General features: G+C 45.2%; 1 long non-coding RNA gene across 1 annotated transcript; it reads right to left on the minus strand.

Moving 5' to 3' along the window:
- Nucleotides 1-26284: 26284 nt before the first annotated feature.
- LOC137568544 (uncharacterized) lies at nt 26285-49417 on the minus strand. The gene is made up of 2 exons (XR_011030982.1): nt 48793-49417; nt 26285-26444 (listed from the first exon to the last, which is right to left on the minus strand). It is a non-coding gene; the product is annotated as an uncharacterized lncRNA (long non-coding RNA).
- Nucleotides 49418-72089: the final 22672 nt, after the last annotated feature.

Raw genomic sequence — 72089 nt, forward strand, 5'->3', positions numbered from 1 at the left:
ACTGCTCCTAGTACATATAGCAGAGTCTGTGCTCAGGTCGGGATTACCGCCAGGGGGTTTAAGGGCTGGTTCACACTGCAAGAACTTTTTCTAATTGCTTGTGATTTGGAAAGCTCTTGCTAATGTAATGCTATGTGTGTTCTCACTTCAGCGAGGGGATTTTACATCAATCATCACTCATAGCATTAGCAAGAGCTTTTCAAAACACTGGTGCTTAAGAAGCTCTTGCAGTGTGGACCAGGCATTACTGTACGATGAGTAGAGCATAATGCAGTGCATGAAATGTATTGCATTCTGCTCTACTCATCGTGCGGCGTGCCTAAGTCCACGCACTTTATTCTGCTTACCGCAGCTTAGTGCGTAAACCTATATAACATGGTAAGCAATGTTTGCGGAGCGCTTACTCATGGGATGCCAGGCTCAGGACTTAATGCTACAGTTAATTCTGTTTTATACTAAGTATAGTATACCAAAGCTTTAACAACAATGCAATGCATGTTATTTTTAGAAACAACATTCATAGCAAAATACTCCAGAACAATCTGAATGGAAAACTTCAAATGCCCAGAGCCGCCTGCTGCTATTTTTATAGTGAGCAGGGCATCCTACACTGCGTTCTGCAGCTTTACTTTTCCCCTGGGAAACCAAATAACAGCTGACCTTACTTATCTCCAACTCTGAAAAGGGCAATTAGAGGGAACATTGTACAGTTCAAACTCCTGACATTTATGGCATCTTTAATTAACTTCAAACTGGTGTATAAATGCAGCACGAGATAACCCCAATCAGTCACTTACATGGCTGTGATAAATAAAAAATAATCAAGACCATTATTTTTTGTTCAATGTCACCAGGGAATGCTTCTGAATTCAAAAAGACCTTTCAGTTTAAACAAATGCGGTTTTCTTGTGACTCCTGTTTTGTTGACAGTAAGGAATGGTTTATCTGTTTCTAGTAATCATATAACACCAACAAATCATACAGTGCTTTACAGAATACATACGACCAACCTCATTATTCATAGTCTACAGAGAAGATTGCCATAGACATCAAAGGACATCCAGAACGTAGGCACTATCAGCTTCCTGTCAGTGAAGCTTCACACCTGAGTGACACAAAACACAAGCACTCACCTCCGCTCAGAACTTGTTTTTTATCTCTGCAAATTGATGGGATTATTCAGCAAAATAGTGCTACTTACTTCAACAAAAGAATAATAGAAAATTGATTAGCACTCTGGCCTGAGTATGTATTGCAGCAGTGCCGCTTAAGTTGGGCACCAGGATAAGCCGATATGAGAAAAATATTGGCTTACCCGGCACCTATCCTAACCTAAACCCTCCAGTTAAGTTGCCTAACCTTAACCCTCCTGGAGGTAACTAACTATAATTCCCCACCTAGTGCCTAACCTAACCCCCCCCCCCCCCCCACACACACACACACACCTTTAAGGTGCCTACCCCTAATTAATTTAAGGTGCCAAAAGTACCAATAGAAGTAGCCGATTGTTGAGCGATAATTAGCATTGGCATCTATGAGACGCCTGCTGGTAGTGGCACACAAAAGACTTGTTCCACTCTGGCATTGAATCTTTTACAATCATGGCTCTGTTTCCTCTCAGAAAACTTCTTCATGCTGTTTGCATGCCTCTTTCAGGTCTGTGGGCATATGCTTCCAGTGGCGTAGATTTTGCCAGTATCAAAAACAAAACTGGTAGGATATCTCTCTGAAAATTATCAGGAAACTACTTCTGGAGCAGGCAGTGAAGGAATCAGCTTGTCCTCCCTAGAGTCCTGTGTGGTACCTGAGGTGGTCTACCCTCCACCCAAAAAAAGTGGATAACACCCACAAAACTCATAATGGTGGCAATTGGGAGGGAGCCCCAACCTTGTACATCGAAAAAGGTAAGTTGGGTGCCGAAAATAGCTGCTAGTAGAATATTGGTAAAGTAATTATATTCTACTTTTGGGCTGTAGCTAATTCTGATTGTAAAATATCAGTAATATTTTACTATCACCTTACTTGACCTTATTCTCACTTGAACCCTCCTTCTAATGATGCCTAACCCTAACCAACTCCTCACCCCACACACACACAATCTCTCTAAAAACTCCCAGCACCACCTATTTACGATAATGATTTACCCCCTGGGCACCAGCATAGCTGCAATTAACATTGCAGTCTATGTCTTGCCCATCTTACTAGGTGTTGGTTGGTGTCCAAATTACCTGCTTCGGTAACAACCTGTTTTTTTTTTAATTTTATTACAAGAAGGGAAATAAAACAATTCTGACTTCATCATTATCAGTTAACACCTGACTCATGCAGGTCTTAGGTTGCAGCAGATGATAAAGTTATTAATGCATTTGTTCATAGTTATATGCAAAATTACAGTAAAATCCTAAAAATAAGACATAAAACAGGCACTGAATTTAAGGACCTACCACTTCATTTAAAGGACCACTATTTCGAAAATCATAACATTTTAAATACATGCTAACACATGCAAATGTGAAGTACATTTCTTTCAGAGTAAAATGAGATGGAAATTACTTTTCTCTTACGTTGATGTCATGTACAGTAGGTAATAGAAATCTGACAGAAATGATAGGTTTTGGCCTAGCCCATCTCCTCAAGGCGGATTCTCAGGGTTTTCTTTATTTTCAAAACCTCTTAGTGAATGGCAGTTGCTTTGTCCAACTGCCAAAAAAAGTTTGCAGCAAGCAGGGATGCTGGTTAGCATCATTATATAAATCCTTTTTAGTAAGTGTCTTTATAAAGAATAAAAGCCCTGCTGAGAATCCCCCAAGAAGAGATGGACCAGCCCAAAACCTGTCGGTAATGTCATATTTCTACTACCTACTGTAAGTGACAGCAACGTAGGAGAAATGTAATTTATGGCTCATTTTACTCTGGAAGAAACATACTTCTTATTTGTATGTGTTAACATGTATTTTAAATTTTAATTTTTTTCGTGATAGTGGTCCTTTAATTGGTAATGCTGTTGGCCAAGTACATTCTGGAAGAGACTTTGCCCGACGTGCTGCCTCTTCCCTGATAAAAAGAGTTCACCAGTATCTGCATGCAACCCCCTCTCCCCCATGCAGTATTAGAACTATGCATTTATACAGAACTTCCACATTTGCTCTTTACAGTGCATTTAACAATTCATATTGCCAACTTTCCATAAGCGGAGTTCAAATTCTAATATCCCTGCCATAGTCCAGGGTGAATTTTTACAGAAGTCAATGAATTTACCAGTATAGAAATCAACATGCTTGAAAAAGCTGAAAGCTGATTAAAGGCTATCCGTGTTGTAAATAGGATGCTACGTTTACTGTACACACTGTGAAGCTTACATTCAGGGAGATGCTCTTGGAATTCCTGTATTTCTAAGAGGATGCTGTTGCTTGCTATAGAGGCACGGAAGTGAACATTTAGAAAACCATACTTGCTTTAAAGAGAATCTGTACTCTGAAATTCTTACAATAAAAAGCATACCATTCTATTCATTATGTGCTCCTGGTCCCCTCTGTGCTGTTTCTGCCATTCTCTGCTGCAAACCTGGCTTGTAATTGCCAGTTTTAGGCAGTGTTTACAAACAAACTAACCAGCTTCTAATAGGCTCAGCTAAGCAGAGTGTGTTAGTCACACAGAGCCTGCAGGGGGTGTGTACAGCTTCTAGCTAATCACAAGCAGCCCTGCACATTCCAGTCTGACTGCCTCAGCCTGACTGTGCCGACTATAGAGAGAAGATTAGATCATATAACAGAGATAACACAGCTACTGTGCAATTAGGAAAAGCTGCAGTAAGCCAGACCACATTAGAAAAGGCATAGGAACTTATAGCATAGAAGAAATAAAGATAAACAATTTGTTACAGAGTCTCTTTAAGGTGTGATTAAAAATATTAAAGCAAAACTGAAGTGAAAAAAGTCACATACTCACCTAAGAAGAGGGAAGGCTCTGGATCGTACAGTGCCTTCCAATTCCTCTTATGGTGTCCTCCGTTGAGCGCTGTCATCCCCGTTGCATGTATTATATCAACTGGTTGAATACACCTTTGAGGATCCTCAGAAGGCTTCAGAAGCACTTGTGTTCCCGAGTGTTTCCAAAGATGGGGGACTCAGCACTACGCAAGCACGTCTCTCGCACGCACTCGCAAATGCGTAGTACGGAGCCACCTGTCTTTGGAAGAATTCAGAGACGTGAGTGCTTTCGAAGCCTTCCGAGGGCTCTTGGAGGTGGTACATTTGAACCGGGGACAGCGCTGGAATGTGGTGGCCAGGAGAGGACAGGGAAGGCTCTATAAGGTCCAGAGCCTTCCCTCTACATAAGTAAGTATTTGACTTGAAAAACAAAACAACAACAAAAAAACACTACAGATTTGCAACAACATATGGTAGGATGTAATACATTGTTCAGGATACTCAATTTTACATTCATTATCCTGGTTTCAGCATCGGAAACACATCCCATATGTATATATTACTACATATTGGTATGTAACCTCACCCTCCCATTGATGTTTAGCCTAGGCTATTTAGTTATTCAGCCTTCTGCCTGAGTGCACTCAGAGAGACCAGGTGTTGCTTCTAATCTCTTTGAAACACAGAACAAAAACATTCAGCAATGATGTACCTTTCCAGAAGTAAAGATGCCGTCACCTGGGATCAATTTAAGGATGTACATGAAAGAGAGGAAAGATTTTACTGTAGGCAAACATTGACTTAAAGAGAAACTCCAACCAAGAATTGAACTGTATCCCAATCAGTAGCTGATACCCCCTTTTACATAAGAAATCTCAAAAATACAGAGAAGATGTGATGTGGCGAGTGCACTCAACAAAAAAAGCCGTGAACCATATACAAAACTGATGGTGCAACATCCAGAATCAATAGAGAGTCCATTCAGTGATATCAAGAGAAGTAAAGCATTCCAGGAGCAACCCATCCAATGTAAAACTTGAACTTTTAATTTGCTTCTTTATAAAAAACAGTCAAAGGTAACACACAGCTAAAATACAAAAATGTGAGATACTTAACAGGCCACTGCAGAAAGGTAGAGGTGCGGAGGTAAAGTAAAGTTTTATAAAGACGCAAATTAAAAGTTCTAATTTTACATTGGATGGGTTGCTCCTGGAATGCTTTACTTCTCTTGATATCACTACATAAGACATCTATTCCTTTTCACAAACAGACCATCAGGGGGTGCTGTATGACTGCTATTGTGGTGAAACACCTCCCACAAGAAACTCTGAGGGCCGTGGTACTCCTGGCAGTTTCCTGTCTGTGAACCTTGTTGCATTGTGGGAAATTGCTGTTTGCAGCTGTTTCCAACTGCCAAAAAAGCATGCAGCAGTTACATCACCTGCCAACAGTAAAAATGTCACCATGTAATAAAAGTCAGAATGTAAATCAGGGATTTAAAATATTTTATAATGGGCAAACACTGACTAAATAATTTATACATAATTATTGTAAAAATGAAGCACTTTTTTATTACATTATTTTCACTGGAGTTCCTCTTTAATAATGTATAAGTGAATATTGTAACATATAAGCAATTTAATATTTAAGTTACATTCAGTAAAGTTATCCTTTAAACTACAAAATGACTTGCATAGCAATGTTGTGCATACTACATGTCATATCATTTATGTACAGTGTGTATTTATTAGCAGGGGTGTAACTACAGGGGAGCAGCCCCTGCGACCACAGGGGGTCCAGAGCTGTAAGGGGGCCCAACTACTACTTCACTCCCTCTGATGAAAGGGTCCATCCCTCAGATCAGGTGTTTTGTGGCTACACTTGTTATGGGTGTGAAGATCATGGTGGGCACACTTGTTTTATAAACCTTGTGAGATGAGCCTCAAGGCCTTGATGGGCACCAAGGGGAGGCAAGGGAGGGGTGTGAACACTGGGGGGACCTCGACAAAGTATTGCTGGGGAGCACCATGAGGTGTAGTTACGCCACTGTGTATTGTGTTTTTGTTTCTATGCAAAGTAGGAATTTTAATAAATGTTTTAGTAGGACTGAACCTAAGATGATACTGAGACAATGACTACTGGACAAAAGCTTTAGGGATGGGTGTTGGAGAAATGGTTTCCTTGTATTATGTCCATGAAGCTTCCCGCCCGCTTCATCATTGATAGTTACGGTGGGAGGGAGTCTGAAGCAACAAAGATAACTTTTATCCAACATAATGCTGGATTGTTTCCTGCCAGGATGAGTTGGGCTCCACACATTACATAATTTGGTACATTTTTTTTTTAATGTGAATTAAGGAGCACTGTCATTGCATTGTATTGCAGGCAGGGCCGGATTTACCATTAGGCACTATAGGCACGTGCCTATAGGCGGGCCGTTTGTGAGGGGCGGGTCACTAGCCGCCTAAAGTGTCCCCTTGTCTTCCTCGCTCTGCAGGGTGTAAGAGAGCAGAGCGCCATTAGTACACCGAGAAGCAAAGGCTGGAGAGGCGCAGCGCTGTGGGGTGTGTTCCTGTCCGCTCTGCGCACCCATCCGGCTGCGTGCCTCTCCTCTGCCCGCCCACTCGGCTTCCTAAAATGATGGTCCCAGCCGCCGGCATGCCTCTCCGCTCTGCCTGCACACCCGCCGGGCTTCCTAAAATGATGGTCCCAGCCACCGGCATGCCGCTGCACTCTGCCCCTATTGTCACCTGATAGCAGCGCCGGCTCCCTCCATGTCGCACGTTGTATGCCGCGCTGCTCATCAAAGAAATTACGGACGTGGGCCATCTGTGGTTTTAGCGTTGCTAGGCAACGCTGCAGGAAGCCGGCGCCCCATTGGAGAGAGAACCCGACTTCCTGTTGGAAGGAGGAAGAACTCTGAGGATGATATTGAGTGGACACAGCGTGAGAGGATGGGACGGCTCTCTGGATGTGCAGGCAGCAAGTTAGCAAGTTCCTGCAAAAATAATGTTTTGTAGAGAAATTGGTGGTGGGGGGGGGGGGGGGGGGGGTAAAAAATGAAGCTGCAGCATCTGTGTGTGTGTGTGTGTGCATGCCTAGTGTATGTGTGTGTTTGCCTAGTGTGAGTCTACCTCTCATAGTGTGTGTGTCCTCACCACATGTGTGTACATGTGTGAGTCTCTCCCCCCTTGCAATCACGTGTGTGTGCGTACTTGCTTGCTTAGTGTGAGTCCCCACCCCATCACGTGTGTGTGTGTGTGTGTGTGTGTGCTTGTGCTCATGGTTAGTGTGAGCCTCCCCCCTCACCACATGTGTGTGCATGCATGATTAGTGTGAGTCTCTCCCCCCTTCCAATCACGTGTGTACTTACTTGCTTCCTTAGTGTGAGTCCCTCCCCCATCACGTGTGCGTGTGTGTGCTTGCTTAGTGTTAGTCATCCCCCCCCCCCATTACGTGTGTGTGTTTGCTTGCTTATTGTGAGTTCCCCCATCACGTGTGTGTGTGTGTGCGCTTGCTTAGTGTTAGTCACCCCCCCCCCATTACGTGTGTGTGTTTGCTTGCTTATTGTGAGTTCCCCCATCACGTGTGTGTGTTGTTCGCATGGTTAGTGTGAGTCTCCCCCCTTCCATCACGTGTGTGTGCTTGCTTACGGTGAGCCCCCTCCCATCGTGTGTGTTTGTGCGCATGCTTAGTGTGAGTGTGCCCCCCATCAAGTGCGTGTGCATGCATAGTGTGAGCCCCCCCCCCCTTATCACATGTGTGTGCATGCTTAGTGTTAGTCCCTCCCATCACACAAGTGTGTGTGAATGCTAGTGTGAGTCTCCCCCCAATCACATGTGTATTTGTGTGCATATACTTGGCAATCCAGGAGATTAACTGTCTCATCAGTATTGTAGAGCCTGTCTGTGTAAACTGGGGGAGATGGAGTTGATTAGATGACGGTACAGTGGACACCTAGTCACTTTGATGTGATGGGAGTTGGCACACTGAGCGTGAGCCTGATGCCTGACATACACTGGCACACTTTCTCTCAACATCCCCAAAAGATCGTTCCCTCTCTGATCGAAATCTGATCAGAGAGGGATCTATCATTGCCAGTTTGCCACACATTGCACATCAATTTTTAATAGATTTCACCATGAAATCTAATAAAGATGAATTACTGCCTCTCCCCCAGGTGTCCCTCTGCTATACTGCTCTCCTTGAGGCTCTGCAGAGTATTAGCATAGTGAAGCGCTCTGCCCAGCTCTCCAACCTGTGTGCTCCTTCCTCTATGTTGCTGTCACCTCCCGCAGCCCTTAATGATCCGGCTGCATGCATGCACTTATTCACCACCAGTTTTTGGGGTCACTTTTCAGACACCAGGAGATGACGGCAGCACAGAGGAAGGAGCACACCAGCTGGAGAGGTGACTCAGACCAAGCCGCTACGGTAATACTGTGCATGGAGTCCCGGGAAGACCAGCATTTGGAGGGAAGATGTTACTGGCAATATTCCCCAACCCCCTGCACAGATACAGCTGCACCCCTGGCCAGTCCCTGATCTACCAGCAAAGAACCGTTCTGCACAATCAGTAATGTCAGTTGATTTCTACTAGATATCAAAATTACGATCGTGCAGCATGTTGTTTAAAGTGTACCCAAGGCAGTATTTAATAAAAATGAAATACTTACCTAAGAAGAGGGAAGCCTTTTGATCCAATGGAGGCTTCCCAAGTCAACCTGGCCCTCATTGTTGCTACACACGGATCTCTGGAACATACCTGACAAGAGCATGTCTGATATGTTACACGGCCACACTTCTCTTCATGCTTGCACAAGTAAACACACGCCTGAGCAGTGAACCAGAACCGCTTGTCCAAGGGGTGTGGCCTATGTTAAGGGGTGGAGCTTAGGGCGCCAGACCTTATTTGCCTATAGGCTCCTGAGCTGTAAATCCGGCCCTGATTGCAGGGCTTCTGTGTCCTAGGCTGTTATCCGGCAGAAATGCAGGAGAGAATTGCTATCCTCAAATGGAGCACTGCTTCAGTTTTAGGCATCAATACTGTAAGGACTTGCACAAACATGAGTAGACATATTCAGGTCTAAGTAGAGAGAAGTGTAGAGCAAAGCAGAAGGATTAAGTGGTGATCACTACGCACAGATTTGATCTCTGCGGCGGCTGTTGAGGCCAAGTGCTGAACAGACATGTCACTAGCCTGTAGGCTAGCAAAGCTTTCTGTTGCTATAGAAGGGAGAGAACTGGGCCAGGCCAGATCTCTAGTTAATGAATCAGGGCCGCTGTACACATGTCACATTCTCCCAGAGTAAAATATGCTATAAATTACATCCCCGGGGGCGTGGCCGGAAGCTCATGGCGTGAAGACGTGTGTCTGAAGAGCTCCCGTCCTGACATCCTTTTATCATCCGACACACCACTGAAAATCTCAAACAAATCAGCGTTAACTCACTGGGATCTATACCTGTTTCAGTACATGCTCTCCAAGATGATGCGCAGAGGCTCGAAAGCAGTAGCCAAGCTCCAAAAGTTCAGAGTCGATTGCCAAGAGCAAGATGGTGGAGACCCACCCGAAGAAGAAGTTCCTCTTCCCTCACTAACTCAGATAATGGAGGCTATAACTACTTGCCAGGGCAGCCTCACAGCAATCGCCTCCAAGCTGGAGGAGGTTAAAACGGATTTTTCTCTCCGCCAAGATATGCAAAACCCGAAGAAGAAGTTCCTCCTCCCTCACTAACTCAGATAATGGAGGCTATAACTACTTGCCAGGGCAGCCTCACAGCAATCACCACCAAGCTGGAGGGGGTTAAAACGGATGTTTCTCTCCGCCAAGATATGCAAAACCTCCGTTCACGAGTCTCCGATGCCGAGACACGGATCAGTACACTAGAAGATGACGTACGTCCCTTGCAGCCCACCATTACTGCTAACAAAACAGAAATCCGTGTCATGCGGTCACGCCAGGACGATCTAGAAAATAGGAATCGCCGATCAAACATACGAATCGTTGGCCTCCCAGAGCGAGCCGAAGGGTCCCACCCAAAAGAATTTATCGAGAAACTACTGATAGACTTGTTCGGCCGAGAAACCTTTTCCTCCATATTCATTGTGGAGTGGGCCCATGGAATCACACCAAAGATACCTCCGCCAGGCGCCCCGCCGCGCACCTTTATTATGAAGCTGCTCAATTACAGAGACCGGGACGCTGTTTTACGAGCCGCCCGAGAAAAAGGTGTTGTTTCATACCTCAATGGACACTTATCTTTTTATCCAGACTACTCTGCAGAGGTCCAGAAACAACGTGCGCACTTTGCTGGAGCGAAGCCCCGGCTACGGGATTCCGCCATTACCCACGCTATGCTTTACCCAGCTAAGCTGTGAATAATCTCAGATGGGCAAACCTTGTTCTTCAACACCCCGGAGGACGGTTCTAAATGGCTAGACTCTTGGAAAACAAGTTCTTTTCAACGCAATTCTCCCACCAGAAGTGATGAGTGAGGCCTGTTCGCTAGTTATGCTCCTCCATCTTGTCTTTACATTCTTTCCCCTTGGTAAACGCTACTTTTTTTGTCCGCACGGCATTCTAAGGCTGAATCTCCACACGCTCTCTACATTTGACTTTTCTGCTCGTAAATCACCCTTCATCAAACTATTTTACCTCTCTCTTCCTGCCAGAACATTCACTCCCGCGGACATGGTTTTTCTATACCTCATAAAAGGGAAAGGTGGGGAGGTTTTACCTCTTTTCTCATGAACAAATATGATGGAACTTTCATAGCACGTTTTACCACCATAACAAGATACCTATGACTTATACGAGATTCCTCGTAGGTCTTACCTCTCTTGTATCCGGAATTGTGCCCCACACATTGGAACTATGTTTTGGTGCATTAACCCTGCCTTTCCATATAGCTACACTCAAGAACTCAAGATGTTTCCCACATCTTTGCATTACTTGGGACATTGCTACCTCAAAAGCTTACTACAGAATTATGAAGATGTCAATATGCCTTCGTATAACTTTAAGTGATGGGGGGTTTGTGCTAAGTTCATTGATATTTTCACCTGAAGTTCATCTTGTAATATTCAATTACTACTGTATAATCAAAAGTGCATGTTGCTAACTTTTTTTATAACAGGTTATATTTTCCATGTTGGAATGTTTTAGAAATGCTGATTTCTCTTTCTTTACCTCTGTTATAGAGCAATGCTTTTATATTCAGCTATAACCACTGTTATATGTCATGGACGGACTGCTTCCCAGTGGTCCCACCCATCCCCCCTCAGTTACTGCATTGATTCCCAGATTGAGAAGCCAATTTTGCTGTGATTCTGTTATCTATGCAGAGCTGAGCTCTGAACGGACACAGGGTCTTAAACCGTGTTCTTCTTCAGAAGTTTGGGTTTCCTTACCTTTTTTTGTTGGGTATTAAGGTCCTCTCTAGCTGTTATGTTAGGACAGGGCAGGTTATGGGTTTGGTTTATAAGGCGTTAATTTGTATTCTATGTTGTCTTATCCTTAGGATATACCCCTGCAGCTAACACACTACACTTCCCATTCTCCTTAGATCATACACACTTCTTGGTAAATGGCACCTAGATCTAAAGACATATCTATCATATGCTGGAATGTTAACAGGACTAACAGACCCCTTTAAGAGGTCCATCACTTTTAATTACATTAACAAATATAAACCTGATGTGCTTGTCTTGGTAGAGACTCATCTCATTGGTAATAAGGTCTAGAGAGAAGGTGGGTAGGGAAAGCTTATCATTCTTCTCACTCACAATATTCTAGGGGTGTCTCTGTACTTCTGAAAAAATACCTCCCTTTTCAACCCATTTCTTCCAAAATAGATACACACGGGAAATACATATTCGTTCACGGGCTCCTGGAAGGCAGACACATTAGTCTATTAGCCTTCTATATACCACCTCCTTACTCCTCCACTCCTATGAAAGATGGCATACTTTTTATGAACGATTTCTCCCCCTGCCCCACTATATGGATGGGAGACTTTAATAACGTCTGTAACCCTGCTCTAGGTCGATTCCCTACTGCACCACATAAGTTAACCTCCTTTGCAGCCCTTATTTCTGAACTGCATCTCAGTGACACTTGGCGCCACTTCCACCCCTTAGATTTACAATACACTTGTCATTCATCTACCCACCAGACCCTCTTGAGGCTTGATTATTTTCTAACGTCTCTTGACCTGCTTCCTCTTGTTAGATCAGTTGAGTTTCTGCCAAGACGTATATCAGACCACTCTCCTATTCAATTGTCTCTAGATTGGTCTGACTTACCCTCGACATATGTCTGGAAATTCAACCCATTCTGGTTGTCACTGTTAACCTCGGAGACCTGGTTTGTCGGTCACCTTGAAACCTTCTTCCACTCCCACAGAGACTCTGAGGATTATTTTATAGTTTGGGACACCTTTAAACCCTTTTTAAGGGGCCTCCTAACCAGTGCTGTTTCACATCTTAAAAAAGAAAACACTCAAATCGAACAATTAATGTGCAGTATTCCACTTTTGGAACAAAACTAAACTAAACAACCCTCAGAGGCTTTATTTATGGAAGAAGGCCCATCTACAGCTTCAAAACCTTATCAGTGAAAAAACACAGGCTAAGTCCTTTTTTTATAAGCAAGCCTTTTATGAAGCTGGCGAGAAAACTGGTACTATATTAGCTAGACTAGCACAAGACAGATCTTCAACTATAGTAATAACAAGTGTAAGAGACCATACCTCTATACTGCTTACAGGGCCACGCTCTGTCAACCAGAGATTTGTTGAGTACTTTCAAGACCTATACCCCCCGAAATCACAATTTATGCAAACTGGTGCTGAGCTGTATTTGTCTGAAGTGAATCTGCCTAGGTTATCCCCTGAACAAAGAGAGATGTTAGAATCCCCTATTACATTGGAGAACATTGAGGTCGCTATACACTCCTTCCCTAACAAAAAAGGCCCCTGACCTGGATGGTCTGCCAATCAAACTATACAAACGTTTTTCAGAAATGATGTCACCATCCATATTAACGACGCTTCTAGACTCCTTCAAGAAAGGTATACTTCCCCCCTCTATGCGCACTGCCCTTATTGTATTAATTCCCAAACCTGGAAAAGATTTAACCTATTGTGAATCATATCGCCCCATTTCCCTTTTACCCACAGATGTCAAAATTCTTGCTAAAATATTGCCCCTTAGACTAAATAAAGTGATACTTTCCTTAGTGCACCCTGACCAAACCGGTTTCATGCCCGGGAAAAAAAACGGCTCTTAATATTCGTCGGTTATACACAAACTTACAAGCGCAACACACTAACAACGGAAGTCGGGTGGTTGTTACATTAGATGCTGCCAAAGCTTTTGATGCAGTAGAATGGCCCCACCTTCTAGCTGTTTTGGCCAGGTTCAGCTTTGGAGAGAACTTTATTAAATGGGTAAGCATTCTTTACAATAACCCCTTAGGTCAGATCTGTACTAACTCTATACTTTCAGAACCGTTTTCTATTGGAAGAGGTACACGCCAGGGTTGCCCTTTTTCTCCACTTCTATATGCATTTTCAGCAGAGCCCCTGGCGTGTAGAATCAGAGCTAGTCCATTAGTAAAGGGCCTAGTGATTGGTGACACATATGAAAAAAAGTCAGTATGCTGACGACACAATTTTATACTTAGAAGACCCACATGTCCCCTCCCTCAAGATTGCTGAATTTATCTTGTTGAGGGCCTCATGATTTGTTGGGGGCCTCAAGATTGCTGAATGTGTCTTGTTGGGAGCCTCATGATTTGTTGGGGGCCTCATGATTGCTGAATTTGTCTTGTTGGGGGGCCTTACGATGGCTAAATTTGTCATGTTGGGGGTCACATGATTGCAGTATAAGGTGTTACTCTGTGCCTTTACTGATTGTAAACCAGCTGTATTGTATGCTGATCCCTGCTACTTTCAGTATGTACAGTATTAGCTGTAAAGCCTGGTACACACATACAATTTTGATTAGCCAATTTTAGCTCTGTTCATCAAATTCATTGTCTGTTGGCCCACTTACTGCATGGGGGTGGTAAAATTGGTCAGTGATTGACCAATCACAATTGATCTATGCCTATACTGATTGTAAATTATCTAAATAAAGGACAGGGGCTCTATCTAATATTTTGATGGGCAGGCCCGTTATCTTTAGCTTACACCGCTGCTAAGTTCATGTACATTTGGCCCCACCCAAGGCCACACACACTCACTGCATGGCCATGCCCATTTTTTGCCGCAGAGCGCTGCAAGGACCCTAGGAACGCCCTTGGCTGAGACTGCAATGCATCATCCAATTAGCAGAAAGAATAATTGCCTGCCATGCAGGACCTTTACACCAGCAGGTGCTGGAAGAGAGCGACCAAGATTCCTTCTAAACCCCTCTCATCCTTCCCAATCCAACTTCCAACTTCTGCCTACAGGGGTAACAAAAAACTTCCAGGCACATGAACAGCTTCTGCTCTCAGGCAGTAGTCCTGCTTAATGAGGAATTGCGCTATTCCATCCAGCATAAAAAACAATTCTGGAACTGCTAGGACCACTTCTCATCCTGCTTTGCATTTTTTAACTTCCATACTGTCATTAACTTGTAATATCTATACAATACTGTCAGTCTTTGTATCATATTGTCTGTATCCATTAAGCAACTGGAAAGTCGCATTCCTTTCAAATGATTTTGAAATATCCCTTGTCATGATTTTGCTTTGCAATCTAATTTATCAAACATCACAGTGTAATATGTTGTAACTTAATTTATAAGAACAATAATAAGTATACTAAAAAATAAAAAAGCATCTCTCCATAAGAAATGAACACCTTTCTCATAACATTTCCAATAAGAGGAGAGCTAGTTATTGCCTTCTGTGAAATCCAGATAGTCATCTGATAATTTCTACAGGTGGTTTATAGGATTTATTGCTTATAAAAATGTCCCAGTTTATGGGCACCCAATCTCACAGCAGAATCAATAGTATCTCAGATAGAGATACTATCTCTATCTCTATATTGTATGTCCAGTAATAGTGGCATAAAAATGTCTCTAGCCTAAATGAGTTACATGGGAAAAGAAGAGAAATGAAAACATAGGATAAGCCTGGAAATACATATATTGCTTGTGATTTCACAGACTACTGAAACAGACCCCTGGGAGTAAATATATTTATGAGAGCGTACATTAACTTTTATGTATAAGGGAAATGTATGACAAGAATAAAACAATACAAAGACAAATTATTCTGTGTTTACATGGTGTACTTTCTTCACATAAAATATTTTTATATCTCATAGTTTCTCAAAATACATATACTATGAAGTCTAGTGGAAGTAGATAAATATGTACATGAATGCAGATGGCGTGCATCTTATCCTTCACAAATATATCACTGGCTGGTATCCACCATATTAAAATGATGTAAAATAGAACGGCAAACGGGAATGGAGCAAAATAGCATAAACATCATTTTACCATACAGGAGCTGGACGTGCTAAGAAACAGTTGCATAAAAGCAAATATTGACATGTATACAATACAATACAATAACATTTCTATAGCGCTTTTCTCCCATAGGACTCAAAGCGCTTAGGCTCTCTCAGATTCAGTAATTGGTAGTAGGATGAAGTATTCACACAACAAAAGTTATATTTCTGCAAATGTCAAACTGAACAGTTGGGTTTTCAGTCTGGATTTAAACACGTCCAGGGATGGAGCTGTCCTGATCTGTTGAGGTAAGGAGTTCCAAAATGTAGGGGCAGCATGACAGAAGGCTCTGGGACCAAAAGTTTTCAAGTGGACTCTGGGTATGACTAGATTATTAGAACCTGTGGATCTGAGAATGCGGGGATTGCTACGCAGCTGTAACATATCTTTCATGTATCCAGGGCCCAGATTATTCAGTGATTTAAATGTCAGTAGGCCGATCTTGAATAGGACCCTCCATTCTATAGGTAGCCAGTGAAGGGAGTGCAGGACTGGCCTTATGTGGCAGTGACGGGGTTGGTTGGTTGGTTAGCAGTCTGGCAGCAGTATTCTGTATCAGCTCTAGGCGGTACAAGTCCTTTTTTGGAAGGCCAGTGTAGAGCATTGCAGTAGTCCAGTCGGGAGGTAATGAAGGCATGAACTAAAGTTGCTAGATCTTCTGGGGGGATGAGGTGCTTGATTTTTGCAATGTTCTTCAGGTGAAAATAGGATGATTTCACAACAGCAGAGATGTGAGTTCTGAAATTGAAATCCCCATCAATTAGAACTCCCAGGCTACGCACATGATCGGAGCTGCATAGATCCGTGCCTCCTATTCCCAGTGGTGAAGACTGCAAGTTAAGTTGTTTTGTTGTCATGCGCTACCCTCCGATCAGAAGGACTTCAGTTTTGTCTGCATTTAGTTTCAGCCAGTTGTCATTCATCCATTGCTGTAGTTCACGTAAGCAGGCGTTTATAGTTAGAGTTGGGTCTGTCACACCAGGCTTGAAGGAAAGATATAGTTGGGTGTCGTCTGCATAGCAGTGGTATGTCAGGCCATGTTTTTGGATTAGTTTTCCAAGCGGTAACATGTAAATCGTGAAAAGCAGGGGAGATAGGACTGAGCCCTGGGGCACCCCATACTTAAGTAGTACAGGGGTGGACAGGAAGGGCCCCATAGACACTTTTTGGGTTCTGCCACTCAAGAAGGATTGGAACCACTGACGAACTATGCCATCAATGCCGCAGTATTCCTGTAGCCCTTAGGGGCTTTTAGAAATAAAAGAAAGACCTTGTTAGGTTTGTTTCTCTGTTTAAATATACAGGCTCGTACTGACCCACCGAACTGCCGATGTTTCCATCGGTGGGCCCCGCCTCCTGGGGGCCCCAGAGCAGGCACAGCGCTGGAAGGGGGGCAATTGGGCATAGAGCGGCGGGGAGGGGGGGAAGCTTCCCCCCCTCCCTCACATAGGGGCCCCCCCTTCTGCGCTCCCCCTTTCACACTCCCCCTTCCGCACTCCCCCTCCCTCCAAAATTGCAGCAGCGGCAGCGAGCGGGGAATAGCTTTACCGGCATCGGCATGACATGAGATGGTCTCCGTCTCCTGGCTGCATTGACCAATCACGCTCTCGCAGTACTTCCTGTGAGAGCGTGATTAGACACAGTGCATTGCAGGAGACAGAGACCAGCCAGCGGCACGCAGAGCTATGGATCTCATCATGTCATGCCGATGCCGGTAAAGCTATTCCCTGCTCGCTGCCCCTGGCTGCAATTTTGGAGCGAGGGGGAGCATGGAAGGGGGGGGGGGCCCTAGGTGAGGGAAGCTTCCCCCCTCCCCGCCACTCTGTGCCCACTGCCCCCCCCCTACCAAGCTGGGGGGAACTTAGACCTGCCTACCTAACTGGGGACACCTGTGACCTGCCTACCTAAACTGGGGGGGGGCTTCACCCCCTCCCCACTGCTCTGTGCCCACTGCACCCCCTTCCAGCATAGGGGCCCCCACTAACTGGGGACCTGCCTTTGTGGGGATATCTGCTGCCAAACTGATTGTATTTTGTGGGGATATCTGCTGCCAATCTAATTGCATTTTGTGGGGATATCTGCCGCCAATCTAATTGCATTTTGTGGGGATATCTGCCACCAATCTGATTGTATTTTGTTGGGAAATCTGCTGCCAATTTGATTGCATTTTGTGGGAATATCTGCCACCAATCTGATTGTATTTTGTTGGGAAATCTGCCGCCAATTTGATTGCATTTTGTGGGGATATCTGCCGCCAATCTATTTGCATTTTGTGGGGATATCTGCTGCCAATTTGATTGCATTTTGTGGGGATATCTGCCGCCAATCTAATTGCATTTTGTGGGGATATCTGCCACCAATCTGATTGTATTTTGTTGGGAAATCTGCTGCCAATTTGATTGCATTTTGTGGGGATAACTGCCGCCAATCTATTTTCATTTTGTGGGGATATCTGCTGCCAATTTGATTGCATTTTGTGGGGAATCTGCTGCCAATCTGATTGCATTTTGTTGGAAATTCTTCTGCCATTTGACTACTTGATGAATTATCATGAGGCATGTAACTACTTGATTATTTTATCAAAAATGTATCTGGTCAGACCTAATCTCTGTGAATAACACTGCTACTTATTTTGTGTTTTCTTTTTTTTTAAAGTCTGCCCATGACCCATCATGACCACGCCCATGTTCCTGTGCGTGGTGACACTCATTTATTTTTGCTGCGGCGCGCTGAGCGTGCCGCATGTGGACATATCCCTATTGGAGACTGTCCTCAGAAGTGCTTACAATCTGCGCATTTAACTGCATGATATTAGAAGAACATAAGGGTTCGTGCGCAGATTCACTTTTTCGCCCGAGCCCCCCTTTATGAGAAGAACCCTCACCTCCACTTTGGGACATTACTTGGGTATTCTATTGTGGAAAGGTTGTTAGGTGGGGGTGGGGTTGTTAGGTGGGGCGAAGACTGAAATCTAGACTTGGGTTGAGGTACAAGCGGATTCGTTGAGAAGTTTGGGGAGAACTCGGGCGAGGAAGGGTACTGCGTAGGGGCCAAGGGGGGGAAAATGTGGGTTGGGGGCAGAATGCCTAATTTATAATCTGTATGTAGAGTATATACATTACCTATTTGTAGACATTTGGTTTGGCTTTGTTATCTCCCTTACTGATGCTTTAACTACAAGAATTAACAATAATAAAAGGAAAGGAAATAAATAAGAAAAATCGAACGATGATGCGAACCATACCCAATGATGGGAGTGCTTCAATAAGGCTAATTTTTCTCTTGGGTACAGTACCGTGGGTACGCTGAGTTTGAAAAAAAAAAAAAAGGAGTGCTTACAATCTATTCCCTACCATAAAATCATGCAAAATTTCTAAAGTACATGTGTATGTGAGCCCAAAATGGGGGGGGGGGGGGGGGGGAGGGAGGGCCCAAGGCTGAAACTTCCTCTGTGGGCCCTTAGTGTCCCAGTCCGACCCTGTAAATATATATATATATTTATATCAGTCAGTGTCAACTGTTAATACTGCCTTCTACAGGTATGTACCGTAACAACATTCCCAAGAGTGAGGAACTTGAGTCCACTGAGGATGAATAAGAATCTAGTGCAACATGCTAGAAAAGTGATACCAAGTGAGCATAATATAATTATGTTCAAGAAGTGCTAACAATTCTCCTAGTAATCACATGCATAAATAATATTAGTAATATTCACAAAATGTTAAAATAAAACATATTAATGGATGCAGAGCAGACTCAGACTGAGGAATACGGTAGCTTCCAAAACCAGATGGCATGGTGGGGAGTTTTTTATTTTATTTTATGTAATTATATGCACAGCCAATTAGCAGCACTTTCTTTGTATTATATACAAACTCCATTATGCGGTATGAATAATTGTCCATACATTATGTTTGTGGCAATTCATTTATGAATACCTTTTGCATTTTTTTTTGGGCAAGTTCATTAATAATAAACTGTAAAATGCTGCATATCATAGTGAGAGTTTAAAGAGAGCCTAAGGGCCTGTTCAGACTGTCAGCGTTTGTAGAACGCGTATAAATTCAAAGAAACGCAAGTTGAAAAACGCATGCGTTTTTCTTGCGTTCGAATGCGTTTTCTATTGCGTTTTGCACACACACGTGACCCAGGAAAAAAAAACCGCAGAGGGAAACGTACGCTAAAAACGCAATAGTACGCGTTTTTGATACACGTCCATAGACTTTCATTGCGTCCGTTTCTATGCGTGACGCACAGAACTGCGTGCAGCAATGCGGATGAGAAACGTATGCGTCTCATACGCATGCATGTGAACGAGGCAATTAGAAAACATTAGTAGCCGTTTCTATGCGGAAAGTCTGCCTGTACGCGTTCTGGAAAAACGGCTAGGAACGCTCATAGTCTGAACAGGCCCTAAGGTGGGCACATAAAATGTTAAAAATATTATGCTACCTGATCCGCGGGGCTGGGCAGATCAGGTAGCTGCAATCTCCACCACTCTCCACTGCTCCTGAGGCCTGCACTACCCCACTTCACTTTTGTGACCTCTGGATCACAACGGTGGAAGGAGAGAGATCTCTCTCAGTGTGCAGGGAGGCGGGGAGCAGCAGGGGGCGCGGCCAAGGAAAGAGAGCTGCCCAATGGTAGCTCTGGAAACCCTGCAGGAATGCCTCTAACGGGCGTTTTCAACAGGGAATTCCTCTCCTCTGTTTACCCTTTGAGACGGCAACAAATATTGTTGCTAAAGTTGGGGGGGTTATAGCGCGGCGGTGGGGGGGCAAAGACCAGTGGTGTGGGAATGCAGAGGCATGTCATGAGGCAGAGAACATGCTTCTGTGTCCCATCTGCCTCCCAAGGAACCGCCCTGGGTTCTCTTTAAGTGATTTTTGGACTTTCTAACACCCAATTACTAACCATAAGCAGTTTCTTCCAGGCAGAGTCTTCCCATTTACTTGTTGAGAGTCAAACATTAACATATTCAGCAGTAATGCATCATGGGAGATCTTTTTGGCTCACATAAAGCTGAATAATTGCAAATGCCTTTTGTTTTAAAAAGGCAAATTCATAACTAACAAAGCATGAACATTGGTACTCTATTGTTGGCAGAGCTCACATACTAACATAGACCCATCTATTACTTTCTGTCTGGAGTAGGAATCTGCCCAGAGATATTTTGGGGAGAATTAACAGATTTGAACAGAATAGTTTTTGAAGGGCAGTGAATATAATTTTCCTGGCTACATTATGTTTTGGATGGCTGGGTTGAAGTCAGGATGCCAGGAGCTGGATAAACTATCTGTCAGACTCACCGTCAGGGTCCTTCTTGGAGCTCTCGGGGTCGTCCTCTAGCGCGCACGCGCGGGGGCTCTCTGGTCCTTGTAGTCCCTCTGCCTGCACGGCGTTTGGCGCTGCGCGCAGTGCGCATGCGCACAGGCGCCTGCGCGCGCACCGCCATGTGCACGCGCGCGCGTGCGCAGACAGGGACGCGCGCTCTGCGCATGCGCAGAGCGCTAATTTCGGCGCCAATTCAACAGTATAAAAGCAGCACTGCCCCTGACTGCAGTGCTGCTCGTTCTGATCAGTTGGCTAACCTGTTGGTGACCCGTTGTTCCAGTTTCTGCTGATATCCTGATCTGATCTCCTGTTGTGACCCCGGCTTGTGACCCCGACTACTCCTGATCTCTGCCTGCCCTGATCCTTGGCTTGTCTTCTGGATTACCGTTGTCTGCCGCCTGCCCTGACCCCTGGCTTGTGACCCCGACTACTCTTGATCTCCGCCTGCCCCGACCCCTTGGCTTGTGACCCCGGATTGTGCTGATCTCTGTGTGCCTGGATTTCCGGATCTCATCGGACCACTTCTGCTCCACTATTTGTGTCTCTGTTCTCCCAACCACTTGCTGAGACGATCCCAGTAGTGACCTGGTAGGGCACTAGGCAGCGAAGTTCCACATTCCCCTCCTGGGAGTGTGGTCCTGCATCCCCCTCAAGGGGGTGTGGGTGAAGACCCGTGGTCACCTAGACTCCACTACTGGGTAAAGTCTCTTCCATCGGTGGGAAGGTCAACAGGGACTGAAGAGAACTCTGACCTGTCCTTAACACTATCACTCACTCCTCTCTGTCGTCTACAACTATGTAAGCTTAGCACTTCCAGTTTAATAGTAGTTTCCTAGGGGCTGTAGCAGTGTGAAGGTAATTAGGAGGTCACTGACAGGAGAGATACCAGGGAACAGCTACTGGTGTTCAGGGGCGTAGCAATAGGGGGTGCAGAGGTAGCGACCGCATCGGGGCCCTTGGGCCAGAGGGGCCCCGAAGGGCTCTCCCTCATCTACATTATTACCTCTCTATTGGGCCTGTGCTCATTATAATCATTTCTATAGATGCTGTGAATAGTAATAATCACTAACAAACTGTTTCCCAGCCTCTTCTTGCACCTCTGACACTGTAGTTGCCATTGGCAGGTTTTGGCATGCCGTATCGATTGTTATGTATAGAGTGCTTGGGGGGCCCCATGTAAAACTTGCATCGGGGCCCACAGCTCCTTAGCTACGCCACTGCTGGTGTTTCTAAGGAGGACCTGTAACCAGTATGTACTCTCGTTATTATTACTTATTGAATTTATAAAGCGCCATCATATTGCACAGCCCTGCACAATACATGGAGATACATACAATGTTAACAAGGGGTGTCAGACAGAGAGGTAGCACATGGTTGTACAGCATAGCATAAGGTTGTACACACAAACACGGTATAAGATACGTGATCATGCAATTTTAAAAACACCCAGAAATTCAAGTCTGAATTAGTCCACGGCAGGGCCGTGCCGAGGCATAGGCTGGAGAGGCTCCAGCCTCAGGGCGCAGTGTAGGACGGGGCGCACAACTCACTCAGCTATCATTCCCCTATTGTGTTTGAAGCAGAAAGAAATAAGAAAATGGGCTGCATGGCAGTAACTGCAAGCCAGATAACTAGAGATTAAGGTGTTCGGGGATTGGGGGCCCTGGAGCGCCTCTTAATCTAATAGCATTCAGTGTGTGACGGCTGGGGTGGGATGGATGGAGGGGCGCACTTTGGTGTCTCAGCCTTGTGTGCTGGAGGACCTTTTCCCGGCTCTGGTCCATGGGAAGCGTGTCATTAGTGGGGTTGCAAGATCAAGAAGAACAAACTGGGTGGGGGAGGGAGACCCTGCCAAAGGCTTACAATCTAAAGGGTGGGGGGAAGAAACATTAGTAAGACTGTGGAATAGGTGTTCAGCTGAGAAGGTGCGGTAGAGGGGGGTCTGTCATCTTAAAGAGGTGTGTTTTGCAGGTTTGCTTACTTATGCGAGCTCCTAGTGTGAGAAAATAAAAAGAATAACGTATATATATATATATATATATATATATATATATATATATATATATATATATATATATATATATATATACAGTGGTGTGAAAAACTATTTGCCCCTTCCTGATTTCTTATTCTTTTGCATGTTTGTCACACTTAAATGTTTCGGCTCATCAAAAACCGTTAACTATTAGTCAAAGATAACATAATTGAACACAAAATGCAGTTTTAAATGATGGTTTTTATTATTTAGTGAGAAAAAAAACTCAAAACCTACATGGCCCTGTGTGAAAAAGAAATTGCCCCCTGAACCTAATAACTGGTTGGGCCACCCTTAGCAGCAATAACTGCAATCAAGCGTTTGCGATAACTTGCAACAAGTCTTTTACAGCGCTCTGGAGGAATTTTGGCCCACTCATCTTTGCAGAATTGTTGTAATTCAGCTTTATTTGAGGGTTTTCTAGCATGAACCGCCTTTTTAAGGTCATGCCACAACATCTCAATAGGATTCAGGTCAGGACTTTGACTAGGCCACTCCAAAGTCTTCATTTTGTTTTTCTTCAGCCATTCAGAGGTTGATTTGCTGGTGTGTTTTGGGTCATTGTCCTGCTGCAGCACCCAAGATCGCTTCAGCTTGAGTTGACGAACAGATGGCCGGACATTCTCCTCCAGGATTTTTTGGTAGACAGTAGAATTCATGGTTCCATCTATCACAGCAAGCCTTCCAGGTCCTGAAGCAGCAAAACAACCCCAGACAATCACACTACCACCACCATATTTTACAGTTGGTATGATGTTCTTTTGCTGAAATGCTGTGTTACTTCTACGCCAGATGTAACGGGACACGCACCTTCCAAAAAGTTAAACTTTTGTCTCGTCGGTCCACAAGGTATTTTCCCAAAAGTCTTGGCAATCATTGAGATGTTTTTAGCAGAATTGAGACGAGCTTTAATGTTCTTTTTGCTTAAAAGTGGTTTGCGCCTTAGATATCTGCCATGCAGGCCGTTTTTGCCCAGTCTCTTTCTTATGGTGGAGTCATGAACACTGACCTTAATTGAGGCAAGTGAGGCCTGCAGTTCTTTAGATGTTGTCCTGGGGTCTTTTGTGGCCTCTCGGATGAGTTTTATCTGTGCTCTTGGGGTAATTTTGGTCGGCCGGCCACTCCTGGGAAGGTTCATCACTGTTCCATGTTTTTGCCATTTGTGGATAATGGCTCTCACTGTGGTTCGCTGGAGTCCCAAAGCTTTAGAAATGGCTTTATAACCTTTACTAGACTGATAGATCTCAATTACCGTACTTTTGTTCTCATTTGTTCCTGAATTTCTTTGGATCTTGGCATGATGTCTAGCTTTTGAGGTGCTTTTGGTCTATTTCTCTGTGTCAGATAGCTCCTATTTAAGTGATTTCTTGATTGAAACAGGTGTGGCAGTAATCAGGCCTGGGGTGACTACAGAAATTGAACTCAGGTGTGATAAACCACAGTTTATTTTTTAACAAGGGGGGGCAATCACTTTTTCACACAGGGCCATGTAGATTTGTTTGTTTTTTTTCTCACTACATAATAAAAACCATCATTTAAAACTGCATTTTGTGTTCAATTATGTTATCTTTGACTAATAGTTAACGTTTTTTGATGATCAGAGACATTTAAGTGTGACAAACATGCAAAAGAATAAGAAATCAGGAAGGGGGCAAATAGTTTTTCACACCACTGTATATATATATCTACTGTATAGTGTATATATACTCAAAAAAATTAAATAACATACCGCCCCATGCACTTAAGCATGCATTCACCACATTCACAAACACACTATGACACTATGATGAGGTATAGAGGTTCACCACAATGAATGGGTTTGCAAATCTGCACATCCACAAGCACACACTAGTGGGACCCCCATTCCCCCACTAAACAGTGGCCCTCACCGAGTGGAGTTCATCCAATGCTGTGCTGCAATGCTGGGCCTCCCAATCACAGCCGGAACCCCTCAGTCCTGTTCACTTACCTCCCCCACAGGATTTGGGGTGAAGTGACTGCTCAGGACAGTGCAGAGAGCTGGATGCGCAGTGAAGGAGGACTCCCTGTTTGGCTGAGCAACATTCAGCCTCCCCATCCAGCTCTCTTTGCACTCTGTAGTGATGTCAGCCCTTTGTAAGGTGGGTAAGTGGGCAGTGGACAGGGCAGAAGGCTGCTTCTTGCCATTCGCTCATTACTTGATATGACATACCCATTCAATGAATGCTCCCAGCACTGTAGCAATATGATCAGGGGAGAGAAGGGGGTGCAGAGGACTTGTGATTTATATAGAGATCATTTTTTTGCAAAGGCGCAGAATGGCCTTGCCACGCATGCGCAAGAGCGACTGAGCCAATGTACTGAGCTGTCCAGCAGAGGACTGAAGTGGCCCAAGAAGACGGTGAGGGACCAAATGGCCTAGAGGGGGGTGGAGGAAGCCTTAGGTAAGTATAAATTCTGGGACATTATTCGTTTCAGTTTTCCTGAATACCCAAGGTGGATCACACAATAATTATAGGACACAGAGGCATGTTCTCTGCTAAGTGACATGCCTCTGTGTCCTTCTGGTGCCAGTCCCCCCTGGGCTCCGCTGTCCCCCCCCCCCCCAAAAAAAAAGCTGAGCAACAGGCTAGCGACAATTTAATTGTCGCTAGCCTCCGGAAGTACTTCAGGGTCACGGCCATCTTGGATTAGTCTGCCGGTGATCAGAGGCTACGGAGGATGAACAGGGCCATGGAGAGCAGTGTGGGGCGGTGCGGAATCATCCGGGAGGCAGGGTGGAGCAGGTAGTATGTTTTTGTTTTTTTATTTTTGTGATGCCGCCTCAGATTCTCTTTAAAAGAGTACTGTAAGGTAAAACAAAAGAGTTTAACATACCTGGGGCTTCTACTGGCCCCCTGCAGATATCCTGTGCCCGTGCAGGGAGAAAACAATACGCTGGTCCCCCGCCGCAGCTCGCTTTTTTATTTTGCGACACTGCACGGCCCTGGCTGCGCGGCCTTGCTCTCGCTCACATTGCCTGGAGTGTCATGCGCGGTATGTGTAGGACCGGAGGATCGTTTTATTCCGTTGCGGGCACAGGATGTCTGTGGGGGGGGGGGGTGGGGGAGGGCAGTAGATGCCTCAGGTAAGTTAAACTTTTTCTTTTACCTTACAGAACTCATTAAAGTCTACTAAAAGATACAGTACGCATTTTAAGTCTACTAAAAGATAGAGCAGCAACAGGGTAAAAGGTGCAATATGTAACTTGCATTGGAGAGTTCTTTCAAATTCATAATTGGCATCATGTCAGCTGGCACCAGCTGTGACTATGGAATAAGAACAACCAGGAATTGTTGAACACTGCTGTGTGCCGATATGCTTTGCCTACACATACAAGGAATACGTTCAGATAAAAATGTATTACTATAAGCACACTGACATAACTGAAATAAGACACAACCACTCAAAATAAATACGTTCATGCAGATGACATAAGTTCATGTAAACGTAATTTTGTAATTTTATATTATTTAATTCGGTGTTGGCATGAAAGTAAATTCACCCTTGGCTCCCCTTCAAGCCTTGATTACTGCATTCTTCAGCACAATGCATCGGATAAGGAGTAGATATCCGTCTCTTGGCCAGTCACTTCATGAGTGGTATTCTTCCAACTACGAAAACAAACGTTGCATGTCTAGAGTCAGCTGCAGTGTGCTATATACATTTATAAAGTTACAAGGCACCGATATGTGCAACTGGTAAACACCCAATAGGATTCTATGGCAGTGACTATGGTAGATGATTGGCAAATTCAGATACATTTTAAAGTGGGATTATACTCCCAAAACTAAAGTTCCAGTAACTAAATGAACATTTGAGAGAACTCCTGAGCATTCCCCATGTGTAAAAATGTTTATTTTTACTGCAAAGAGCAGTACAGGCTTGCTTATCTCTGGCATCATGCCACAAGCTTGGAAATTTTCAAAAATACCCTCAAGAACACCTTTTCAGACAAGTTTATAATTTGCTAGAATTTAAAGCTCACTACCTAATCTGCTAACCACTTTGTATACTCCCGCAGTGTCTCAACCCCACTACCCTATTGATTGTAAACTCGCAAATGGTAGGGACCTCACATTTTGTTTCCTGTTTTGTTAAATTTATCAAATCAACATCTATCAGTATTGGTGATGTTATTCAATTGTATGTATTGGTACTAGTGTCACTGCTTGTCCTGAGTGTCCAGTATGTTGAACTGCTCTATGTTCCCCATTGTTGTATGTTTTGCACATTGTACAGCGCTATGGAAAATGTTGGCGCTCTAAAAATAAAAATAATGATAATAAACAATCCTGTATTGCTGTCTGCAGTAAAAGTAAATGTTTTTACACACAGGGAATGCTTTCAAATGTTCTTTAATGTAACTAAGAGTATTTACTTAGATTTTAGGTTTGGGAGTATAATCTCAATTTAAAGTATACTTACAAGTCTTTATACTGTTTTGACTAAGGCTAATTTCACACACGGTGCAGTGTGGCAGGAGAGCCCAGCGCAGGACAATCGCACCACATAATTTCGTGTTTATATCATCCTGCGGCAGAGTACACTGAAAGTGTGATTTACATAGCTCTGCCCCCTGCGCAGTGAAGTGCTGCCTGATGAACAGGAAGTACGTCACAGAATTTTGAACGATCAAAGCACACACATCACACCACTACCACAGCAATCTGAATAGATAGTTGTGATGTCATTGACTCCAATGCAATTGTGTGCCGAGCAGTATTGCTCATACTGCTCAGCAATGCACTGCAGAGTCTCCGTCTCCTCTACATTTCCGGAAGCACTTTGCTCGTATTGCCTCGTGCACTGCGGGTGCTGTAGCCGGGCTCATAGAGACTAATAGCCACTGCAACCAGGCCCGGATTTACATTACAGGAGCCTATAAGCACAGATGTCCCGGCACCCTAGACTTCGCCCTCCATGAACCTACAATATCCTCGCCAAACAACACCGCAAGTGTGCTGACTGGCCCAGGTGTCACTTCTCCCTTAATTCCCCTGCCCAGAGTAGGTAGCTACAGGTGCCCTTTAGTGTTTGGTAGCCAGAGGTACCCTAAGTATTAAGTAGCTAGAGGTGACCCAAAGTACTTGGTAGCTAGAGGTGCCCCCAGTTAAAGGTAGATCTCATTAGTGAAATGCTGAGAGTCGATTGAGTAACCACTCATTTACACTCCCCTCGGGACTCTGTATAGAGATAGAGAGAGCAAGGTAGGCACTCAGGGAGGAGAGTAAGCCACTTTTCCATCATTAGGCGCCTGTAGGCAGGTGCCTATAGTGTCTTATGGTAAATCCGGCTCTGATTGCAGCGAGCTGTGGCGGGGAGCTGTGGGGGAGAGTACCGTGAAGCGACATGTTTGGTTAATGCTGCACTTGTGCCCATTTTTGCCACAAAGATAAAGATTTGTGCTGCTTTTATTTTGATGATAATAATTATTTTTTTCAGATGATTTTTCACCCAGCCTCCCTACAGCAGCTTACAAACATGTGTTGCCAAATTTGTGCTAAATTTTATATCTTTTGAGGTATTACAGTTTTTATAAAGTTCACTCAGCCCCCCTACAGTGTTCGGCTGGGTGAACTGGGTGATGAACCATAAAAGATAGAACAATATTTTTTTCAGCACAAATGGGCACAAATGCAGTACTACCCAATTGTATCAGTTTCATGCCTGTGCATTGGTGTAAGGTGGCTGTATGATGTCATCATCTGGAGAAAAAATAATTGACGCATTTGAAATCTACATCCTACATCTGACAGGATGTAGATTTCCAACATTGTCCACCCGGCTAGTCTTGGTAAGCTGTAATCGGCTCACCGCCTCTTATGCTGTAAGCAGAGTTTCTCACGGAAGCAACTGCCCTGCATTCTTGCCCCACCGGCTACTATTTCATGCCACCCGGCTGGAAAAAAATTCTAGGGAGGACACTGGGGATGCATTATAATGACAGCTAAGTATGATATGTGATACTGATGAAGTTTGGTAATGTGTTTTCCAGTAATGTGTTTCATTGATGTTTCTGTACTTTCTTGTAATGTTCTTTGTAAAATCCACTGTATGATTGCTGTTCTTTTTACTTTAAACTCTATGCACTGAAGAATTTTTCAAAGATGGGCTATGAGCTGACTATTTAGTCAGTGTTTGACGATCGTAAAAGCTTTTCTCACCTTGATTTACATTCTGAAATGTATCACTGGTGATGACCTGTTCAATTCTGCCAGGTGATCTGTATGGAATTAGTTTACGGGGAGGTCTATGCATGCAGAGGGGGAGATTCTGCTTTCTTGGTAGTTGGAATAAGCCATTATTTCCCACAATGCAACAAGGTTCACAGACAGCAAACTGTCAGGGCCATGGTCATGACATCACACAGCAGGAGGGGTTTCACCCAATATCAGCCACACAGACCCCCCCCCCCCTCCCGTTAATCTATTTGAGAAACGGTAAGGGCCCATTTCCACTTGTGCCGCACGCGTCAGTGAGACGCGCGGCAGCACTTACGGGTGTGCGGGATCGCAGGCGAATCCCAGAAGCCATGCCATGCACGGCTATGGGATTTGCAGCCTCGCGCGCAAAGTCTGCAGGCAGTGTCGGCCGAATCGCTAGGGTAAGCGATTCCGCCACCGGCGCCATAGTTTCCTATGGCAGAGTTTCCCCGCGTGATTTGCCTGCGGGGAAACTGCGGATTCGGAGCCGTTTCCGCTCCAGTGGAAACGGGCCCTTATTTCCCATAGGAAATGGGGTATTGGCTACTGATTAGGATGAAGTTCTATCTTGGGTTAAAGCTCCTCTTTAAATAAACATTGGCTCATTAGAATATAGGAGGAAAGCTGGAGAACAGTTCTCCAGGACAAACTCCAAAGCAATTAATGCTGTGCACGGTGCAATGTTTAAATACCACTCTTTCAGTGTCAACGTTCTATAAACTAGGAAAATGATATCCAGTTGTATTATAAACATGGAAATGGAAGCAATTATAAACATGGAATAGATGGGTGAGGAAAATATTCCGAGTCCCGCTCACTATATACTACAGCAAAGCACGCTGCATAAAATAGGAAACATTTCTATTACAGAAGTGGAACTTAATAGCCTACAGATGCAGTGACTCCTATACTTCAGTTTCCCAATATTGGAAACAAGATTACAGCTATTCAGATTTGTCCCAAACAAACTCGTGTGTATTCTTAGGACAGTACATGCCGTGGCTTGCTTGTTTTGTAAATCATCATTTTTACTGAAACTGATGTAGTGTTAGTCATTTATCACTTGGCTTGACAATTCTTTGACTAAAAGTGTACCAGAGCTCAATAATATTAAAAGACTTATACATACCTGGGGCTTCCTCCAGCCCCATGTGCACGGATCGCTCCTACGCCGCCGTCCTCCGCTGCCTGCAGTTCCGGTATCGGGTCCCACACAGTGGGCCCGATCCAATTCACCGAAGTTTTCTCCTACGTGATATTTTCACATTATTCATAAAATGCCTTATAAGTAGGGCTGAGCGGAACAGCTGAATTCCGATTTCGTCGAAATTTCGTGAACCGCATGCGAAAACCGAGTTTCGTGTTCCGAATTTTCGTGTTCCGAGTGCATTTCTATTGAATTAAATAGTGTTAACTTCTGCGGTTAATTGTAAAGCCCCCTTACATGCTATCATCACCAAATTTGGCATGTATGTTAAGCAGATGAGTATTATGTAAAAAAGAGAGGAGCGCTCTGAGATTTCCAGCAATGATAGATCAATTAACACTAGGAAAGGTCTCACCTAGTATTAGTGTGGCCGGTACAGCGTACTCAGCCGCGATTCGCATGCGTCCCTCTTAGGCAGCCGGGGACCGGGCTCTCCGTGGCAGCAAGGCAGAGACAGGGCGGAGGCGACGTCACCAGCTCCAGACCTCCTTGCGATGGTAGCGAGGACGTCTGTTCAAACACACGCTGGAAGGCGTGGTGAGCAGCGTCCAATTGTCCGTGAATGGTGAAAATAGAGGCAGGGGAATAGACTGGCCACAGTGTTACAATATGGCACAAAATACATATGGGACTATAAAATAAAGGTTTATTAAAATGACAACGCGTTTCCCGGAGGAACATCCTCCGCTTTCTCAAGACTTGAGAAAGCGGAGGATGTTCCTCCGGGAAACGCGTTGTCATTTTAATAAACCTTTATTTTATAGTCCCATATGTATTTTGTGCCATATTGTAACACTGTGGCCAGTCTATTCCCCTGCCTCTATTTTCACCATTCACGGACAATTGGACGCTGCTCACCACGCCTTCCAGCGTGTGTTTGAACAGACGTCCTCGCTACCATCGCAAGGAGGTCTAGAGCTGGTGACGTCGCCTCCGCCCTGTCTCTGCCTTGCTGCCACGGAGAGCCCGGTCCCCGGCTGCCTAAGAGGGACGCATGCGAATCGCGGCTGAGTACGCTGTACCGGCCACACTAATACTAGGTGAGACCTTTCCTAGTGTTAATTGATCTATCATTGCTGGAAATCTCAGAGGCTGCTCTCTTTTTTACATATTCCTCTAGTGATTAACATGGGAGCAGCCGAGTGATTGTCGGGTGGCCAGATCGCACCTTGAGGGGCTCACTACCCCAGAACTTTTTACTTAAGCAGATGAGTAGGAACATGGTAAAAAAAAAATTGTGAAAAGAGCTTATAGTTTTTGAGCAAATCGATTTCAAAGTTTCATAAGAAAAATGTTTTTTAAACTGTGTAAAATGACACTGCTACAGAGCAGGTTACTGCATTCCGAGTTCTGTATACATATTGTATACATTTCATGAAAACAGACAGCGTGGGGTCCCCCCTCCCAAGCCTCCTTAACCCCTTGTCCCCTATGCAGGCTGGGATAGCCAGAATGCGGAGCCCCGGCCACGTGGGGCTTCGCACGCTGAGCTATACCAGCCCGCATGGTCCATGGTATGGGGGGGCTCTGGAGGAGAGGGGCGGCCAACCTCCCCCTCTCCCCCAGAGCCCTTGTCCAATCCATGGACAAGGGGCTCTTCCCCACCTCCGGTGCCCCAGGAGGATGTGGGGGCCGCCGACGTCCTGGGGGGTTCATGGTGCCATCCGGGGTTCCCCTTGCAATAATCTCACGCCAGTAACCTCAGGAGTGGTCCCACGCCAGTATCCTCTTAGGACATCTCACCACCCTCCCACACTGACTAACTCCCACCACTGAATGGTCACAGTCAGCCTCTGCATCTGTATAGCAGAGGCTGAGAACACGAAAATTTTGCCTTTAAAACAAGAAATTTCGGCAAACAGTGATGCAATCAAAATGGCCACTGGGAAATCCCCGATCGCTGGAGGCCACACTAGAGTGGCGAAACCAGTGATTTTTCACATAGATGGTGGGTCCAGGTGAACAGAGCAGGAGGTGCCCAAATCCCCTGGACCCACCCATTCATGGGAAATAACGCGTATTCTGACACTCTGAGGTGGCCTCCGGGGAACGGGGATTCCCCAGCAGCCATTTTGTTTATGACACTGTTTGCCGAAAATTCTTGTTTTAGCAAACAATTTTCGTGTTTCTAGCTTATGCAATACAGATTGCAGAGGCTGTCTACAGCCATTCATCCCCAGGAGTTCTGCAGGATCGGCAGGTGCGCAGGATCTCCTAAGAGGATAGAGGGGGGCACAGCGCAGGAAGGTGGGAAAGTGGGAACAGAGTGGCGGGGAGGAGTGGAAGCCTTCCTCCCTCCCTCACCTAGGGTCAACCTTCCGTGCTCCCCCTCCAAAATTGCAGCCAGCAGCGGCAGCGAGCGGGAATCACTTACCGAGAGAAGAGCTCTGTGTGCCGCTGCTGGTCTGGTCTCCTGCATTGCATTGTCCAATTATGCTCTCACAGGAAGTACTGCGAGAGCGTGATTGGACAGTGTCAGTGCAGAATACCAGACCAGCGGCACAGAGAGCTATCGCTCTCAGTAAGCCATTCTGCTGGCTGGCTGGAATTCTGGAGGTGGGGGGGGGGGGGGGGAGTGCGCAAGGGAGGGGCCCTGGGTGAGGAAGGGGAGGCTTCCCCCTCTCCCCGCCGCTCTGTGCCCACTTTCCCACCTTCCTGCGCTGTGCCCCCCTCTATCCTCTTAGGAGGTCCCGCGCACCTGCCGATCCTGCAGAACTCCTGGGGATGAATGGCTGTAGACAGCCTCTGCAATCTGTATTGCATAAGCTAGAAACACGAAAATTGTTTGCTAAAACAAGAATTTTCGGCAAACAGTGTCATAAACAAAATGGCTGCTGGGGAATCCCCGTTCCCCGGAGGCCACCTCAGAGTGTCAGAATACGCGTTATTTCACATGAATGGGTGGGTCCAGGGGATTAGGGCACCTCCTGCTCTGGTCATCTGGACCCACCATCTATGTGAAAAATCACTGGTTTCGCCACTCTAGTGTGGCCTCCAGCGATCGGGGATTTCCCAGTGGCCATTTTGATTGCATCACTGTTTGCCGAAATTTCTTGTTTTAAAGGCAAAATTTTCGTATTCTCAGCCTCTGCTATACAGATGCAGAGGCTGACTGTGACCATTCAGTGGTGGGAGTTAGTCAGTGTGGGAGGGTGGTGGGAAGTCATAAGAGGATACTGGCGTGGGACCACTCCTGAGGTTACTGGCGTGAGATTATTGCAAGGTAAGTATCCCTGGTTAATTTAGAACAATAAAGGACTTTTTTCGTTGTCGTGTTTTTATTTCTTTTTTTAACTCTGCTGAAATGGGTAAGGGGTACCGTGTACCCCTATACTCATTTCTCCTGGGGAGGGGGCGGCTTCCGGGGTCCGCTTGTTAAAGGGGAACCCCGGATGGCACCATGAACCCCCCAGGACGTCGGCGGCCCCCACCTCCTCCTGGGGCACCGGAGGTGGGGAAGAGCCCTTTGTCCATGGATTGGACAAGGGCTCTGGGGGAGAGGGGGAGGTTGGCCGCCCCTCTCCTCCAGAGCTCCCCCACACCATGGACCATGCGGGCTGGTATAGCTCAGGGTGCGAAGCCCCACATGGCTGGGGCTCCGCATTCTGGCTATCTCAGCCTGCATGGGGGACAAGGGGTTAAGGAGGCTTGGGAGGGGGGACCCCATGCTGTCTGTTTTCATGAAATGTATACAATATGTATACAGAACTCGGAATGCAGTAACCTGCTCTGCAGCAGTGTCATTTTACACAGTTTAAAAAACATTTTTCCTATGAAACTTTAAAATCGTTTATTTCAAAAACTATAAGCTCTTTTCACAATTTTTTTTTTTTTACCATGTTCCTACTCATCTGCTTAATATACATGCCAAATTTGGTGATGATAGCATGTAAGGGGGCTTCACAATTCACCACGGAATTTAGCACAATTGACTTCAATGTAAACACGAAATCGGTACTCGGAATTGCAGAATTTTCGAGTTTCGAGTGCTTACTCGGAACTGCCAAATTCCGATGGCAAACTCGAAATTCAGAATCCGAGAGCTCAGCCCTGCTTATAAGTCACCAAAAAGTGGCCACCGGACAGATACGTATAGAGCACACTTCCTCTGGCTGCGACTGGTTGAAATTACGAGACCCGTTACAGAAACTGCAGGCAGCGGAGGAGGATGGCACTGTGGGAGCGATCTGCAGGAAGCCCCAGGTATGTATAGAACTTTTTTTTTTGAATTCGTCTTTGGTACACTTTAAATCAGAAAACATTTAGTGTTTGAACATGAAAGAGTAGGGTGGAACAAGAAAGAGTGAATGCTTTGTCACATCACAGTACTTATCATTTATATTTAACCCTTAAACTGCTCCAAGGCCTTTTTCCATTGAATTGGCGTCCCACCTTGCCAGTAAACTTTAGCCATAATTTCTCATAGAGATAAGGACTAAAATGCCTAATCTAGCGCATGATGTTTCCTTTAATTGTGAAGGAAATGCTCCTTCTGTAGGCGAGTGGAAGAAATCTCTGCAGTATATCTGTGAGCTGACAAGCCAAGATGCAGACACATTTGTATACAAGTCTACAGGCATTGTTTCCTGATATTCATTGAACAATGATGTTTTGGGCTGGTCATTTTATTCTTTCATTGAACACAGACCGCTGGAGGATGAATCTCATCAGGATGTGCTGTACTCATTGGACCTATTAACTAAAATCCAGTAAACTACAATAGGGATAGTCTAATTTTCTTTTTTCTTTAGGTGCAGATTCATTGGAAATCAGTTGCAGTTATCAGTAGCATTAAAGTGCATCTGAACTCTTGCACAGGACACAAGGAAAACAGAGAGAAATTTACCCTGTGTGTTTTTAAAGAGAAGAGCCTGTCTAATTCCCCCTCATATTCATATTCACAAGTGTAATTTAATCTCTCAGCTGTGTCAGAACAGTAATTCGGCAGTCCTCAGCAGACACAGTTAATATGTAAACACAGAATGTTAACCCTTTATCTGCTTTTATGAAAGCAGGAAGTAGACACACTGCAGATGTATTGCAGGAGTTCTGTGAGCTGTAACAAACAATTGTTTTTCTTTAAAGGTTATTATGCTGTTGCTTATCTTTTAGAGCAGAGAGGAAGTTCTGAGTTCGGGTCCACTTTAACCAATCAGATCAGGTCAGGCCTTTTGCTATAAGTACTACTAATAGTAGAAAATCATACCGAGGATCAAAGAGTAGCCCTGAAATGGATAAGAGACATGTTTATAAATGATCATTCCCCAGTTTACCTGACTCTTATTTGGTACATTGCCGCACAAAGGAAGTTGCAGGGCATGCTGGGTTGTCCTTTTTTTGCTTCTTTATTTCCCCTCAGACTTAACAAATGTACAGAAGCAAAAAAGGACAACCCAGCATGCCCTGCAACTTCCTTTGTGCGGCAATGTACCACATAAGAGTCAGGTAAACTGGGGAACGATCATTTATAAACAAGAAAAGTAATAGAGATTTTAACTTTTGGATTGCCTGGTTAGCATCGGTATTACTTGTTTACCAGAAAAAAAATAAACAATTGATTTTTGATTTTATGCCTGACAGTTACACTTTAAGTGATTTTTTTGCTTGCAAAGTGCTAGCTTTGAAGAGCAGTTTGAACTAAAATATATAATTTTGCATGGTGTAAATGCATGGAATAGAGTGATTATTTACATGAATGTGGATGTGATTCTAATCTTGCTACATGTAGGGCCCGATCCAGTTAACTTTTTCTCCTACGTTTGGGATATGTTCACAACTTATAAATAAAATGCCTTTAGAAGGCACATGGCCCGGATCTGCATAAGCAGCTGTCAGAAGGACAATTATCGGAGGAGCATGGAATGATGGCGAGGGCACAGAATGACTGCAGAGGCTGAACGAAGCCCCAAGTAAGATAAACTGGCTTCTTTTATTTCCCTTTAGGCTCCCTTTCAGGCTGTCTGGAAGTGAGCAGGCAGTCATCAGTCGCCGAGGATGTATGAGGCTGTATGAACTGGCAGAGCAACTGCTTACCTTTGATTTATTTTGAGCCTAGGCCTAAACTGGGCATTTAATATTTAGTGCAAGCTCACAGAGGGAAGTGCCAAATATTTGCATTGTGGGCTTTTTCGTGACCACTTTTTATAGAGGAGGTTAGTGCTTCTCTGACATTGCCAGGGAATTTTTCTAAGGTGACAATTTCCTTTAGATACAGCTTCCTGGAGTCCTTTAACTTTTCAACCTCACAGTTTAGAGGTTATACCTTTAATTTCACTCGAAGCAGAGAGTTTAATTTTTGCACTGTGTTTTTATGGATTTCCTATAGGTGTTCCAGTTTCCTCCCACAATACAAAACACGTCGGTAGTTTATTTAGCTTATGAGTGAATTGGCTGAGCATGTGTTTGCATAACTGTTGCAGAGATATCAAACTGTAGATTCAGCACAAAGTATGACATAAGCTCTGTAAAGACTTCTAAATACTGACAGATATGAAATTTTGGTGCACTATGCTGACTAGTGTTGCTCAAACATGCCTCTGTTCAGTTCAAGGCAGTTCAGTGCAGATGAACAGATCAATGCGTTCGGGATTTGGAAGGCACCACATCCAAGCACCATGGGGGCAAACTCCTGATGGTTTGCTGTGGCCTCTGTACGGCATGTACAGTGACCACACCAACGAAATGACATTGGAAGATGGCAGTATGTCTGAAAAACATCTTTCTATTTTAAAATAATGTAAATAATAAATAATGCGTACTCCCACCCTCCCCCGCACACCTCCAATCTACATTGATGGCACTGAGGTGGCTAGAGTACCCTGTGCCTGACTCCTGGGCACTACCATCTTCAGTGATCTCAGCTGGAACCCCAACATCACTGCCACCCAGCGGGAAGCCCAGCAGAGACTTTTCTGCCTCCGCCAACTGAGGAAGTTCAGCATGGCCCAAGAGATTCTGACAAGATTCCTCTGCTCCTCCATCTTAAAGGGATACTTAAGTCAAAAATAAAAAAATGATTTTTACTCACCTGGGGCATCCCTCAGCCCCCTGAAGCTGTATGGTGCCCTCACAGCCTCGCTCCGATCCTCCTGTCCCCGCCGGCGGCTACTTCCGGGTTCGGCGACAGCCGCCGACAGGCTGGGAACGCGAGTGATTCCCCCCGCGTTCCCAGCCGCTATATCACCATCTATGCTGCTACAGCGTATATGTTATACGCTATAGCAGCATAGAGGGTGATATAGCGCCTGGGAACGCGGAGAATCACTCGCGTTCCCAGCCTGTCGGCGGCTGTCGCCGAACCCGGAAATAGCCGCCGGCGGGGACAGGAGGATCGGAGCCAGGCTGCGAGGGCACCATACAGCTTCAGGGGGCTGAGGGATGCCCCAGGTGAGTAAAAATCATTTTTTATTTTTGACTTAAGTATCCCTTTAAGCTGGCCACTAACGGTCCAATTTCTAGCGAAAAATCGTTCGAGCGATCAGAAATTCTGATCGGACGAAAAATCGTTCACTACACCATCAACTAACCAATCATTGCTTCCTATCTATCACGACTACAGAGAAAATCCAATTTTCCGTTCGACGAAAATTCATTCTGGCGACATTTTTTTCACTCGTTCATAATCGATTGTGTCCACCAAAGGAGATTATTTACAACCAATCCGATCAGAATTTCTGATCGCTCAAACGATTTTTCGCTAGAAATTGGACCGTAAGGCCAGCTTAGTCTGGTGTGCTGACGCCACTACTGGCGACAGGTATAAACTGCAGAGGGTCATCAGGTCAGCGGAAAGGAACATTGGAGGGCCCCTCCCCTCACTTGCCCTTCTATACAACACCAGACTGTGCTCTATAGCGCAGAGGATTATCAGAGACCCCTCTTACTCAGGTCACTGCTTCTTTAGCATGTTCCCATTGGGACAGAGGCTACGGCCAATTCCACCACGAAAACCAGACACCAGAACTCTTTTTTTTCCCTGAAGGTTGTCAGCCTCCAGAACTGCCTGCACATTCTGCCCCCCCGTCAACCTGCTCACAAGACTAACTGATCAGATTTTTTGGGTCCCTTTTTTGAGAACTGTTACCCTATAAAGGCTTCACAACAGGGGTCTCAAACTCAATTTACCTGGGGGCCGCAGGAGGCAAAGTCAGGATGAGGCTGGGCCGCATAAGGGATTTCACAATCAGCAGCTCCCGCCATCGCCCCCCCTGCATTGATTTTTATTTCAAAATCAAATTCACACTGAAGCGAACTATTTTGCCTATTTTACCTTATAGTTCGCTTAAGTGCTCCCATTACAAGTAATCCGCCATGTTCCCGCCGCAAAACGAGGGCTGCAGAGCCCCCAAATCGCCCAAGGGGCAATCCGCCGGCATTACCTGGAAGGGGCAGAGCTTTCAGCTTCAGCTCTGCCCCTCCTGACGTTAATCGCGGTGCATCACCGCCTCTGCCAGCCCCTCTCACTCTTCCTTCACAGAGAGGGGCGGGGAGAGGCGGCGATTGAAGTCCCTTCCAGGAAATGCCGGTGGATTGCCCCCCGGGCGATTTGGGGGCTCTGCAGCCCTCGTTTAGCAGCGGGGATGCGACGGATTACTTGGGAGCACTGAAGCGAACTATAAGGAAGCTTTTGCCGGCGCGGGTCACAAAATACTGTATCGAGGGCCGTAAATGGCCCGCGGGCCGCGAGTTTGAGACCCCTGCTTTACAACAAGCCCCAGCACAGCAGTATAAATTTTCTTTATCGCTCTCCCCTCCCTCCCACCGCCGCAAAAAAGTCCTATCTCCTTAGTAGCACTGATCTAACTAGCTAGACAAACTCATACCCAGTGGGTATATAATCCCTATTTTTAGTATATTTTAGTGGTTATATATTTTAAAATTGAAGAAGGTACCGCTGCACTCCACCACAGAGACAGAGCAGGACCTGGGGCAGCCCAAACCAGTCAACTGAATGTATGAAAAGAGGGTCTGCTAAAAAGGTTTATTAGGGACTTATCCCAAAACAGCAATAAGAACACACTGCTGACATGTTTCGGAGCCGAGTCGGTTCTTAATCATATAGACATATATCTTACAGTATTCTTTACTTCTTTTATCTCAGTTGCAGAACACAGCTCCACTGCAGTGACGCTTGCATAACCCCAATCACGGATTCGACCTATTCGGCCGTGGTTGAAAAAAAAATGGGAAATTCCATGCTTAATTTCCGGATTTGGAAAGGACTCACGAATTTGACCCGGATAATTCCTGTGAATGAGGCAATCATGGAAATTCACAGCCGTGATCACAGAAAATCGTTTTAGCTAATAGCAAGGCCCCCATACATGCTACAATGGTGATAAGGGGCTACAACTTAAACAAAAAAATTCCAAAAAGAACTTTTACTTTTTGAGAAAATGGATTTTAAAGTTAAATCAACACTTTAAATGCGACTATTAATTGGTAATAATTGGTTTTAAACAGGGAAATACACTTTAAGCAATCGCAGAGGTGATGGTGAATCCCAATGTCACCTGGTGGTGGTGGTACCACTGGAGGAGGATGAGTGGCTGACACCACAAAAACACCCGGAGAGGTTTTTGTAATTTTTTCTTTCTCCTTGCAGCGATAGCAATGACATGGCAGAAGAGTTGTCCGTGGCCACTGGCGGTGGGAACACAGACTTAAGTAGTGAAATAGAACATCAGCAGCAGCAGGAGGAGGACTAAGCGGTCAGTGCGGCAGCACAGAACGACCATGGCACTTCACTGGTGGTACCACAGCATGATAATGCTGCCCAAAAAATTACATGCATCCGTAGCCCCTGGCGGTGAAACTCAGCGGCAGCAGGATGAGGACTAAAGCGGTCAGTGCGGCTGCACAGAAAGACCATGGTACAACAGCAGGAAGAGACGTGTTGGGAGACATGATGGGCTGCACCTCTGTCATCATTTCCATCAATGCCTGTGAGTGACTCTCCTGAATGACCACACAGCGTCCCAATGTGCTGAAAATGGGTGCCACCGGCATCGGATGACTCGGCCCAGGCTGTGCTGCTGATAGATGCCTCTCTGCAGCACCCCCCACATCTGAGCGCCCTCACTCTGGCCGTGGAGCAGTCCCAGAAGTGGCGGAGGCAATGGCACTCCCTCTCCTACCACGACCCCTGCCAGACATGTTGTATGCACAAGATTTCAAGGTGGAGAAAGTGTGCTGATTTTTACAGTCAATACGTGTGTGTGGGCCTGGGGACAGATTGACTGAATATAACAAGGGGCTTTTATTGATTTTTCAGAAAAGAAAAAAACAAAAACAAAAACTGAATACAGTAATAAAATATGAAAATCAGTGGACAGCACCGCGGTCTGCCTGCACTATGCGCACAGCAATCTAACCGGCTGCATGCTAGTAAGCAAAGTACAATGTCACTGACTAAACTTAGTGACGGACCAGTGGCAGTGACTGCAACAAATTGAAGTTGATCACTGGCTGGCTTAGCTAGCTAGCAAGTATACAGTAATAGAGCAGTAGAATCAGTGTGAAGTTGAACCTGCCTGCACTAAGCACAGCAAATCAGTACACTGTCACTGACTACTACACTGACTACAGCTAACTTAAAGGGATACTGTAGGGGGGTGGGGGGAAAATGAGCTGAACTTACCCGGGGCTTCTAATGGTCCCCCGCAGACATCCTGTGTTGGCGCAGCCACTCCCCAATGCTCCGGCCCCGCCTCCGGTTCACTTCTGGAATTTCTGACTTTAAAGTCAGAAAACCACTGCGCCTGCGTTGCCGTGTCCTCGCTCCCGCTGATGTCACCGCTGATGTCACCAGGAGTGTACTGCGCAGACACAGACCGTACTGTGCGCTCTTGATGACATCAGCGGGATCGAGGACACGGCAACGCAGGCGCAGTGGTTTTCTGACTTTAAAGTCAGAAATTCCAGAAGTGAACCGGAGGCGGGGCCGGAGCATCGGTTTGCGGCTGCGCGGGCACAGGATGTCTGCGGGGGACCATTAGAAGCCCCGGGTAAGTTCAGCTCATTTTCCCCCGACCCCCCTACAGTATCCCTTTAACCCATTCAGGTTCCGTCGTTTTCACGTGAGAAATGTTCACTTCCCATTCATTAGCCTATAACTTTATCACTACTTATCACAATGCACTGATCTATATCTTGTTTTTTCCGCCACCAATTAGGCTTTCTTTGGGGGGTACATTTTGCTAAGAGCCACTTTACTGTAAATGCATTTTAACAGGAAGAATAAGAAAAAAATGGAAAAATTCATTATTTCTCAGTTTTCAGCCATTATAGTTTTAAAATATTACATGCCTCCATAATTAAAACTCACGTATTGTATATGCCCATATGTCCCGGTTATTACACCGTTAAAATTATGTCCCTATCACAATGTATGGCGACAATATTTTATTTGGAAATAAAGGTGCATTTTTTCCATTTTGCATCTATCACTATTTACAAGTTTAAAATAAAAAAAATATAGAAATATTTCATCTTTACATTGATATTTAAAAAGTTTAGACCCTTAGGTAAATATTTACATGTTTTTTTTTTTTTATTGTAATGTTTTTTTTTTTTTTATACAAAATTTTTTATTAGGGTACTTTTGGGAGGGTGGGAGGTAAACAATAGATTTATAATGTAAATGTGTGTTAATTCTGGTTTTTTTTTTTTCAGATGTAGTATTACTTTTTGGCCACAAGATGGCGACCATGAGTTTGTTTACATGACGTCACTCTAAGCGTAGCACGCGCTTAGAGTGACAAATCGGGAAGGGAACGGCCAGAAAAGGCGCAGCTTCCGAGAGAAGCTGTCGCTTTTTCAGCGGGGGAGAGGAATCAATGATCGGGCTTCGTAGCCCGATACATTGATTCCTTGGCTACCGAATCCGTGGCCGGGAATGCGCGTGCACGATCGGCCGCGGGGGCGCGCGGTAGCGTGCATGGTTCCTGGACGTAGAAACTACGTCCAGGAACCAAAATAGGTTAAGTTAATCACTCACTGGCTAGCTAAATACAAGTATACAGTCAGTAATAGAGCAGTATAATCAGTGAATCTGCCTGCAGTAAGCACAGCAATCAGTACACTCGCTCACTGACAACTACACTGACTACAACTAACTTAAGTAATCACTCACTGGCTAGCTAGCTGAATACAAGTATCAGATACAGTATAAGGGCAATGTAAGGACTGAAAATGCTCTTGCTTATGCAGATATGACCTGGAGATGATGCTCTAAGTGCCACAGAGTCTAGTAAGGATGGAGCTCTGGAAATGGCCCCCACTTTATATACAGGAGGGGAGGGCAGAGCCTCCCCTCCTATGATTGGTTGCTAGGGCCTGGCTGGGGGCCTCTGTTTGGCCCAGGGAAGTAATTTTTGCCCAATCACGACCTAATCACGAATTTCCAGCGCAATCACGACCGTGATTGCTTTCCAAATATTTGCAATCTCGGAATTTCCAAGGCCGATTTCCGTGGTCCAGAATTATTCACGGATTCGGAAGTCGAATAGTGAAAAAGTGCTTGTGAATCACGGGTATTCTGGGAAATTATCTGCCCATCACTACTCCACTGTCCTCACCATTGTAGCCTAGGGACAAGTGACCATAAGGAAATAAATATGGAAGCCTCCATATATCTCTCGCTTTAGGTTCCCTTTAACACCACTTACTGGAACATTAGTAAATCACTCCCAAAAAGTATAAGAGGCAGAGGACAAGCAAAAGAGCTTAGTACGGGTGTCAGCAATGGCTCTTGTTCAAATTCATTCAATTGATCATCATATGGATTATGGGTTTGATGATTATTGATACATTCTTTTCTGCTGTTTCTATCTGAAAACACTATTCATTTGTCCCTTGTATAGCTTCCAGTATGATTAAAACAGACTGCCCACAGGATACCATTTTAATAATTAATGTGGTGAAAATAAAATCAACATGTGCAATGCGGAAACATAAATAAAGTCCCATAATTATTGGAATATTTAGATCTGAATGGATTTGGAAAGTACAATGGCTTCGGATTTTAATAACCTTCCGTAGGAGGTCACATCCTGCTCTTGACATTTAAATGCCCAATTTATTCAGGGCCGATGGCCTTGAGACTGTAACACTCCTCAGACATGGGAGGAAGAAAGTGAAAACTACATAAAATTTTCCACTAAGTGACAACCATAATAAAATACACTTTGAATGAGTAAAGAATAAATCTTAAGACTCATTGGAGTGTATTCACTAATCTGCGCTAAGCAGAATGACGTGCGTAAAGTCTTACCTACGCGGGAAGCCTTTACGCATGTCATTCTGCTTACCGCAGTTAAGAATATACCCCATTATCTTTTGAATTGAAAACCACTTGATGCAGTTCCCACATCATCTACTTTACTTTTATGTTCAATAGAGTCACAGATGGAAGCACCTTCCTTGTGGAACTTTGGTAGTCTAAGCATAGGACAGATGTGGAGGGTGTGGTGTTATGATAGTTTAGGGGAAGGCAGTGATTGATTGGAATTGTCTTCAATGTGGCTTTCAGATAACAGCAGGGACAGCCATACTATCCCAGGAAAAAAACACATATAGAAGTAGATAAATACTTGTTCTACTTACATAACATAACATATGTATTGTACTGTCCACGTTTTGATTTCAGTGAATTTTATATACTCAATAAAGATAACTAGTTTCTGTCATTTTCCATCTAAACTACCTCTCAATGAAGTCAACCCTGATGTCATTTCCTTCCTTATCCCCACCCTTCCCCCTAGAAACTGCACTGTCATATCTAGCTTGCTTTGTAACCACATGTGAGCACAGCATAGATCATATTTCAGCAGCTTCCCCCTTCTCAGCTTTGTGACACACTGAACTGTCCTCAGCCAATCAGTAAGGAGCAGGAATATGGGAGGGGAGATAACAAGCTTCCCTCTCGTTGGTAATGTATCAGTCTGCCTGAGATAAGATTTCTTAAAGTAGAAACATTTATGATTATATTGGAGTGTTTGCAATGCAGAGTCACATTGTAGACTGCATAATAAACACAGAGCAGTGCGTAAATTGAGTTTTTGGCTGACAATCCCGCTCTAAAATACACTTCTCGTCAGTAAAATGTGAAAATGGCAACACAAAAATGCATCATCATCTCTACTTGCGACTAATACAACCTGATTTAGGGACATACAGTATTTATACAATGTTCTGTCAGCTGTTAACTAGGGACGGTAATCGATTAAATATCCTGAACAATATTAACAAGTCTTACTGCTGAGAACAAACAAATTAGTAGGCATACATGTCAAATGTTATTCCTATTAAATCCCCTATCCAATAACAATTCATGGAATTCTCCTGTAAAGTACATGGTGAGGCCAGAGTGCTTCCAAGTCACTAAATTCACATTAGAACATGATATTTTTAAATGTCATTATTTACCTGTTGCAAACTGGATAGGCTTGCTGGCATACAAACTATGAGACAATTGACAATTCACTGATCTTTAGAAATAGGCCCCTTTGGCCATACACGTATTGATTTTTCCTGTTGATATCAAGCTAACTTGATCACTCTGATCAAATCTGCTAGAAATCAATGCAGCTGTGGTGGCCACATTTGTCTATCTGAGCACTGGGTGACTGACTGCAGGCAGCAACTGGAGTGGTGTCACTTTACAAGCAGCGCTGAGGATTACAAATATACCTATCTGTTTTCACTGTGGATTGGATTGACCTCTGGCAGATACTGTTATTGCTATCATTGTCTAGCGCTCAATTATTTCTTCCTTTCAGTATGTTGTCTTGTCACTAACTGTCCCACAGAGGTGCTCACAGTCTAATCCCTACCATAGTCATATGTCTATGTATGTATCGTGTAGTGTATGTATCCTAGTCCAGGGAAAATTTAGGGGGGAATGAAAAGAGGACGTTCCGCACAATGTCCATAGCTAAACTGAATCCCAACTTTATTGAAACAGTTAAAAGCTGTACAGCCTGGTAGCTGACATGTTTCAGACTCGCAGGTCCTTAATCATAGCATGATTAGGTGCTATGATTAAGGACCTGCGAGTCAGAAACATGTCAGCTACCAGGCTGTACAGCTTTTACCTGTTTCAATAAAGTTGGGATTCAATGTAGCTATGGACATTGTGCGGAACTTCCTCCTTTCATCCATGTCCATGGGTCAAGTTGCCTAGTTTCAGCACTGCCCTAGTGCCGAGTGCCGAGATGGAGCGGACTTCACTTTGTTTCATGCAAATTTAGGGGGAAGCCAGTCAACTTATCTGTATGTTTTTGGGATGTGGGTTGAAACCAGAGTGCCCGGGGGAAACCCGTACATACCCAGGAAGAACATAAAACTCTGTGCTAACCACTTCACCACCGGGCTGCCACACATTAGCTAGATTCCTGTCAGATTTGATCTGGCAGGCATCAGAGAGGAATCTATCTGATAGCTGAATCTGCTGGCCCTTTTTAAGTGTAAGGTCATCTGTAATTTTCCATTCCTGAGACACTGTCATTTTTATAAGCATGTTTGTTAATTTTCAAACATCATATTATTTAAAATGTTAATTTCAGTTTAAAACAAAATCTGAAGCTCTGAAGAGCATCCTTTATGACAGGACAGACAGGACAGCAAAAGGGCACTCGGTTCATAACATGTCATAATAAAAAGTGGGTCAAAAAGGTGAAAAACTGCCTCACATGTGTAAAACGTTTGTAATGTGCTTGATAAGAGGAAGCCATCACCAAGTCCTAATTAAAAGTCATTTCCCTGAAAACAAAAGGAAAAAAAAAACTTTCCCTAAAGGAAACTTGTGTTTAACTTTTCAAATTGCTTAAGTAAGCATGTTAAAATAATCCCTGAGGTCTTTTATCTCCTCACAGCATATCGGTGTGTGGGACACGTTTCCATGAACAGGCTGCGAGGCAAAAGTTCACAGTGGCTCGTCCATGGCGGCCTAGGAGGGATCCTGGAAGATTGACTGTACACAGCTCACCGAGACTAAGGCCAGGCCAAGAAACTCAATACATGAAGAAAATAATGTGCTGAACACATTCCGTTATACGAACAAACAGAATCCAGTGGGGTATAACAAAACTGGAGCCTCACACATATAATAGACAATCATTGCTCATCCCATCATTAAAGGGAGCAAAGCACCACTTTTTTTTGCCTGATTTCTAATAGTTATAGGAGCTGCCATGATCCCCGCTCCCCTGCTAGCTTTCCATTATTTATTCACCGGGAAGGTGTGAATATAGCATCTGTGACTTCTGTAAACATTTAGAAGCACTGTCATGATCTTACCTCCTGGGTCCAGCGATGCTACTCTTCCCGCCGAGACTTCATCGCATACTGGCACTTCCGTGTGTTCACATCTCTTGCGCATCCGTGGCAGACAGTGGCGGCTCCAGGAAATTTTTTTAGGGGGTGCTATGCAGGTGCTGGACCAATTTCCGGGGGAGCTGACGACCTGCGGCGCGCGAAGCGCGCCGCGCCAAAAATGGGTGTGGCCACAACCTGCGGCGCGCGAAGCGCGCCGCGGCGAAAAAATGGGCGTGGTCATGACCGGATGAGGGCGGGGCTAACTGTAATTTAAAGTGAACCCAGGGTGAGAGTGATATGGTGGCTGCCATATTTATTTCCTTTTAAACAATACTAGTTGCCTGGCAGCCCTGCTGATCTATTTGGCTGTAGTAGTGAACTGAATTACACCAGAAACAAGCCATGCAGCTAATCTTGTCAGTTCTGACAATATTGTCAGAAACCCCTGACCTGCTGCATGCTTGTTCAGGGTCTATGGTTGAAAGAATAAGAGGCAGAGGACCAGCACGGCAGCCAGGCAACTGGTATTGCTTAAAGGGAGATAAATATGGCAGCCTCAATATTATTCTCACCTCGGGTTCCCTTTAAAAGTGCAACGCAAAGACAGAGGGCCCAAGTTTTGGTGACCCTTTTCCCTGAAAATTCACATAATTGTGCAGGTTTTCTCAAGAAAATACACGTAATGTGAGCAGATTTTAACAAAAAACACGTCCAATGACCCCAATATGCACAATCGTTATCAGATATGGCCCCAATATGCACAATCGTTATCAGATATGGCCCCAATATGCACAATCGTTATCAGATATGGCCCCAATATGCACAATCGTTATCAGATATAGCCCCAATATGCACAATCGGTAGCAGATATGACCCCAATATGCACAATCGTTAGCAGATATGACCCCAATATGCACAATCGTTATCAGATATGGCCCCAATATGCACAATCGGTAGCAGATATGGCCCCAATATGCACAATCGGTAGCAGATATGGTCCCAATATGCACAATCGGTAGCAGATATGGTCCCAATATGCACAATCGGTAGCAGATATGGTCCCAATATGCACAATCGGTGGCAGATATGGTCCCAATATGCACAATCGGTGGCAGATATGGTCCCAATATGCACAATCGGTGGCAGATATGGTCCCAATATGCACAATCGGTGGCAGATATGGTCCCAATATGCACAATCGGTGGCAGATATGGTCCCAATATGCACAATCGGTGGCAGATATGGTCCCAATATGCACAATCGGTGGCAGATATGGTCCCAATATGCACAATCGGTGGCAGATATGGTCCCAATATGCACAATCGGTGGCAGATATGGTCCCAATATGCACAATCGGTGGCAGATATGGTCCCAATATGCACAATCGGTGGCAGATATGGTCCCAATATGCACAATCGGTGGCAGATATGGTCCCAATATGCACAATCGGTGGCAGATATGGTCCCAATATGCACAATCGGTGGCAGATATGGTCCCAATATGCACAATCGGTGGCAGATATGGTCCCAATATGCACAATCGGTAGCAGATATGGCCCCAATATGCACAATCGGTAGCAGATATGACCCCAATATGCACAATCGGTAGCAGATATGACCCCAATATGCACAATCGGTAGCAGATATGACCCCAATATGCACAATCGGTAGCAGATATGACCCCAATATGCACAATCGGTAGCAGATATGACCCCAATATGCACAATCGGTAGCAGATATGACCCCAATATGCACAATCGGTAGCAGATATGACCCCAATATGCACAATCGGTAGCAGATATGACCCCAATATGCACAATCGGTAGCAGAAATGACCCCAATATGCACAATCGGTAGCAGAAATGACCCCAATATGCACAATCGGTAGCAGAAATGACCCCAATATGCACAATCGGTAGCAGAAATGACCCCAACATGCACAATCGGTAGCAGATATCGCCCCAATATGCACAATCCGTAGCAGATATGACCCCAATATGCACAATCCGTAGCAGATATGACCCCAATATGCACAATCCGTGGCAGATATGACCCCAATATGCACAATCCGTGGCAGATATGACCCCAATATGCACAATCCGTGGCAGATATGACCCCAATATGCACAATCCGTGGCAGATATGACCCCAATATGCACAATCCGTAGCAGATATGACCCCAATATGCACAATCCGCATCACCTGAAAAAGAAAAGAAAAACCCATTTACTCACCTACAGCCAGAAGACCTTCTTTCCCGACCTCCCGTCCCGAGTCCCGACCTCATTGTGGCGCGCAGCGCCCGCGCGCCCACGATCCTCTTCCTTCCCGACGTCACGACGAGACTTCCTGCCTGCATGCAGAGAGCAGGGCTACGGGAAAATGGCCGCCCGAAGTCTGCAGAACAGGGCTCCGGGCGGCCATCTTACCGTAGCCCTGCCTGCTGCTCCGTGCTGCCGGTGTGTGAACTGACTTGGCGTCTTTTAGACGCCTGAAGTCAGTTCACTCCAGGGGGTGCTTTGGGGGTGCTTGGACAATTCTAGGGGGTGCTCGAGCACCCCCAAGCACCCCCCTGGCGCCGCCACTGGTGGCAGACCTAGCATCCCTACCAACAGGGGGCGGGCATATTTGTCCTGTCAGAAAGGAAGGACAGATGCGGTTGGGTAAGCGTCCATCCTATACTGCTAGGAAACGGGTGGTGCATGTCAGCTGACAGAGTTAGTCAGCTGACACATAGGCAGGGTCTTGCTTAGCACTCTGGTTTGGATGATTGATGTGTGGCCGGCCACTGATTGGAGAGTGCAAGGTATTCAAACTTGCTGTGTGTTCTGACAAATTGCCAGTGATAGCGTTGGTTTACTGACTGCTGGGTGTTGTCTATTACGGTTTGGATTATCTGAATTTTGACCTTGCCTGTTTACTGGACTTCCCTTGACTGCCGCCTGCATTGACCTTAGCCTGTTACTGGACCTCTTTCGATCACTGCCATGACTGACCTTTTTGATTACCCTGACCTGAGCTTGCCTTACCCTTGTCTGTACTGCATTTGGATTGAATTCCTCTATGACGCCGGGCTGTTTTAACTACTCTGTGGCTCTGCTAAGTTATTTAGTTCTGCTCTACGATCAGCATTTATACCTTTCACGCTAAGTCCTGGGAGTTAGGCTCCCTGCACACTGCAAATCCGTTTTCCGATTCCGATTCCGTTTCCGATTCCGATTCCGTTTCCGATTTTCCTTGAATACATTCAACAGAAAAACGGATCAAAAAACGCAGCATGCAGTTAAGATTAAAAATCTGAATCGGAATCGGATGTAAAAACAGATTAAAAAGCGGAATCGGAATCTGAAATGCATGCAGTGTGCAAGAGGCCTAACTGTAGTCAGGAAACACTTTCAGTCTCCTGTTCACGCGGGGGCTTGTCTATAGGTGAAGACAGAGGGCCGGGCTTAGAGCTATATGGCACTAGATTGGGGCATAAGTGCTGATCTGCAGATACATAATTTGCCAAGCCTCATAAGCACATTGTGCAATCTACACACACCCCTCTGCTGATGCTAATGTGTGCAATAAAATAATTAGTAGCCCTTATCTGTCTGAAACCTCTGCTGGACTGCAGGCCAAGGCACTAGGAGTATTAGGGTAATAAGGTCTGGGCTAAACCTTTAAAAGTAAAAATAAGAGGCAAAATTAAAGTTTTGAGTAATGTTGTTGCCATGCATTTTCAATGTGCTATAGAGATGCCCTGGGTGCTAAAAATGGTGCTCGGTTCACTTTAATGTCTGTACAGATCCATTGGATTTTTTGACAGAGAATGCTACCACCACTTCTCTCCATTGAAAATGACATTCACACTCAGCTAAACTGATCTTTTATATATAATGGTTAGGCCACTCTGATGGCCCTTTCACAATAGACACGTTCGTTTCATTTTTGAAACGGGTTTGCGATTTTCTAAAAGCATGGGAAGTAAGGTTACAAAATGGAATTGTGAGAATGCATCTAAGCTGAATGCATTTACGATTTTCTAAAAAGGAAGTCGTAGTTCTGCTGCATCATTTTTTCTGAGTTTTTATTGAGGGCAACATTGTGAAAATTGTGTTTTGCAATTTAAATTTTTTTTTTTTTGAGTGAAAACAGTTTAAATTGACTGAATCTACCATGCCCAGTCAGGCATTTTATGATAACACCGCTACAAATCTGATATTATTTGTTGATCAAAAGAAAATTTCATTTGATTTCGATATATGCACCTTTAAGCCTGGTTTTACACTTATTGTTACATTGCGGTGAGGATGCATTGCTCCTGCTGCATCCAACTGCAACACAAAAAATGACAAACATATGACCCTGCGGTCACAGGGTCATATGCATAGCGCAGCACCCCGCTCAGTGACATACTCACTGCTGGGCAGGGAGTACATCACTGGGATTCCTGTCGGTCTGCGCAACAACGCACTCTCGTTGATTAAATTCCTGCATTACTGATTGATCTAATGACTTATGTTGCTGCTGCATCGCTGCAAACTCATGCAGTAATGTGCTGCAGACTTTGCACTTGAAATGCCCTTGCATTAGCCTGCAGTAAAACAGGGTAAAGCAACGCAATGAAAACGTTAAAGGTGCCTAAATGTTTCCATACTCTCTAACTAGCATAAACCAGTGCCTGGAAAATAGGAGCAAATCTTGTGCAAAAGAGGTGTTGGAATGGACCAGTTGGGCAAAGCAGCCAATTAGTATACATAGTAAAAAAAAATATAAAACATTATTAAACTGCTCTGATGTCATTTGGAGGTATATTGGCAGTAAAGCGATGAGAAAAGTTTGAGTACTAACCCTTCCAGTAACTTGGAAATCATTTATAATTTTTATCTTCTATCTTTTTTTGCTATTCGATTTATGCTGTATTTAGTGCTTAAAGAGACGCTGAAGCGAAAAAAAATTATGATATAATGATTCATATGTGTAGTACAGCTAAGAAATAAAACATAAGAAGCAGAGACATAAGTCTAATATTGTTTCCAGTACAGGAAGAGTTAAGAAACTCCAGTCGTTATCTATGCAAAATATCCATTGAGCCCCAATGACACCAATTAATTATATCATTTTTTTTTTCGCTTCAGTATCTTTTTAAAGTGTACCAGAGATCAAAACATATAAAGAATCGATACTTACCAGGGGCTTCCTCCAGCCCCGTAAGCACCTGTCAGTCCCTTGCCATCCTCCCGCGGTCTGCCGTTAAGCCGCGATCAACCCCGTTAATAGGCTCAGTTGGGTCAAGTCTGGGTCTTTTGCACATTCACAGACGTCCCGCGCATGCACAGTAGACCCAGACTGGACCCAATTGAGCCAGTTACTGGGGCTGATCGCAGAACGGCAGACCACGGGAAGACGGCGAGGTAAGTATTGATTCTTTATATTTTTTTTATCTCGGTTTACTTTAAGACCATAGATAATGTTTGAGTTTCATCCCCAATAAAGTCCACAAGACACATACATTGACAAAAAATATACTATATGTGATATCGTACTTACCGTATTTAAGGTAAACTAATAGTAGTTTATTTAAAGATTAGCTATTTTTGCAAGTAAAAAGAATGCAGTACTCCACCACTTTGTTGATGCTACAAGTGCACTACCACTGCTAAAATCATCTTGCTTTCCCTAATGAAAATTAGTTGGTAAAATTGGCTTTCCTGATTTTATCACTGAGACTTCCAAAAGACCCTAATGAAGGAAATAATACTGTGGAAATATGAAGACTTGGTAACTGATGTAAAAATAGTCAGTAGCTTAAATTAAACAAATGCCTAAAATGTCAACATCATTGTCTAACTTCAGTAGAATGCTCACCCAAGCACAGATGTAATTAACTTCCTTATTCTGAAATTCTTTTCATGAATGGTATTTTCCAAATCATGACATTTCTTTGGCTTTTCAGGACGGCCTGTAGACCGCAAAAAAGACACAATAACCTCAGCAGTTCTCTAGGGAAAGAGAATCAGTCATGCCGGTTTTATTTAAGACATTTCAAAGAAAACTATCAATGCTAAAAGTCCTGCTGACTCCTTCTGGACACACATGTAGTGCGGTTACTGGTTTTCTGAAGTCACGGTGTTGACAATGATCACTTCAGACAACATTTCTGGAAGAGCTACTTTTCAGCGCTCCTCAGAATGTTTCTTTAAGTGTAGCTTCCAGCCTGTTCCCAAGCCTAACCTTCTCCTGGATACTGTGTCTGGCAAAAGTCTTTATTTTCTAATTGTATTTTTTTGTCATAATGCCAGTTCCAGGCTATACATAGTCTAGCTAGTAAATCGACTGTAGAATGACTATGTTTTAGAGCTAGTTTTCTTTCTTCTGTCTTTCTTTTATCTATATTGTTCTAAAAATGCGGATAGATATAAGCTGTTATTATAATATGCTGGTATGTTTGAACTCTGGCCTAATACTTCCGAGATTTGTTATTGGTTTAAAATTTCAACGGTGATCTGACTTCCGCGGTACAATTCTGCATTCTCTGACTGATCCAATGCTTCCAAGTTTTGTGATTGGTCTAAAATATCAGAGTCTTGGTAATGCAGCATTTCCATGGTACTCCAATTTCCGCATAATGATTTTTGCACCCCGATTTCCGCCCCAGAAAGCTGATTTCTGATCGTAAATGTGAAAATTGGAATTAGGCAGAAATCAAAAGCTTATCCTAAACACCACTGCTAACTTACTAACCTTTGCAACTCCATTACATTCAAACGTCCCAGGAGAGAAGTACAATCGTACTGAAAATTAAAAAAGAATAAAATAGGCCTTGTTTGCTAGATCAGCTATCATATCTGCATTGGAGATTTAGAGATTTAAAAGTAAAAGTAAAAATGTTTCCAGGCATAATTATAGTACATCCTAGAAAGGATGCCAAAGTCCACCCATTCCTGCGGGAATATAAGCAGTATCCCACTCAAACCACCCAGGGTAACCAACAAAGTTAATGAGCAGAGATGATCAATTTCACCAATAGATTTATTTTCCATTAGGCAAGAGGAGAAAGCTTCTGCATCCTAAAAAGGCTTCCCCCTGAAGCCCCATTCCAGCCCTGGGACCCCCAAAGTGTGGCCTTCCTGCGCATGCACACTACCACCTTACCACCAAGGCTTGGTCTGCAGCAGAAATAGCCTAGCCTGAACAGGTCCGTGCAACTGCGCAGACAGCTAGCACCTGCACAGTAGCATGGACCCAATCCGGCCTAACTATCACTGAAGGAAGCCAAGCGGGACAGAGAATGCGTGATTGCGCAATGCATTGACAAGTGTCGGGTTTCCACTGCTGGAACGAGACTGCAGAGAAAGACGAGGTAAGGATCCAGAGGCTTCCCCCTCTCCAATTCTTCTTCTGTGTTTATCTGCAAATGCCCAGTGGTAGTTGGATGAGGAGTAAAAGGAAGCCATTTACAGATACTCAATGTTACAGGGTAGTGCAACTATTCCTGCTTCCCTAATGCTCAGAAATCCACTGTTAGCACAAATGAAGCATTCTAAAAAACACACAAGATGTGAAGGATTGCGGAAAAGCCGCCGCGTGCTCTGACGGCGCGGCGGCTAGTTCCGCGTTCAGCCCGGCGGTTTCTGCGCAGCGACATGTGTCTGATGTGGTTCAGCCTTCCTGTGCACATAGGCTGAGGAATACGCACGCGCCGAAAGGCAGAAGCTTTATGGGAAGCAGAAAGGGGTCAGCTGACTCTACTGGTCAGCTGATCCCAGAACGAACGGCGGTTGGCTGAAGGGGACTGGGGGCGGCGCTGATCTGCGCTGCACTATATAGCTGCTTGTCCTTCAGTCTCACGTTGTCTGCCGTTGCGAATACTTATGTATTGGCACACAGACCACAGTCAGATCCTACAGTGTGTTAAGAGCCAGGTGGACCTGGGGATTCACACTGAGCTAGATTACTCTTGTGTCAGTACTGTTATGCTTTAGACCTGTTCCAGGGTGTTGTGACTACGGACCTCACACCCAAGACTAGGATACTGTGTCAGTTCTATGTTATGCTTTAGACCAGTTCCAAGGTGTTGTGACTACAGACCTCACACCCAAGACTAGGATACTGTCTCAGTTCTATGTTATGCTTTAGACCAGTTCCAGGGTGTTGTGACTACGGACCTCACACCCAAGACTAGGATACTGTGTCATTCCTATGTTATGCTCTAGACTAGTTCCAGGGTGTTGTGACTACGGACCTCACACCCAAGACTAGGATACTGTGTCAATTCTATGTTATGCTCTAGACTAGTATCGGGGTGTTGTGATCACGGACCTCACACCCAAGACTAGGGTATTCGGTAGGCTAGTTCCAGGGTGTTGTGATCACGGACCTCACGCCCAGAGCTAGGATTGTATTGTATGTGTATTTGCCTTAGCCCGATTCCAGGGCATAGAGTATAGGCCCTTCCATCTAGTTAGGGCAAGACTGTTCATATTAGCAGCAGGGCTTCCTGCAACCCAGCCTGGGTCCCTCTCCTAGGTAGTCCACAGGATACAGGAATATTCCCCACAGTCAGGGGAGTATTCCTCAAGTCACTCAGGCCACCGGGGTCCCTGGTGGTCTATGCTCAGAGTTGTACTGTTACACCAAACACTTACATTATACTGGTGTCCAGAGGTTAGACATACCCGGATTATTGGTGATACTGCAGATCATCCATAATCTGGTGTATATCTGCATTGCGGGTGATTCTGCAGATCACCAGTAATCAGATTCTCTCTGCATGTTGACACCCATCGTTACACAAGAAAAATATATTTTTATTTTTATTTTATATGTTGAGCACACACCATAAAGTACTCATAAAGCAAACAATAACGAAGCTTCAGAGGATACGATGATGTAAACAAAAGAGTTCACAGACTTACTATGCTCTATTAACAGTGTCTGTAGTGCAGACATCTTGTTACTATTAGAAACTAGCTAGGATTTTTTTCCTCTATAATTTGAGTCAAAGCCTTGAGCAAATGATAATTCTTACAATATGTTTTCACCCAACATATCTGTCTGTGATGGAAGACACAAGCATGTGGCTTGCGTCATACTAAGCACTATGAATTAGAGTAGCCCAGGCTTGTACTGATACAGTACACCGTTGTGACTGACACTTTATATTTATCATCTCCCTTCATTGGAGATCGTATCATAAGGATGCAATGATTATATACACAATTATAACATTAGAGATGCTAAATTATGTAATATTGTCAGCAGTTTTATAGCTGTGAGACAAATGTAGCAGAAAGCATGCTGTAATACTGGCCTCACATATGCTGTAGACATTTTTTCTGCCTGTGGTACACACACACACACACACACGCGCGCACGCACGCACGCACGCACGCACGCACAAACACACACACACACACACACACACACACACACACACACACACACACACACACACACACACACACACACACACACACACACACACACACACACACACACACACACACACACACACACACACACACACACACACACACACACACACACACACACACACACACACACACACACACACACACACACACACACACACACAGCCCTGAGTACTACTTTTGGTTAGTGCACAAACAAGGCAAGCCCCTTTTTGGGGACTCCCATTAGAGGTGGCCTTGCTTTCTCCCTGGTGGGCTGCCCTGTGGTCTGCACATCCCCCCCCACCCCCCGGTAGTGTTGGGCGAACACCTAGATGTTCGGGTTCGCGAACGTTCGCCGAACATCGCCGCGATGTTCGGGTGTTCGCGCCGAACTCCGAACATAATGGAAGTCAATGGGGACCCGAACTTTCGTGCTTTGTAAAGCTTCCTTACATGCTACGTACCCCAAATTAGCAGGGTATGTGCACCTTGGGAGTGGGTACAAGAGGAAAAAAAATATTTGAAAAAGAGCTTATAGTTTTTGAGAAAATTGATTGTAAAGTTTCAAAGGAAAAACTGTCTTTTAAATGTGGAAAATGTCATGTTTCTTTGCACAGGTAACATGCTTTTTGTCGCCATGCAGTCATAAATGTAATACAGAGAAGAGGTTCCAGGAAAAGGGACCGGTAACGCTAACCCAGCAGCAGCAGCACACGTGATGGAACAGGAGCAGGCGCAGGAGGAGAAGGCCATGCTTTTTGAGACACAACAACCCAGGCCTTGCATGAGGACAAGAAGCGTGCGGATAGCATGCTTTTTACCGCCATGCAGTCATAAATGTAATAAAGATAAGAGGTTCAATAAACAGGGACCGGGCGTCAACGCTAACCCAGCAGCAGCAGACGTGATGGAACAGGAGGAGGCGCAGGAGGAGAAGGCCACGCTTTCAGGTGCAACTCAGGCCTTGCATGAGGACAAAAAAATGTGTGCGCAAAGCAATGCAATGAGTAGTTTTCAGGACACAATGGGCTATTCGGAGGAGCTATTCCCACCCCCACAATCTTCTACCTGTGAAAGGTCAATGGAACAGCCACTAATGTTGTGCCCGGATTCACAACCTTTTTCTGTGGAAAATGCACCTCGCACTGAAATGCAAGGCGAGGCCGAGGATGAACATGACGTCAACAACTCAACATGACGCACAATGGGGGCGGAACAGAAAGCTGCTTTCAATGTTTTGAAGGCCTTAATTGCCTCCGGTGGCCAGTTAGATGCATCATTCATCACACCCAAATCCCAGAGCAATGTGTGCAGGAATTTGAATCTCAGGAGGTGTACCGAGATCATCTGGACAAGTGACCAAGTGACAAGTGACAAAGTGACCAGTGACAAAGTGACAAAGTGACAAAATGACAAAGTGACAAAATGACAAAGTGACAAGTGACAAAATGACAAAGTGACAAGTGACAAAATGACAAAGTGACAAGTGACAAAGTGACAAGTGACAAAATGACAAAGTGACCAGTGACAAAGTGACCAGTGACAAAGTGACAACTGACAAAGTGACAAAATGACAAAGTGACCAGTGACAAAGTGACAACTGAGAGGTTGTTCTGGGGAGCTCCACTGCACTCAGTCGCATATGAGGAGAGGTCTCGTCGGGACTGCTGATCCTCCTCAGCTTGCTCAAAGCCTTGAGGGTTCCTGAAGATCCTCTGCTTGGAGTTCGCCGGGGTTCAGCTTGGTGTCGGGGTCGGCGGCGTCCTCCTCACTCCAACGTGGCAGATCTTCTGTTGAAGGAAAAAAAAAAAAACATTGTTAAAAGTCCAGTACCGCTTCTGAAGGACTCACCAAGAGATGCAGGAGCGCTTCAATCTAGCGCACCATCGCTCGCTGGGTGATGTCCCTGCCTACGCGCTGGAATTCTACGCTGCACATGCTAGCACGCTTTTGCGCAGTGCCGAGGCGCATTCCAGCAGCTAGTAGCTACCAAGCTTCTGTGGATCTGATTGGGCCACCATGTTGGATCTCTGCCAAGTCCTTCAAAATTTTGAGCAATCCACGTTGCGTGACTGAGCAGTGACAACTCTACAGTCAGCATTACAATACCACTGCTGTGTTTACTGAAGAAATCAATGTTGAAGATGGAAACCGCTGGCATGATGCAAGTGGGGGATTCTGAAGATGAAAACGATCAGCGTGATGATACCAACATCAGGCAACCTGCCTCAGGAAACGCTGGTCCCAGCTATGACAAAGAACAGGACGAGGAACAGCTGGAGTTGGAGCAGGAATTGGATGCCCCCACTGCCGAGGGACAGAGCGGTGCACGTTGGACTTCCACAATTTAGCGGGAAAGGACAGCAGAAGAGGAAGAAAGTGATGCTGGTGACGAATATGGTGCATCACAACAATCACAACGCTTACAAGAACATGAAGACAGAGGAGTCTGGCAGGACTCTCTGGCACACATGGCTCAATTCATGCTAGACTGCATTGAACGCGGCCCGCGCATTATTCACTATTCATTATTATTCATTGTTCTGGAATCTGGACAACACCAATTACTGGGTTTATACCCAGTTTATACAAACACAATGTTAAAAAACTGATTGAAGAAAGTGTCAGACAGGTCAAAAATGGAACAATTCCAGCAGGCCCTTGAGGATGGAGACTTTAGAGAGGAGATTGACATCCTCCTCCTTCTCTAGCCAGTTGTACGCCGACAGACTGACTTCAGCAAACCCAGGAGGACCAGGAGGGCAGCAAAGAACACAAGCTGCTGCTAGTGCCGAAAAGGGAATGGTATTGGCAGTGTCCTTGGAGTGGGAACATTTTCTGACACCCATGCAGCAGCCCACAGAACAGCAATCGGGCAGTTCCACGTCCTCCAACACCAATCGCCTGGAGAAGATGGTCAAGGTCCAGGACTACATGTCAGATGGCGTAGCTGTGTTGAACAATCCATCTGCAGACAGACGGTGAGTGTGACAGGCAGCACAGAAGGACCATGGCAACTCACTCATAGTACCACAGTTTGATAGTGCTGCCCAAAAAATTATATGGATCCGTGGACCCGGGCACTGCGGGCAGTACTGGGAAGTGGGAACGCAGATTTTAGTACCTAAACACACGATACATGTTTTCCGGGGTCGGACTCTGAGGCACATACAGATGGTCCCGATCATCATCCTCATCATACAACTCTTCTCCTGAGTCTGACCCACCCACCACCTCTGCCACCCCAACATCCCCAGACACAGACCCCTCATCGTCCTCAACATTAACTTGGGATGCTGGCCTGAGCCAGACCTCCTCCTCCACATCAGGCCCCATCATCTCCTCAATGGCAGCCCTCATTAATCGTTCTGGCGACGGACCGATGGACACAACATTCTCCTCCGGAGAGGGCTGCTGCTGACCACTGGCTGCTGGGGTGGATGTTATAGCTTGCGTGGGGCGTTGGCTGTTGCTGTTGTTGGGAGTGCTGCTCACAGCGGAGGTCTCTGAGGAACTCATGGTGAGCTCATATAGTGGTTGGCGGTGAGTGGAGTATTACTGATCCCAGCAATATACACACTGACTGGCAGAGTACGCAATGCTATATAGTCTGGCTGAGCGGTGTACACAGAGTGGCAGTACACACAATGCTATATAGTCTGGCTGAGCCGTGTACACAGAGTGGCAGTACACACAATGCTATATAGTCTGGCTGAGCGGTGTACACAGAGTGGCAGTACACACAATGCTATATAGTCTGGCTGAGCCGTGTACACAGAGTGGCAGTACACACAATGCTATATAGTCTGGCTGAGCCGTGTACACAGAGTGGCAGTACACACAATGCTATATAGTCTGGCTGAGCCGTGTACACAGAGTGTCAGTAAACAATGCTATATATAGCGTGGCTGAGCGAGGTACACAGTGGCAGTACACACAATGCTATATAGTCTGGCTGAGCGGTGTACACAGAGTGTCAGTAAACAATGGTATATAGTCTGGCTGAGCGGTGTACACAGAGTGGCAGTAAACACAATGCTATATATAGCGTGGCTGAGCGAGGTGCACAGTGGCAGTACACACAATGCTATATAGTCAGGCTAAGCCGTGTACACAGAGTGTCAGAAAACACGATGCTATATATAGCGTGGCTGAGCGAGGTGCACAGTGGCAGTACACACAATGCTATATAGTCTGGCTGAGCCGTGTACACAGAGTGGCAGTAAACACAATGCTATATATAGCGTGGCTAAGCGAGGTACACAGTGGCAGTACACACAATGCTATATAGTCAGGCTAAGCCGTGTACACAGAGTGTCAGAAAACACAATGCTATATATAGCGTGGCTGAGCGAGGTGCACAGTGGCAGTACACACAATGCTATATAGCCAGGCTAAGCCGTGTACACAGAGTGTCAGAAAACACAATGCTATATATAGCGTGGCTGAGCGAGGTACACAGTGGCAGTAAACAATGCTATATATAGTGTGGCTGAGCGAGCGGTGTACTACTGTTCCCAGCAGCGACACACAATGACTGGGGGGACCCTGGCTAGCGTGGCTGGAGAGCGAACTACCCTGCCTGCCTACCCAAAGCTAAACCCACAGAGAAATGGCGGAGATATGACGTGGTTCGGGTATTTATTTACCCGAACCACGTGACCGTTCGGCCAATCAGAGCGTGTTCGGGCCCGAACCACGTGACCCGTTCGGCCAATCACAGCGCTAGCCGAACGTTCGGGGAACGTTCGGCTGTGACAATCCAGCCCCGCGATCCCGTCGAGATCTGCTCCCGTTAGCGTACGCAGGAAGTACGGGCGCAGACGGACAACGAGACCGGTTGCTGGATCGTCAGAGGGAAGAAAGAAAAGGGCGACAGAGCGTGCCAATCCCGTCTAATCTGCTCCCGTTAGCATACGCAGGAAGTACGGTGAACAGACTGACAATAAAGATTGGTCGCGCAGCTGCCGACAATATGTAATGGGACAAACATCCACCAATCCCGTATTACTAGGCCACTGTTGCCATGCAGGTCTCATGCACTAGAGACTGCTGGAGGCAAATTCACTGTGTGCGTAGTAAACGGTTAAGATTGGTTGGAGGTGCCCATACATGTACAATTCTGATTGTATATACAATCGGTAAACTAAAAATATCGATTTCGCGCTGGAAATCGGGTAAATAAAGTAGACTGCCACCACTCTCTCAAGTTCAGGGATGAAAGAGACTCCCGCTATCATAATACGGTAGCCAGCCCAATCACGTTCAACACGCTCAAGTCACCGTTCGGGGAATAGTCACTTCCGACGGCTTAAAGACTGTGAGCAATGTGACGTTAAAGAAAGGTTGCTGGGTCCCTATATGATGCAATCTCGAATTGTATTTACAATCGAGGAACGAAAGTTATCGATTTCGCACAGGAAATCTGGTACTAGCTAATCCTAGAAGGAAGAAACGGTTATTTACAACCTAGCTAGCAAATCAACAATCATAAGCAAATCATAAAACAATGCGGTAGTATGACTGACTCTTCAGAGGGCAGATTCGTTATAGCAGCAATCAGATGACCAGAAAAGGCACACAACTGAACGATAAAATCGTTAGTTTATTTCTAAACTACATACACACAGCTTATTTTAGAACAGATTTATTGGACAGAGAGAAGAGAGGAAGAGAAACAGAATGTCTGATTATATACAGTTCAAATACCGTTATTGGTAGTCCATGCGGCAATCGCAAGTCTTTGGCGAAAGTCCCAAAATGGCGGTTGCCATGCGGCCAACAGGCCTTTGTTAGAAAGTTCAAAGATGGAGGTTGGCCCGTGTCCCTGCGGGCTGCCAGGATGTTACTAGGCATCAGATTGAAGGTAAAGGACTCAGAGCTTTCTGGGCTCTGTCTGGTTATAGCCCCCACTCCAGCAAGGAGGGGTTAGGGGGCGTGGATCACACACCTCTTTGGGAATAGGAGATCTCTGCCCCTCTCATAGAGACAAAAATTTACCTGAATCATAATAAGGGTGCTCATCTGCAAACCGTACAAGTTAGGTTAAATCTAATAACATTTTTAGGTTTGTCAGAATTTATCAAGAACGTTGATACCAAACTTGGGGAATCAGACCCCTGGGGTATTAGAGGGTTATTTTAAAACAATCTTACGCTAGATCTGGCAGTCCGATTGGTCCGTAAACCTGTCAGAACCAGCGCCCTGTGGAATCCCATAACCTGTGCAGATTTCATGGGCAGGGAGATCTGCTATGTCAGGAATTATGAAGGAAATATGGAGAACATATGAATATTGGGATTCCTGAGGTCACAGCAGGTTTTCCTAAGGTCATTGAGAAAGCCAGCTGTAGTCTCTAAGTGGCTTCTGCAGGATGTTAGCAGGACCTCCTGTGGCTGCTCTTTTCATGTACGGAGCTGAGGAGCCACCAAGTCGGGGTTAGGCAGTGGAGGTGTGAGATTTCCCTCTTTCTGCCTGGTTGGGGGTCCCTGTGCTGGCAGAGAATCTTTTCAACAGGAGGCTAATTAACTGACCATGAAAAGATTTCTCCAGCCCTTTGGTGAAGGGAAAAAAAAGTGTATTTAAACCAAAAACTGTCAGTTTGGGTGGTTTGCGAAGATCTAGCGTTGGTAACTCCATGACGCATTCGATATGTCATCGAAGGCGTCACATCGGCCATGCGCTCTTAGTTCGGCCATGTGGCCGAACGGTTTGGCCAAGCACCGTCAGGTGTTCGGCCGAACTCGAACATCACCCGAACAGGGTGATGTTCTGCAGAACCCGAACAGTGGCGAACACTGTTCGCCCAACACTACCCCCCGGCACCTTCTGTCACCTGTAACTTACATGCCCCGATGCAGTGTGAATCTCACTGCTCTCCTGCTGCTGGCTTTGCATCCCATCACCATGGTTACTTTTGCCTGCACCTCTCACGACATCAGAGGCGCCAGCCGGAAGTAACCATGATGACCAGAGCTAAGTGGCTGGCAGAAGAGTGGTGAGATTCAGCGCTGGATAGTGGCCATGTGACTTACATGGTCCCACAAATTATTTGCCGCTTGGGGCCACAAAAACCTTACGCGCACCCCTGCTAGTGGTAAGATGGCTCAACCACATCTGAACATGTTGCTCATGTTAAATACTGACTTTGAAATTTTATACATGCCGCCATAGCCCCTTAAAGGACTTACGAGGCGAAATAGTGAAAAAAAGTTAAATACCTGCATGAAATATCAATGCACGGAGGATGCCATCCGCTCCCTCCGTGCTGTGCCACCGGGTCCCCGCAGCTCAATGTCCCCCCCGAGCCGGTCCCGACCCCACAGCCCGAGTCGGGCTCTTCTGCCTCCACTAAAATGGCCGCCGGAGCTGGCCGCGGCTGCGCAGTCCGCATATGCACGAGTGCGGCTGCGCAGCTCTAGGGCCTCCCCCCGATCCACGCTACAGGCCATCTCCTGTTGCGTGGATCGGGGGCAAGGCCCTAGAGCTGCGCAGCCGCACTCGCGCATATGTGGACTGCGCAGCCGCGGCCAGCTCCGGCGGCCATTTTAGTGGAGGCAGAAGAGCCATTTTAGTGGAGGCAGAAGATTGTATACAAATGCAAGCAGACTGCAGAGTGGCGCAGCAGAAGTGTGCTGGGCCCATAACCCAGAGGTTGATCGATCAAAACCAACCTCTGCTAGGCATGATTTCATTTTTGCACCTCGCTTTATCGCATGGGCAAAACGGTTTCCATAGCCCTGTAAGAGAAAGTGTAATAAGGGCTCTGCCTTAACATAGATATTACGGTAGCTAAGACTACTCCTGGGCCTTTCTTGTAGTTGAAGAGATGAGTGAACTATGACACCACACTTAAAAAAAACAAAAAAAAAAACAACAGCAAACAGAGAAGCTTCCCCACATTGGAACATTGGATTTGGTAAAGTCTTAAGCCAATGTGTTGTAAAAGACACAAGTAAGCTTTAGGTTAGCAGGAATGGTTGCATGGCCACCTAGCTTTTCATCCTTCCCAGGCCAGCTAGGCTGACTTCAGCCTGTAGTGTTGGTGGTATAATGGTTAGGATAGCAGCCTAACAAGTGGTAGGCCTGGGTTCGATTCCTGGCCAATGTATGTGAGTTGGCTTTTGACATCCTACAAATCCCTAAGCAAGCTAATTTTTCTCTTGGACATATCATAATGGTACATGCTAGGCTGGCTTCAGCATGTAGTGTTGGTGGTGGTATAGCAGTGAGGAGAGCTGCCTACAAAGCACTAGACCTGGGTTCGATTCCCGGCCAATGTATGTGAGCTGGCTTTTGAAATCCTACAATTCCCTGGAAGACAAGTCCCTCCTCCAGAGGAGGAGGGAGGATTACACTTCCTGATGTTGTAAAGCAGTGTAGGCCTGCAATTGAACATTCAATGAGATTTCTGACCTTAAAACACTGCTTTGTGTGAAATCTAGATTTTTTTCCGGGACTTTTGATGTCTATTTCACTCAACCATGTCTCCCTCCAGGTATTAGACGCCTTGAAACTCTTTTCCATCACTTTTGTGGCCAGCATAATTTTTTCTAATTTTGCAAGTTCGCCTCTCCATTGAAGTGTATTGCGGTTCGCGAAAGTTCACGCGAACCGAACTTTCGCGGCACGTTCTCGAACCTAAAATCGGAGGTTCGGGCCATGTCTACTGACAAGCAACTGGTATTGTTAAAAAGGGAACATCCATATCCCTCTCAGTTAAGGTTCCCTTTAAATAGCACTAGTTAATCTTGTTCCTGCCCTAGTATAAGGTACAGTAGAGTCCCCCAGCTTACAGAGACTTCCTTATTCCTGGTTGGACCCCCCTCACAGTCCGCTCCTTTTTTCTTACCTCCACCATGTCTTTTCCTAACCTCTCACTCCCAGTGTTTTTTTCTTTCTTCTCTTTCACCTTCACCCTTCTATGTATTCTTCTCTCTCTCTCTCTCTCTCTCTCTCTCTCTCTCTTTCTCTGTCTCCCCCCCCCCCCCCCCCCCCCCCCCAACACACACACACACCATTTTTCTTTTCACTTCTTTTCAACCTAAGTAAACCCTCCTGCATGTTTAGCTTTGAGCTAAAATGGTTCAGACAGATGCTTTGTTGACACGTTTCTTCTCGGAGACATACACTTATTCTAATATTTCTGTGTATTGCTCTAGGCAGAATTCTGCAATGTAATAATTGTAGTTATCCACGTTAAGAAAAAAAAAACGTGGACCTTCCGTCCATCAATCGGTGGTTTATTTACCTTACAATCCAGTCATCCATCTGGTGTGCAGGCTTCTAGTGCCACCATGGGAGCGGAGGCAGTTTCGTTTCCTATGGACGCTACCGTAGTTCAAGCTGCGTTCAGTGGAATGCAGAATGACTAAGCATCCGTAGGATGCAAAATGGCCGTCACATACTCCCCGACAGTGCCCGCCACCCACTTCCGCTCCCACAGCTGAACTAGAAGCCTGCACACCAGGCGGATAACTGGCGATCCAGTTGTACATTTTGCATGCTGAATGGTTTGTGAGTTGAATAAACCACTGATTGATGGACGGAAGTTGCACGTGTTCTTATTTCTTCACAACAGGATTTGCTATTTCCTTCCTTCCCCTATTCATGGCTCACATGTCTTATGAATCAGCAGGTAGAGGACGCCTGCGACTGTGGTGAGAGTTAAAGAGAAACCGTAACCAAGGATTGAACTTCATCCCAATCAGTAGCTGATACCCCCCTTTACATGAGAAATCTATTCCTTTTCTCAAAAGGATCATCAGGGGGTTCTGTATGGCTGATATTGTGGTGAAACCCCTCTCACAGTGTGATGTCAGCACCAGGGTGCTGACATCACACTGTGGAAGCCTTGAAGCATTGTGGGAAATAACAGCTGTTTCATACTGCCAAAGATGCACCATCTCTTTCCACAGAAGTCACCTGTCAGCAGTAAAAATGTCACCATGTGAAAAATGTCAGAATGTAAATCAGGGAGATGAAAGAGTTTACAATGGGAAAACATTGACTAACTCATTTATAAATATTTACTTTAAAAATTAAGCACTTTTTTCATTATGTTATTTTCACTGCAGTTCCTCTTTAAATGTTTTTTTTTTTACACACCTGTTTGCGATAGACAGCTGTTATACCAGGGAGTGCAACATTATATCTTCTCTGCACTGAACAAACCACTGTAGTTCTATATTGTACATTGAAGTTATTTCTTGCATATATATATTTATTTATTTTTTTGAAAAAAATAATATGTATACTGTTGCTGTTCAATAAACACTATTGAAACAGGGAATCATATGATGTTTTAGGTCACATTTATATAAAATTATAAGAATTTTACAGGGTTCACAAACTTTCAAGCACCAATCTTTATCACTGGTACACTGTCTCCGCAACAATTTACAGAATACTTTGAAATATTCAGCAATCTGGAAACGTGGAGATACAAGGGGAAACTGATGCGGACACAGGGAAAGCATACACATTCCAAGCAAAAAAATGTCCTGCGTAGTAGCTGGGAGTCTGAGAAACTTCACACAACTAGCAACAGATAACGATAACACTGTTGCAACAAATCAAATCTTCCCTAGCATGACCATTATGAGACCATACTACATTTGCTATGAGTCAAGACTTCAGTACGAGAAGTAGGGGCGTAACTAGAAATCACTGGGCCCCCCTGTGAAACTTTGGATGCCCCCACACGCTTCCTGCACAGGTAAACTGAGAACCAAGGTTAATCCATTGGCTAGTGCACACTTGAATGCGTTTTCCCCATGCAGATAAACGCACACAGCAGTGAAGCACTGCACATATGTTCCCTATGCATTACATTAGCTTCTGTGATAAAATGTGCATGTTTTCACACATACAGACGCACATGAGGCTTGATTCACTAAAGCGTGATAACGGCTATCAAAGCAGTTATCACGCGATCTGCCTCGCGCAAACCTTTGGTTCACGTGCAAACTGCACCTGATCACGTGCAAACCTTCGCTTATCACGCGAAGTAATGCTGTGCGTGTGCAAACCTTTGCGCACGGCAGATCGCATGACAACTGCCGTGATAGCAGTTATCATGCTTTAGTGAATCAAGCCCATGGTGTGCAGAAAACACATACAGAAAAATGACTTGTGTGCTCCCAGCCTCAGCTTATTACACTCATTCTGTCCATCTCTGATGGAGCAGAACTGACTCTGCAGACTTCTCCAGCATCACTACATTACAGAGCACTTGGGAAGGGGTGGAGAGGCTGGGGGCAGGGTTAAGCACACAAGACCCTGCTTCACACTGAATAGGGACTGTCAACAAATCTTTGTCTGCAAAACTTTGTATGATTCCTTATCAGTGGCTGAGCAGATGCAGTAATTAGAACAATTGTGTAGAGAGCGGAAAGTTTTTTCTCTCCTTGCCCTTAGTTGTCAGTCTCTCAGGATGGGGCCCCTGCGGCTTCTGGGCCCCCCTGTGGATGCATACCTTGCAGGGTCTATTGTTACGCCCCTGATGGGAAGTTCAGTGCAGGCTAGATCTCAACTGGTGCCACCACTGTAACTAGGCAGCTAGTTTCAGAGTGTAAAGCTAGCATTAAAGGGAAACTGAAGTGAGGGTGATATGGAGGCTGACATATTCACTGTATTTAATATTAAACAATATCAGTTGCCTGGCAGTCCTGCAGATCCTCTGCCTCTAATACTTTACGGCCCCTTCCACACTTTAAACAGTCCATTGTGGTGCGATTCTTCTGCAATGGCACCACAGCGGTACCAAAAGGTTTCAACGTACATTACCACTGCGGTGCAACTATACAGTGAGGCATATTTGCCAATGAAAGTATACCTCACTCCTGGGTTAAAAGCCTACAACACAGTTACTGTTGCAACATCACGACGGGACCCCCCGCACTGCGATCAATGTGACAGCCCCATAGGACAATCACTACTTCTGCAATGGGATGTGGCGTTTTTGTGCAACGCGACGGACTGCGGTAAGTGTAAAAAAAGTTCTTAGCCATAGACCCTGAACAAAATTTGGTGTTTCTAACAAAAATCTGACTAGATTAGCTGCCTGCTTGTTTCAGGTGTGTGATTCAGACACTACTGATGCCAAAAAGATCAGCAGGACTGATAGGCATCTGGTATTGTTTAACCTCCCTGGCGGTAAGCCCAAACTCAGTTCGGGCTATGCCGTGCAGGAGGATTTCTCAGGCCCTGCTAGGCCGATTTGCATAATTTCTTTTTGGTACACGCAGCTAGCACTTTGCTAGCTGCGTGTACAAACCGATCACCGCCACTCCGCGCTGATTCGCCGCTACCCGCCGACCCCCCCCAGACCCCTTGCGCAGCCTGGCCTATCAGTGCCAGGCAGCACTGAGGGGCGGATCGGGACTCCCGATGATGTCATGACGTCAAAGACGTCATCACGATTGTCGCCATGGCGACGGGGAAGCCAAACAGGAAATCCCGTTCTGAACGGACTTTCCTGTTTGCTCTGATCACCGGAGGTGATCGGAGGGGGTGGGGGGATGCCGCTGCACAGCGGCTATCATGTAGCTAGCGCTAGGCTAGCTACATGATTTAAAAATAAAAAATGTAAAGTGCTGTGCTGCTCCCTGGCGGTTTTAATAGACCGCCAGGGATGTTAAAAGGAAATAAATATGTCTTCCTCCATATTCCTCCATATTCTTCTCACTTCAATTGTCCTTTAACCAGGTCTATAACAACCACTTCTAGTAAGTTATCAATTACTCCTCAGTCAGAAACTGAGATTTAGCGATTGCTCCTCTCAACCCCAGTGAAGTCATATCAATAATTTTTGAAACTGCAGCTCTTCCCACGCCCACTGAGTACTATGCAGTACAAAGCTGCCATAGATCCCCTGATCCTCCTCTTTCCAGTCTCTCAGTTCTACCATGGCAACCAATCATGCTTTCAATTGATAACATGACTGAACTGATTAGATGTTTATTGATTAGTGAGGTTGAGGCCAATAGACCACTGGCAGAACTGATCAAAGTGTTTGAATCTGCTAGAAATAGTGGCTCATGTATAAGCACCGTAAGAAAGTGTTTTACATTTTTATTGTTCTTCACTTTTTGGTCCGTTTTTTAGTTTACTGTTCCAATTTGTTCTCAGTTGTGCAGCAACTACAGTTTGTTTTGGCAGTTGCAATAAACAAACAGTTAACATATTTTATATGTGAAGTGCGCAAGTAGACTATTACAGCGAGAGTCAAAACAGCCAATAAAATATTTTCATTTTATATTTTTTTCCATTGCTTTATCTGTAGTTCTTCATTTATGAGCACAGTAGTCAAAACTAGGCTTTTGCTTGTGGAAAACTTAACACTGAATTGTTTTAGCAGTTTTACTTTGTGAATCACACAGTGACATGCTTAAGATGTCCATAAGACACAAAGCAAACCAGATATATTTAAAGAAGTGATGTTGCTGTTTTATCTGCAGTTTCCAGGGAAAATTGCTGGACAGATTTGTTTAGTACAAGGAAACTATTTCATCTAACCTTGGAAATTACCAATTCAACTCTCTAAGGTGCAAAGACCTGCCACAAGCAGCTAGTGAATCATTCTTTTACTTGAGTTATGTTGAAATTGGCACAAGTATTGTTTTATGGACCGTGTATCATCTTATTAACCTTCAACATGGGGGTTAGTACAAACGTGCTGGATGAAATGCACTCATACTACAAAATATAGGAGGAAATAAAGGGGCTGCAAGTTATGTGCTACACACAATGGTATGGTATAACCATATGAAAAATACACTACCTGACTGAAGTATGTTATGTCACCATGAAATCTCGTTTTCTCGTAAATGCTTCTGCACCAATGGTATTAGACGTGCAAGGGTCAACTTTGGAGTAACAAGTGCTTGCAAACACTCCACACGATCCACACCATCCAAAGTCCATCTTTATAGGTTAATCCATAAAATACATGTTAAAATCTGTATGGGGAAGTACAGGATGACGAACAGGCGTTTCAGACTTCTTCCGGTCCTTTGTCAAATTTGTAGCTAATACTATACCATGAAATTAGCTATTACAGCCACTAACTTCCTCCTTCCATTTGTTGTGCAGGGTAGAATGATCCCAGTGGGGTGTTTCAATAGAAAGGGGTTGGAACTGAGAAGCTAAGTGTCACGATTGTGGAACTTTCCCCGTGATCAGCGCACAACGCGTGCGCTGACACGGCGGAGATCCTCCACAAGCGTATAATTTGCAGGAACCCAGCAAAAGGTGCTATGCACCTGTAGAGGGAAATTCCTGTCGGCAGATGGCGCTGGGGAGTGCAGAGGAACCAATCCTCTGTACCTCCACAAGTGCCAGACAGGAATTGTACGAAGCGCAGAACGCAATCGCAAGAGAGGCGATTGCGAATGAGATTGAGCAAAAGGGATAGGTTGTATGTGTGTGCGCCAATCCAGTCGCCACTCCGCGACCGCGCACACACAATAGCAGATACGAAATAGGAACGCGATCGTGAGAGGTGCGATCGCGAGACGTGACACAAGGCAGAACAGAATAGAATACGAGGGTAGCAAAGGCACAGCAAATACAATAAGGAGATACGGAAAATAACAACCGCTAGCTAACCGCGAACACCGCACTCATTCGCAACAGTGCACGCGGTTATGCGCGATCTCCACGTGATAAGCACAATAGAGACAAGCACGCCTAACTAACCATAAACAGACAAACATGAAACAGGGGACGCGAGCGCTTGCTTAACGGTTACCACACCGAGCCTGTAGCAAGCGCAGCGGACAAGACAGACACACGAAAAACAAGAACTAGGCAGGAAGGATCCACCGCTCTTCCGCCAGAGCAAGTGTGATCCAAACAGGAACATAGATCAGAAAGATCCACAGCCGCTAACGCTAGCGGCTAGTGCGATCTCAGCAAGACAGAACGATTCGCTATCAACCGCCGTTGGTGACAGCGCAATCGCGACCGACAAGACAGAACAGAAGGATCCCCAGCGCTCGCACAAAGTAGCTAGCGCGATCCCAGGAAACAGAACAGAAGAGATAGCTGGTAGCAACCGCTGCACCAGCTATACTCCAAGAACATAGATCAGAACCATTTCCTGTCAACCACCATAGGGACAGGACAATGGCAAACAGGCAAGACAAGACAGAACAGGCAATACAGATAATACAACCTGACTGGGCTAGAAGGGGAGCCTAAAGCAACCCCCGGGAATTAACTATACTAGATAGCAATGGCTGACACTCCAGCAGTGTCCATCAGGAACTGAGCAAGGAAGGAAAATGACCAGCAAAGCATTCTGGGAAACATAAAGCTCTTATAGTGCCAGTCATCAAAGAAGGCAGGTAGGGGATTTGCATAACGAATGTATGCAAATTCCCCAGCAAGAGAACAGAACAGAAACTTGCAATGAAAAGACAGGTCTCTGTTCCAGAGACCTGCAGCCCACAGACTAGAGGAATGGACAAACAGCTGTCTGCCTGTGCAGCCAGCTGAGCGGATCATCACAGTACCCCCCCTTCTAGGGATGGATTCCAGACATCCCTCAAAACTGGTAACATCACAAAACTCTAACTGAAGACTCATGAAGGTCAGGACAGCCCGACAAGGCCCAATTCCAGAGTCAGTCCATCCGAAACCGACCTCATCAGAAGCAGAAGCCACCGAAACATGCCCACCAGCACTGCAAGTCTCAGCATAACACCCATCAGGACTGTGGACACCAGAGAAGGAGCCATCGACACCCTTCAGACAATACCCACCACCTTCCAAGGAGCGTCCAAGAATACCAAACCTGCCGCAATACCTGTTCGAAGTGTCCCTTACAACACCAAAGCCATTGCTGATCGTATTCAGGGCACCAAGCAAAATCTTTCCCGGAATCTCCCAGAACGCCTTGAAGCTCCGCAGAGATCCCAAGAAGCCAGAACGCTCACCAGGCTGACATGGAGAACCACCAAGAACCCCTATGGAACCTATGATCATTCCAGACTCAAAATTAGCAGGACACCCATCAAGATCAGGACTTTCAGGGACCACTTCTGGGCATGCAAGCAGACAGGCTATATCAGAACATGTCTCCACTGAGGAAGCATCTGAGTACGCTGGTAACCGAGGCACACTTG

The sequence above is a fragment of the Hyperolius riggenbachi genome, chromosome 1 (assembly GCF_040937935.1).
Source record: "Hyperolius riggenbachi isolate aHypRig1 chromosome 1, aHypRig1.pri, whole genome shotgun sequence".
In the NCBI taxonomy this organism is placed as follows: Eukaryota; Metazoa; Chordata; class Amphibia; order Anura; family Hyperoliidae; genus Hyperolius; species Hyperolius riggenbachi.